This window comes from Lethenteron reissneri, chromosome 57 (assembly GCF_015708825.2).
Source record: "Lethenteron reissneri isolate LAM-NWPU_2019-01 chromosome 57, ASM1570882v1, whole genome shotgun sequence".
In the NCBI taxonomy this organism is placed as follows: domain Eukaryota; kingdom Metazoa; phylum Chordata; class Hyperoartia; order Petromyzontiformes; family Petromyzontidae; genus Lethenteron; species Lethenteron reissneri.
Genome location: NC_083835.1, coordinates 7592156 through 7659913, shown reverse-complemented (window position 1 = coordinate 7659913; position 67758 = coordinate 7592156). Strand labels below are relative to the sequence as shown.

Here is a 67758-nt window from a genome sequence, read left to right as displayed (position 1 = left end):
AAAATAATAGAAATAAAATAATAAATCACGACGTTTCGGAGGCAACACAAGTCTCCGTCATCAGGTGGGACCGTCACAGCTAGAATTTACTGTATCAAGTGAGGCAAAACTCAAAAAAAATTAGCTGTGACGGTTCCACCTGATGATGGAGACTTGTGTTGCCCCCGAAACGTCGTGATTTATTATTTTATTTCTATTATTATTTCTTTTATTTATATTATTTATTTTCACCTACGTGACTTTACCGAAAAAACCTAAGAGTATGAATCCTTGCAGTCACGAAAGCTTCAAATCTAGAATGACTTCAATATTCTGAGACATCCAGTGTATGTTTAAAATGGCCGCCACAAATGCAGAAAACAAATTTTTGTGGATTTGAACACGGCGAGCTGACATGCTCATGAACTGCTGGACAATATCGGAGAGTTCATCTTCTTGGTTCTGTCGGTAAAGTCACGTAGAAGGGAAAGAATAAAATAATAAAAATAAAACATAATAAAATACAATTCTCACGGCGTTTCGGCCACAACGCAAGCAGCCTCGGGTGAAGTACAGGTCTGTCGGAAAGACAGCGTCTGAATGAACACCACCAAGCTTGGCAGCGTATATTTAAGCTTGGTTTAGGGGAGGAAGGGCGCCTTGACAAACGGAATTTGCATATCAACAGAGGAATTTAGCATATTTATGGAAAATGCAGAAATGGGATTAGTCACAACTTGTGGAATGTGTAGGAGGTGGGGGGGGTTTAAAAGTCATATTATGCCCGTGCATTATGCAGTATTAGCAGCAACAAAGGGAGGAGGTAGGGTTAGCGGTAATAAAAGGGACGGAATTTTAATAGTGAAGAGCTGCAGCAGTCAAACCTGATCAAGTTCGTCATTGCCATCGTCCTCGGACGAACGACAGGCAATACGATCCTGCGCCGCTCCGGCCCGGTTAGATCCACGAGCGAATGGACTTGATGAAGAGCGTCGTTGACAGCGACTGGCGAACGCACGTGAACCACTGCCCGGCTCCGCTATTCGCAGGGAGTTGACGTCGCCGGCGTTCCCAAGTAGTCGCAGGCCTTCTCGATGTATATCAGTATCAAGTCGGACATCCAGTCGTCGCCCGTGCCGGTACGCAGCCGCGACTTCAACATTTTCACGGCGGAGAATGCGCACTCGGTGGTGGCCGTAGAGATCGGGAGAGTCGGGATCAGTCGGATGAGCTTATACAAGTGAGGAAATATGATTATTGTTTTTTTACCCTTCCATCTGGCAACAAAACTGACACCTTTTTACAAGGAGTCATGTTCGCATAGACCACAATACCTGCAGTCATAATGCAAACAAAAAACATAACTCTGATAATGTATGCACTGTCCTTGAAGTTGATTGATCCCACACCCGAGACAGCTTTCCTTAGAGCTAGTCTCACATGGTGTTGGACCAGATGACGCCAAAAGGCGCACAACTCAAAGACAATGCACCATCAGAGTATGAGAGCTCGGGGTAAGCATTTACACCATTGGAACCTTATTTGCCAGTAGAAAAATATGATAATTGTTGTTTACCCTTTTATCTGGCAACAAAACTGACACCATTTCTACAAGGAGTCATGTTCGCATAGACCACAATACCTGCAGTCATAATGCAAACAAAAAACATAACTCTGATAATGTATGCACTGTCCTTGAAGTTGATTGATCCACACCCGAGACAGCTTTCCTTAGAGCCTAGTCTCACATGGTGTTGGACCAGATGACGCCAAAAGGCGCACAACTCAAAGACAATGCACCATCAGAGTATGAGAGCTCGGGGTAAGCATTTACACCATTGGAACCTTATTTGCCAGTAGAAAAATATGATAATTGTTGTTTTACCCTTTTTATCTGGCAACAAAACTGACACCATTTCTACAAGGAGTCATGTTCGCATGGACCACAATACCTGCAGTCATAATGCAAAACAAAAAACATAACTCTGATAATGTGCACTGTCCTTGAAGTAGATTGGTCCACACCCGAGACAGCTTCCTTAGAGCCTAGTCTCACATGGTGTTGGACCAGATGACGCCAAAAGGTGCACCTTTTGCAGGGCAGGACAAGGTGGCAGCCAGCATTTTGCAGCCGCCGGATACTCGGTTATCCCAATTACCGACTTTCCCAAAATTTTAGGGGGGGCTAAGCACCCCTCCCAGCCCCCCCCCCCCCCTGTGGCTCCGCCCCTGGTTGCAAGTAGGAGTAGCGATGACTGCTGCTGTGTGATCTAACCTAAGGGGCACCCCCAGGGGCAGCTGTCTCCGTGCATCAGTCTGCTGCCAGTAGGGGTAGTGATCGTGTGTGTGTGTGAGGGAGAGATCGCAACTGATACATTTTGAATCTGGCAAAAATAAATTGCGGGCCATGATGCGGCACGAAGTGGCTCAGCTCTTGCTGATGACGTCAGGGGGGGGGGGAGTCTTTAACGTGTGCTATGAGCGAAGCAGCCTTTTGCTGTTCGGGAAGCAGCCGCCTATGACACTTGACAAAGGAAAAGATCCCCCGTGTAGCGTTAACAGACTGTCGGGGCAAGTGCTGTTAGCACCTATGAAGGGCCGGTAGGGAACACGAGGGGGTGAGTGGCAAACACCACCCACACACACACCAATACCCGCCCATGCCAGGCTAGGTGCACTTTGAGGCTATCACGTGAAGTGTAGAAGGCTCGCTGACACGAGGAGGTCTCGGGACAGACCCAGCAGGTTCCATGGCTTGGCTGACTGAGATGACCGGTCGATGCACCACCACCTGTGCCCCCTACTGTGCCAACTCGCAGCATTTTATCCGCCCGTCCCTCCGCTCGTTGTTGTGAGCGTTGCTCCTCTGCCCTCCGTTGTTGCTGGAGGGCGACTTCCTCCAACTGCCCAGCAGCAGCAGCAGCAGCATCCTTCACGAGCCTCCTCCTCCACCAGAGGTCGATTTTGACACCCCTGGTACTGGTCATTGGCAAGTCCACTCAGCTCCACATCCTACCGTACCCCATCAGCTCCATCTCCCCCCCCCCCAGCCCTTGTAGCAAACCGCTTGTATGCGGCCAACAGAAGCTGCTTGGGCAGCACTCGGTGGCTTTGGGTTGCGGTGTCTGGTCACGTGGTGCCTGGGTCACGTGGTGCCTGGTCACGAGGTGCCTGGTCACGTGGTGTCTGGTCACGAGGTGTCTGGTGTCTGGTCACGAGGTGTCTGGACACGAGGTGTCTGGTCACGAGGTGTCTGGTCACGTGGTGTCTGGTCACGAGGTGTCTGGTCACGAGGTGTCTGGTCACGAGGTGTCTGGTCACGAGGTGTCTGGTCACGAGGTGTCTGGACACGAGGTGTCTGGTCACGAGGTGTCTGGTGTCTGGACACGAGGTGTCTGGTCACGAGGTGTCTGGACACGTGGTGTCTGGTCACGTGGTGTCTGGTCACGAGGTGTCTGGTCACGAGGTGTCTGGTGTCTGGACACGAGGTGTCTGGACACGAGGTGTCTGGTCACGTGGTGTCTGGTGTCTGGACACGAGGTTGTCTGGTCACGAGGTGTCTGGGTCACGAGGTGTCTGGTCACGTGGTGTCTGGACACGTGGTGTCTGGACACGAGGATGTCATGGTCACGAGGTGTCTGGTGTCTGGACACGAGGTGTCTGGTCACGAGGTGTCTGGTCACGAGGTGTCTGGTCACGAGGTGTCTGGACAAGAGGTGTCTGGTCACGAGGTGTCTGGTGTCTGGACACGAGGTGTCTGGACACGAGGTGTCTGGACACGAGGTGTCTGGTCACGAGGTGGCTGACACGTGGTGTTCTGGACACGAGGTGTCTGGTCACGAGGTGTTCTGGACACGTGGGGTCTGGTGTCTGGACACGAGGTGTCTGGACACGTGGTGTCTGGTGTCTGGACACGAGGTTCTGGACACGAGGTGTCTGGTCACGAGGTGTCTGGACACGTGGTGTCTGGACACGAGGTGTCTGGTCACGAGGTGTCTGGACACGTGGTGTCTGGTGTTCTGGTCACGAGGTGTCTGGACACGTGGTGTCTGGTGTCTGGTCACGAGGTGTCTGGTCACGAGGTGTCTGGTCACGAGGTGTCTGGACACGTGGTGTCCTGGACACGAGGTGTCTGGTCACGAGGTGTCCTGGACACGTGGTGTCTGGTGTCTGGACACGTGGTGTCTGGACACGAGGTGTCTGGTCACGAGGTGTCTGGACACGAGGTGTCTGGTCACGAGGTGTCTGGTCACGAGGTGTCTGGTCACGAGGTGTCTGGACCACGAGGTGTCTGGACACGTGGTGGTCTGGACACGAGGTGTCTGGTCACGAGGTGTCTGGTCACGAGGTGTCTGGTCACGAGGTGTCTGGACACGTGGTGTCTGGTGTCTGGTCACGAGGGTGTCTGTCACGAGGTGTCTGGTCACGAGGTGTCTGGACACGTGGTGTCCTGGACACGAGGTGTCTGGTCACGAGGTGTCTGGACACGTGTGTCTGGTGTCTGGACACGAGGTGTCTGGACACGTGGTGTCTGGTGTCCTGGACACGAGGTGTCCTGGACACGAGGTGTCTGGTTACGAGGTGTCTGGACACGTGGTGTCTGGACACGAGGTGTCTGGTCACGAGGTGTCTGGACACGTGGTGTCTGGTGTCTGGTCACGAGGTGTCTGGACACGTGGTGTCTGGTGTCTGGTCACGAGGTGTCTGGTCACGAGGTGTCTGGTCACGAGGTGTCTGGACACGTGGTGTCTGGACACGAGGTGTCTGGTCACGAGGTGTCTGGACACGTGGTGTCTGGTGTCTGGACACGTGGTGTCTGGACACGAGGTGTCTGGTCACGAGGTGTCTGGACACGAGGTGTCTGGTCACGAGGTGTCTGGTCACGAGGTGTCTGGTCACGAGGTGTCTGGACACGAGGTGTCTGGACACGTGGTGTCTGGACACGAGGTGTCTGGTCACGAGGTGTCTGGTCACGAGGTGTCTGGTCACGAGGTGTCTGGACACGTGGTGTCTGGTGTCTGGTCACGTGGTGTCTGGTCACGAGGTGTCCTGGTCACGAGGTGTCTGGACACGTGGTGTCTGGACACGAGGTGTCTGGTCACGAGGTGTCTGGACACGTGGTGTCTGGTGTCTGGACACGTGGTGTCTGGACACGAGGTGTCTGGTCACGAGGTGTCTGGACACGAGGTGTCTGGTCACGAGGTGTCTGGTCACGAGGTGTCTGGTCACGAGGTGTCTGGACACGAGGTGTCTGGACACGTGGTGTCTGGACACGAGGTGTCTGGTCACGAGGTGTCTGGTCACGAGGTGTCTGGTCACGAGGTGTCTGGACACGAGGTGTCTGGTCACGAGGTGTCTGGTCACGAGGTGTTTGGTCACGAGGTGTCTGGACACGAGGTGTCTGGTCACGAGGTGTCTGGTCACGAGGTGTCTGGACACGCCAGTCACTGGCTGATGCACCACCTGTGCTCCCTACTGTACCAACTTGCTGTGCTTTAGCCACCCGGCGCTGCGCTCGTTGTTGTGAGCGTCGCTCCTCCGCCCTCCGTTGTTGTTGGAGGGCGACTGCCTCCAACTGCCCAGTAGCGTCCTGCACGAGCCTCCTCCACTGAGGCCGATCTTGACACCGCTGGTACCGGTCATCGGCAAGTCCACTCAGCTCCACGTCCTCCTGTACCACATCACTCCATCTCTTCTCTAGCCCGTGCCGCGCCCGTTTAGCCCCCTCGATCCGGCCGAACAAAAGCTGCTTGGGCATGCGGTGGCTGGGCACGCGGGCAGAGGCGTAGCTAGGGGGTGGGGGGCAGGGGGGTACATGTGTCCCCGGGCGCCAAGGTAAAGGGGCGCCAAAATGAGGCTTACAACGTGACATTAGAACTTATTGCGGCGGGCGCGGCAGCCTGAAACTACTGCACAAATCTACACCTCAACCTAAAAGTTTATATATCCCGCCACACACAGCCTGCATGTCATGTAATTACATTTTGGTACGCGGAAAATTTGAATGCGGATTAAATGTTGGAAACTTTCTCGCGCTGATCAAACTCGTTGCTCAGTATGACCCATTGTTAGCAAAACACGTACAGCACGCAGGAGAAAATCCGGGATCAGTTGCTTATTTGTCACCGGAAATCCAGAATGAATTTATCCACATACTTGCGTCGACTGTAAAGAACCAATTGTTGAGTGATATCAGGAAAAACAAGTACTACGGTATCTTACTTGACTCAACTCCTGATCTAGGACATCGGGAACAGCTTTCTCAAGTCATAAGATTTGTGGATGTGGATTTTCAAACTAAAAAAAGTAACTATCAAAGAATCATTTTTAGGTTATATCGAGATACATGCAAAAGATGCAGCAAGCCTAGAAAGAGTCATCGTCGAGAGACTGAAATCTGACAACATACCTCTAGCCGACTGTCGGGCACAATGTTATGACAATGCTGCTGTGATGACTGGGCATATATCCGGCCTTCAACAACGAATATGTGACAACAATCACAGAGCATTGTTTGTCAACTGTGACAAAGACAGCTTAAACTTAGCAGGAGTACACTCAGCTAAACAGGATCCACTTGTCGTCACATTTTTTGGAACAGTTGAAAGTATATATTTGTTTTTCTCTCGTTCAACAATTCGTGGGGAAGAGTTTTAAAAAAAGCTGTGCCCATCACAGTAAAGCGGGAGTCTGAAAAACGCTGGAGTGCACGATCAGAAGCTGTTAAAGCTATCTATGAAGGACTGGATGAACTAGTAGGGCTGCTAGACAAATTATCGGAGGACGTAACTATGACGCCTGAAACCAGAAGTGATGCAGAACAGTTACAGGCATGCGTATTACATTTTTACTTCATAGTTTTATTACATTTCTGGAATGTCATTCTTGGAAAAATTGATCGTGTTCAGAAGCGCTTACAGGATCCTACTATGAATTTCAAGGAAGCAGCAACTGATCTTTAATCTTTGGAGCATGAATTTGTCAAGCTTCGTGATGATTTGAGCCAAGTTGCTGTGGAAAACGCAAAAACAAGATGCACAGCCTGGGGAATCGATGTGGACAGAAGAAGATGCCAGGAGAACTGGCAAGAGATGCAGGACTTTCAGCAGAAGAAGAAATTGTGCGCGTTATGAAGAGCGTATTTTATTGACTTGAACATCAGATGTCAACACGGTTTTTACGACTAAAAGACCTGAACACAAAATTTGGATTTCTGCTGGACGTCAAAATTCTTCTATCCGACACAGATGTCGATGCAATTCGTCGAAATTGCACAGATTTTGGAAATTTCTATGACACCGACATCAATGGCCACGAACTTTTCACAGAAATTGGAGATTGCAAAATGCTGCTCAGTAACCAAAATTAAGTTCTACCAGAAACTCCTTTGGATCTTCTTGGTTTTATTGTGTTTTATGGAGACGACATATTTCCGAATTTGCGAATTTCACTGCAAATTTGATTAACAATAGCAGTTTCAATTGCAAGCTGTGAGCGGTCGTTCAGCAAATTGAAACTTATTTTTATCGTATTTGCGTGCTTCAATGGGACAAGATCGTCTCAGCGATTTTGCTCTTCTTAGCGTTGAAAGAGAAACACTGGGAAAAACTGATTTTGATTACGTGATTGACCAGTTTGCGACAGTGAAATCAAGAAAAAATATTCTTTTGTAGACTATGTCAACCAGTCTACGACAGTGACTGAGTGAGCCATGTAATATAATTTCTATAAATTTGCTTCTTTAAATACAATGTTTCATTAAAATTTTAATTGTTATTCCTTATTCGATGTAATAGGAAAATGTGATTTAACGGGGGGGAGGGGGGGTGCCAATTTTATAGTTCGTCCCAGGGCGCAAAATATCCTAGCTACGCCTCTGGTCTGGACACGTGGTGTCTGGTCCGTTGTTGTTGGAGGGCGACTGCCTCCAACTGCCCAGTAGCGTCCTTCACGAGCCTCCTCCACTGAGGCCGATCTTGACACCGCTGGTACCAGTCATCGGCAAGTCCACTCAGCTCCACGTCCTCCTGTACCACATCACTCCATCTCTTCTCCAGCCCGTGCCGCGCCCGTTTAGCCCCCTCGATCCGGCCGAACAAAAGCTGTTTTGGCAGGCGGTAGCTGGGCACGCGGGCTACATGGCCCAGCCAACGCAGCCTTGCCTGCCGCACGTGCAGACAGACAGACACACGCACGCGCGCACAGGAATTCAGAGAGCGAATCGTTCTACGCAGAAACTCGCGCGGCTCATAAAAGAAAGCGAGGAGTCGGAGAAGTGACGTCACGGGAGTGTCCTGGAGGTCGTTAAAAGCACGTGGGAGGGTGGTGACGTCACCCCCTCCCCGAGTTTCGTTTTCATTTCCCCCCACCACCACCCCCAAGTGGGGAGCGGTGGCGCAATGGTTAGCGCTGAACTGCGAGCCGAAACGGAGAGGGGGAGGTGGGGAGGTGGGCAAGCAAAGTAATAAAATAATAAAACAGCGTATGCAGCACCCACGCACCCGTGCCAAACGCGCGCGGTTTACCCCGTATTCTTGTGCCAGGGGGAATTGAGTTTGCAGGTGCGTTATGGCGTACGGCCAGTTTCAATGCGGGCAACAACGACACGTGTTTGCGTCTATTGGTTTGTGTTTCTCTCCCTTGTGATGGGACTTTGTAGGATGAACGTTGATATTTATAGGGGCCACGGGGTGATGAAAAAGGTTTGAGCTGGTCTGTGACAGCTATGTAGTAGTGTAGTGTATACTAGTGTAGTGTATAGTAGTGTAGTGTATAGTAGTGTAGTGTATAGTGTATAGTAGTTTAGTGTATAGTAGTGTAGTGTATAGTAGTGTAGTGTATAGTAGTGTTGTGTATAGTAGTGTATAGTGTATAGTAGTGTATAGTGTATAGTAGTGTATAGTGTATAGTAGTGTAGTGTATAGTAGTGTAGTGTATAGTGTAGTGTACAGTGTAGTGTGTAGTGTAGTGTATAGTAGTGTAGTGTATAGTAGTGTAGTGTGTATTGTAGTGTAGTGTATAGTAGTGTAGTGTAGTGTGTAGTGTAGTGTGTAGTGTATAGTGTAGTGTATAGTGTAGTGTATAGTGTAGTGTATAGTGTATAGTACATAGTAGTGTAGTGTATAGTGTAGTGTATAGTGTAGTGTATAGTAGTGTAGTGTATAGTACATAGTAGTGTAGTGTATAGTAGTGTAGTGTATAATAGTGTAGTGTATAGTGTATAGTAGTGTAGTGTATAGTAGTGTAGTGTATAGTAGTGTATAGTGTAGTGTATAGCAGTGTAGTGTATAGTAGTGTAGTGTATAGTACATAGTAGTATAGTGTATAGTAGTGTAGTGTATAGTACATCGTACATAGTAGTGTAGTGTATAGTAGTGTAGTGTATAGTAGTGTAGTGTATAGTAGTGTAGTGTATAGTAGTGTAGTGTATAGTGTAACGTATAGTGACTTTGTAGGATGAACGTTGAGATGTATAAGGGCCACGGGGTGACCAATAAGGTCTAAGTTGGTCTGTGATAAGGTCGGGCACTGATAAGGGGCTGACAGGTTTGCCTCTATCTATCTCTCTCCACTCTATATATCTCTCTCTCCACTCTATCTCTCTATATCTCTATCTATCTCTCCACTCTATCTCTCTCTCCACTCTATCTCTCTCCACTCTATCTCTCTATCTCTCTCTCCACTCTATCTCTCTCTCCACTCTCTCTCTATCTCTATCTCTCTCTATCTCTCTCTATGGACGGCACCCCCATGCTACGTACTCCAGTCACTCATTCTATGTCACTACACGTGTGTTCACATTCGTAGGCCCTCGCGAACAGCACTTGCCCCAACAGTATGTTAATGCTACCCGGGGGATCTTTGTCTTTGTCAAGTGTCCATAGGCGCTGCTCGCTAACAGCACTTGCCCCAACAGTCTGTTAACGCTACCTGGGGGATCTTTGTCAAGTGTCCATAGGCGCTGCTCGCTAACAGCACTTGCCCCAACAGTCTGTTCAGGCTATATGGGGCTCTTTGTCTTTTTGTGTGTGTGGGGGGAGCGGTGGTGCAGCGGTTAGCGCTACGCTGCGCTACGAACCCGGCAACCCGAGTTCGAATCCCCGCTCGCGGCCAACAACGGTGACGATTATCTGAACCGGTCGTGGGCCTCTCCTAGGTCGGCTCAGCCTCAAATGAGATTTTTTTTGGTTTGGAACCGGTTTGATTCCCACCCCAGGGGTTGCCGTGACCGCTTTGCTTGTGTAAGTGACGTAGAATGATGACGTCACGCACCTAGGGGTGGGGGGGGACAGACATTTGTGACGTCATATTTGAGGGGGGGGTCTGACTTTTTGTGACGCCGTGCGACGAGGGGGGGGGGGGGTCAAAAATCGTCCAAAATCGCGTGACGTCATTTATGGACGGCCCCAATAGAGGGTAACTGGGAGTGTAGTAGCCATCTCTGCCAGTAGGGCGTGCAATGTCACGGAACTGGTCCCTAGGGGGCACACTCTCAGGTTTTTTCGGTAAAGTCACGTAGGTAAAAAATAAAATTAAAAGTTAATACAAGTTAATAATGGAAATAAAATAAAATAATAAATCACGACGTTTCGGAGGCAACACAAGTCTCCGTCATCAGGTGGGACCGTCACAGCTAAAATTACTGCATCAAGTGAGGAAAATTCCAAAAAGACCAGCCCTTAAATACAAGTTAAGAGGGGAGGAGGGGCTTATCTGAATGTGGTGACCAGGGAATGGAACGTGTTGGGGTGGTGGGCAGGGCTACAAGAGAAGTAGTGCTGATGGCTGGCAGAGAGGGGGCATCAGAGAACGTAGCAGCCCGATTGGCTGGCAAGAGCACGTGATAGACCAGGGTAAGGATGTGAGCCAAAGGTGACAGAAGGGGCACGTGGGGTATGGCCCAGAACCTTCTGGTAGGTTCCAGAAGGGGGCGTGGCGGAGGGTGGAGCCAGGTCACGCTGAGGGGCATAAAAGGGAGGTCCCGAGGCTGGGTCGGGGCTGTCTGCTGGAATGGAGTCATCCGTGCTGCGTCTTCCCCTGGGTCTTCGGGCTTCCGTCTTCGTGCTCAAGATTGTGGGTCAGGCAGTGTGCCGAGAGTCCTGGCCAGATTTAAAGCTTTCGTGACTGCAGGGATTCATCTTCGTGGTTCTTTCGGTAAAGTCACGTAGAAGGGAAATAATAAAATAATAAAAATAAAACATAATGATACAATTCTCACGACGTTTCGGCCACACCGCAAGCAGCCGTCCTCAGGTGAAGAACAGGTCTGTCGAGAAGACAGAGTCTGAATGACACACTCCAGGCTTGGAGCGACTATTTAAGCTGGGATGGAGGAGGGAAGGGCGCCTTGATAAAAGAATTTGCATATCAAGAGATAAGAGCTAAGCTAGTTCTAGACAGAATTCGTTTAGCATTAGAAGAAGTTACAGCAGCAGATGTTAGTGTAAATGCGTTTGGTATTACCTTAGAGTCGCGGCATCTCTTCAGAAAGGTGAGAGACTCGATTAGCTGAGCCTTCTTATCCCGGAGCTTGTTGAAAGATCTTAAAGTTTTGTGGAATCTCACCCCGTAGTGGCGGTTACATTTCGATTTAAAACTTTCGTGACTGCAGGGATTCGCTTTTTCGGAAGCCACGTGGCCATCGCACAAACGAAAGCCCCAAGCGAAGTGGGCTTCTTCTCATCATCATCGTTTGTTTGTTTGGAAATGTGTCGCACCAGCCAAGCAGTCTAAATAATATAGACGCATGTCCGTTATACTGGTAGGAACCTCTGGTTCCACCAGCCCACAGGGGATTATTGTGTCCGTCTGTCGTGCAGGGAGGGGCTGGGTGGGGAGGGGAGGGTGGGGAGGAGCTGGGTGTGGAGAGTGGGGCTAGGTGAGGGGTGGGGAGGGTGGGGCTGGGTGGGGGGTGGGTGGGGAGAGGCTGGTCACCCCGTGGTGCCCTTATAAAACTCAACGTTGAACCTACTCACGCCGGCTTGTGCCCGCCCTCACAGTCGGCCATATTTGTGGAATACACCACGCCGCCGTTGACCCTGCAGGCCATTGACCGAGCAACCCGACGTTCCTACCAGCTCCCTCCGCAGGACAACGTGTTAGCCTCTTCACCAACAGCATCATCATCGGCATCATCATCATCAGCATCATCATCGGCATCATCACCATCAGCATCATCACCGGCATCATCACCATCAGCATCATCACCGGCATCATCACCGTCGGCAGCAGCAGCGGTGGCCACGTCCTATCCACTGCTGGATGCAATTGGGTGCAATTGCGAACAAGAGCCTTGTGGTCGTTAGGAGATGCCAGTAGGGAGTGGTGGCGCAGCGGTTAGCGCTACCCTGCGCTACAAACCTGGCGACCCGGGTTCGATTCCCGCTCATGGCTAACACCGGTGACGATCATCTCAACCGGTCCCGGGCCTCCCCTAGGTCGACTCAGCCTCAAATGAGTACCTGGTGCGGTGTGTAAACAACGCCACTAGGGAGACAAAGGCGGTCGGGCGTGCAGTTGGCCACCCACCCCCTCGTGTGCTGTGCCAGCCTTTATATAGATGTTCGCTAACAGCGCTTGCCCCTGCAGTCTGTTAAGGCTATACGGGGGGTCTTTGTCTTTATCTTTGTTCGGGGATGCCACCCCTAACGACCAGCACACACGATCTCACCGGAGAGGGTTGTGGGTATCAGGCACCTTGAGACGTGGGTGGAATGCGCCTTACAAATACACGTCAGTTGTCGTCATCATTATTTTCAAATCTAGAATAATCATCATTATTGTCGGCATCATCGTCAAGGGGAGGCAGAGTTCCATATCGGGACGGCAGAGTCAAGGGGAGCTTCTGTCAAGTTCAAGTTCATTGATTAGGTATAGCCCTGTGAGCCATTCGGCTCTTGAATCGGGTGCAACCGCAACAAACAAAAAACTAAAACATGACCAAGAAAACATCTTAAAGCGAATATGTGCAAACAGAAAATCCAATAAAAGACAGCAAAATATTGCAGAAAAAGCACCGTACACCAACGCTGTGTGCAAAAATCCCAGTGGGATGCAAGTCAAACAACAACAACAACCACAAGACAACTTAGATTAAAGCCATCAGTCTAACTCTGTACTACAACAAACAAACATGGCCAAACCAAAAAACTTTTCGAAAATCACCAAAATAAAGCCATAAAAGCAATGAAACAGTGATCATAGGAACTGTGACCGAATTTTCACAATAAACGACGAAAACAACATGTACCACCACCAAACTCTGCAGCCATAGCTGGCTGCATGAGTCACTCCACAACAGCAGGAGCATCAGTCGGAGTATCAACATTTTGCAATGCACCTTTAAGATCAGCACACTAAATCAAAACACAGATCATAGTTTGCAGCGATAATCCGGATGCAATGACTCTGGCAGCCTGGAGAGACGGGGTTTGATGCAAGTGGGTTGCTTGGCATTGGAAGTGTCGAGCAAAGGGGCCGCCAAGCCCAAGTGGATGGTCAGAATCGGAATCTTGATTTCTTTTTTAATCCTCGGGGGGGGTCAAATCCGATTGAGCCGTCGAGTTATTATTTTTTTTCGATTTAAAGCTTTCGTGACTGCAGGGATTCATCTTCTTGGTTCTTTCGGTAAAGTCACGTAGAAGGGAAATAATAAAATAATAAAAATAAAACATAATAAAATTTCGATTTAAAGCTTTCGTGACTGCAGGGATTCATCTTCTTGGTTCTTTCGGTAAAGTCACGTAGAAGGGAAATAATAAAATAATAAAAATAAAACATAATAAAATTTCGATTTAAAGCTTTCGTGACTGCAGGGATTCATCTTCTTGGTTCTTTCGGTAAAGTCACGTAGAAGGCGCTCTTCTCCCACCAACCCAGCTTAAATATACGCTCCAAGCTTGGTGGTGTTTCATTCTTCACCTGAGGACGGCTGCTTGCGTTGTGGCCGAAACGTAGTGAGAATTATTTTATTATGTTTTATTTTTATTATTTTATTATTTTCCTTCTACGTGACTTTACCGAAATAACCAAGAAGATGTTTTTCTCTCTCTCTGTCTCTTTCTCTCTCTGTCTCTCTTTTTGTTTTACGATCACTGGAAACAAGAAGATGCTCGGTGTAGTCGGCACTTTGCTGCGTTCATCATTTCGTTTTTTTGGGGGGGGGGTTTCAATGCTTTCGCTTTATGTAAATTCCCCCCCCCCCCCGTTCTCTCTGTTTCTCTCTCTGTCTCTCTCTGTGTCTCTGTGTCACTGTCTCTGTCTCTCGCTCTGTCTCTGTCTCTCGCTCTGTCTCTGTCTCTCGCTCTGTCTCTGTCTCTCGCTCTCTTTCATTTCGTATTGTGCGCGGTGCTTTTAGCGCCACAGCGCGTGGATTTGTAGCGATGATTTTGATTTGTATTGCTGGTGACTTTGTGTATTTCATATCGAAATCGCCTCCAGTGCTTTTGCTGCTGGCGGCAATAAAAGTTGTTTAAAAGTTAAAAAGTCTCTCTCTGTCTCTCTCATACTATTCAGTTCGAGGGGAGGAGGGGGTGGTGAGAACGTTACTACGAAGTGGCTCAATCACAGTCATCGAGTGGGACGTTTCTGCAGCCAAACCTAACAGCGCCCTTCCCAGCAAGCCACGCGTTCCCCGGTCAAAGATCAGAGCGATGTTTATCAATGAGGGGTGGGTGGTGTTTTCGATCACCGTGCATTGGATGTGTGTGTGTGTGGGGTGTGTGTGTGGAGTGTGTAGGGAGTGTGTGTGTGGTGTGTGTGGTGTGTGTGTGTGTGGGGTGTGTGTATGGTGTGTGTGTGGGGTGTGTGTGTGGGGGTGTGTGTGTGGGGGTGTGTGGTGTGTGTGGGGGTGTGTGGTGTTTGCGTGGTTTTTGTGTGTATGGTGTATGTGAGTGGTGTGTGTGTGTGGTGTGAGTGGTGTGTGAGTGTGCATGTGAGTGGTGTGTGGTGTGAGTGGTGTGTGTGTGGTGTGTGTGTGAGTGGTGTGTGTGAGTGGTGTGGTGTGTGTGTGGTGTGTGTGTGTGAGTGGTGTGTGGTGTGTGAGTGGCGTGTGTGTAGTGTGTGTGGTGTGTGTGTGGTGTTTGTGTGGTGTGTGTGTGTGGTGTGTATGTGGTGTGTGGTGTGTGTGTGTGAGTGGTGTGTGTGTGAGTGGTGTGTGTGTGTGCTGTGTGTGTGGGGTATCTGGTGTGAGTGGTGTGTGAGTGTGTATGTCAGTGGTGTGTGGTGTGAGTGGTGTGTGTGTGCTGTGTGTATGTGAGTGGTGTGTGGTGTATGTGAGTGTGTGTGAGTGTGTATGTGAGTGGCGTGTGTCTGTGGTGTGTGTGCGGGGTGTTTGAGTGGTGTGTGTGCTGTGTGTGTGAGTGGTGTGTGTTGTGTGTGAGTGTGTATGTGAGTGGTGTGTGTGTGTGAGTGTGTATGTGAGTGGTGTGTGTGAGTGTGTGTGTGGTGTGTGTGAGTGTGTATGTGAGTGGTGTGTGTGTGTGTGAGTGTGTATGTAAGTGGTGTGTGTGAGTGTGTGTGTGGTGTGTGTGAGTGTGTATGTGAGTGGTGTGTGTGCTGTGTGTGTGTGGAGTGTGTGGTGTGAGTGGTGTGTGTGAGTGTGTGTGGTGTGTGTGAGTGTGTGTGGAGTGTGTGGTGTGAGTGGTGTGTGTGTGTGAGTGCGTATGTGAGTGGTGTGTGTGCTGTGTGTGTGAAGTGTGTATGTGAGTGGTGTGAGTGGTGTGTGTGCTGTGTGTGTGTGGTATGTGTGTAGTGTGTGAGTGGTGTGTGTGTGTGGGGTGTGAGTGGTGTATGTGTGTGTGAGTGTGTATGTAAGTGGTGTGTGTGAGTGTGTGTGTGGTGTGTGTGAGTGTGTATGTGAGTGGCGTGTGTCTGTGGTGTGTGCGGGGTGTTTGAGTGGTGTGTGTGGTGTGTGGTGTGAGTGTGTATGTGAGTGGTGTGTGTGTGTGCTGTGTGAGTGGTGTGTATGTGAGTGGTGTGTGGTGTGTGTGGTGTCTGTGAGTGTGTGTGTGAGTGGCGTGTGTGTGTGCGGGGTGTTCTCCCATCCGATCGGTAGTGTAGCAAGACTCGAGTTCGATTCCCGCTCCCGTCCCAACACCACTGACGTTTACCTGAAACCGTCCTCCTCCCCTCGATCGACTCAGCCTCAAATGAATACACGGTGCGATGTGTGAACATCGCTACTAGGGAGACAAAGGCGGCCGGGCGTAGTGCCGACCACCCACCAGAGGCCGCAACCGGGTACCCGATACCCGTACCCTACCCGATACCCGGCTACCCGTACCCGGCCAGGTACGGGTACCCGTTTGCGACCCTGGTGCGGCCGGGTACGGGTAGGCCGTGAGTCACTGGTGAGTAGCCGTTTGTCACTCATTTCGGGTAGGGTACGGGTACGGGTAGGGAACGGGTATCCTTACCCGGCCGGGTACGGGTACCCATTTGCGACCCTAGTGCGGCCGGGTACGGGTAAGGAATCAAAAACCCGTTTGCGACCTCTGCCACCCACCCATCGGTGCCGTTGCCACTCGCTAACAGCACTCGCCCCCACAGTCTGCTGAGGCTACACGATGGGGGCTGTGAGGGTCTCCGTTTCGTGGTTTCTTCTCACGTTCACGTGTTCCTCTCTCTCTCTTTCCCTCTTCGATGTCATTCCGAGAGTGCAACTCTCCCCCCCCCCCCCTTCCCCCCCTTCCCCACCGTGTCCTGGTTCTCGCTCTTCGATTTCCGTTCCATCACCTCGGGATTTCTGAAACCGCTTTGAACGCCAGCTCCACCGATAATTTTAACCGAAAAAAATGTTTTTGATATCTTTCTAATACGTACAGAATCGAGATTTTTTGTTTGTTTTTTTAGCCCGGAGAAATCCGATGAGCTATGAAGCTTTTTTTTCACGTCCAGGATCAGCACGGTGCCTAAGAAGTTCAACGTGAAGTGCATCTGGCGAATTGCCCGATGATGCTGGATGCAATTACCAGCGAAACGTCGTACTACTCAAAAATTGTAAATGTTGTGGTTTCACGCTTCAACACACCGGTGTTGGGCTAAAGCAGTGAACTATTCTGTCTTTTGTCAACGTGACACTTTTTAAATCCTTTATATTAAGTTCGCTTGCTTGCTTGCTTGCTTACGACCGTGCAAATCTTTCGGTCGTTTTTTAACCCACTTCCCGTGATCCAATCGAGCTGACATTTTCCACACAGACTCGTTTTGTGTGACAATTAATGTTCGTGAAATTTTTTTTCCAAAATGTTACACTGTTTAGGGAAAACAAAATAAATATTTAATTACCAATTGCTTAATGGTGGCAGACAATCATCTGACCCATAGGTGGCAGCCATCTCAAGCCAGAGGACGAGAGGACTCTAGCCGCCACGCATATAAAGGATTTAGAGTGAAAAACTTTGTTTTTACGGGTTATACTTATTTACTGATTGGCCGTGTCGGGTGGTGGAGGGTTACGACACATTTATAAATAACGCGATCTAAACCCAAAAACGTTGATTATCAATAATATTGGTCGCGAAAGCCTGCCACGTGTTAAACTGCATGCACAGGGACGAATTAGAGTGCACATCGCCAGATGACAATGAAGCGATCGGCTGCCTATTGGACATCACCGCAATCTGCGCGCTTTCAGATGCGTCCAAGTGGCCGTCTGGAACCTTCTTGCTTCCGACGTTTGGAAGTCACTGGGAGCTACAGCACTTTGAAATCGACTACTGCATCGTCAGCATCATCATCATCGGCACACGTAACAACATCGGCAGCAGCATCGTCGTCGTTGACATCATCATCAGCAGCAGCAGTAGTATCAGCAGCATCAGCAGCAGAACTATCATCATTAGCAGAAGCATCATCATAATCATCAGCCGGGGAATCATCATGAGGAGTACTATCATCGTCATCAGCAGCAGCAGGAGATTCGTCATCATCAGCACTATCGTCATCAGCAGCAGAATAATCAGTATAATCAGCAGCAGTAGCAGAACTCTCATCATTAGCAGAAGCATCATCATAATCATCATTATCAGCCGGGGAATCATCATGAATAGCACTATCATCGTCATCAGCAGCAGAATCATCATCAGCAGCAGCAGCAGCAGGAGATTCGTCATCATCAGCACTATCATCGTCATTAGCAGCAGAATAATCATCACCATCATCATCATCAGCAGCTTGCCACGTGTAATTTAAACTCTAAAGTGCATCTGCTCAACAAGCGCTCATCTACATTGGGCGGCCGTGAGAGCAGTGGTGGTAACTCCACGTTCCCGTGACGGGGCCAAGTACGTCCGCTTTGGAAACAAACCCACGCGTTTTATCAGCCCAGCAGAGGAGGACATTGATCATGATGATCATGATGGCGATCATCGAGATATGTTGAATTCTGACGATATTGAAAATGATTGTGAGCATTGATGATGAAGATGGCGATGAATCTTCGATTTATTTTGATGATCATTAGAATGATGATGACGTTAGATTGCTGATGATGATTTATCTTTGATGATCATTAACATGATGATGATGATGATGATGGATGTTTATTTCGCCAGTGATAATGCTTTTAACAGTAACGCTCATTGATGATGAATATTGTGATGATGAATTTTGGCTGTTGATGGTGATGATGATGAATCTTTGATGATGATTATCATGAGCACTATAATGATGATGATGATAATTGCTAATGCTGATGTTACCGATGATGATTATGATGAATTGTTGATGATGATAATTGTGATCATTAAAATTATAATGAATATTGCTGATGCTTCTGTTCCTGATCATGATGATGAATATTTAATGATGACCATCATCAAATGGTTGCTGATGCTGCTGATGCTGCTGATGCTGCTGCTGCTGCTGATGACGATGATCTGAGTATCAACACTAAAACTTGAGGATCCCGCACGTGACTTTATGATTACATCATCATTGTGACGTCCGCATCCGTCGAAACCACGTGGTTGTCCGCCACGACGATGTCCGACGTTTCTCTCCACGTGCCTCCGCTGGGCCTTCTTCAGCAAATTCAAAAATATCCCTTCCCCCCCGAGATGCCCTCGGAACTGGACTTCCTGAAGAAGGTGGCCAGCACGTGGGGCGAAACGTCGGACGAATAACCACGTGGTCACAACAAGAAAAGTCACAGTGGGAAGATGTCACTGCTCTTAGTTAGCTCGGACAAAGATCCCCCGGGGAGCCTTTAAGAGACTTTAAAAATAGAGGGTTTGACCCTTTCTGTAAGTAATAAAACAGTTTGTGTTAAGATGTTAAAACACCAAAATGAAACCTGTTGCAAGGAATCACGCATATCTTCTTGGTTCTTTCGATAAAGTCACGTAGAAGGGAAGTAATAAAATAAAAAAAATAAAACATAATAAAATAATTCTCACGACGTTTCGGCCACAACGCAAGCAACCGTCCTCAGGTGAAGAATGAGGACGGCTGCTTGCGTTGTGGCCGAAACGTCGTGAGAATTTTATTTTATTATGTTTGATTTTTATTATTTTATTACTTCCCTTCTACGTGGCTTGACCGAAAGAACCAAGAAGATGAATCCCTGCAGTCACGAAAGCTTTAAATCGAAATTGAATCACGCATACTTGTGGCAAACATGCAAACAAAAAAACACACGTGCTCTGGTTAGTGTATGATGATGTTTGTCTTTGAAACTGATTGGTCCACACCAGAGACCGCTTTCTTTAGAGCCCAGTCTGGAACGGTGTTAGACCCTGAGCACGACAAAATGTGAACAGAGCAAGGGCCAATGCCACGGTCAGGGCATGGAGAGCTCGGGGTGAGAAGCTACATCATGGGAAATGAAATAAAGCAAAATATATATAAATTAAAATAAATCACGACGTTTCTAACGCAACACAAGCGATCATCATCATCATCATCAGGTGCAAATGGGGTAAAACTCATAGCGAGGGAACACAGGGGGACATCTCACGGAGGCAAATACAACAAGAAGATTGGAGACGATAACTCAACAGACCTTAGGAACACAACGTATTTCAAAACCAGTCGGCCAACAACACAGTTGACGGCGTATTTAACAAAAACTGCTCAATTTCGTTTTCATCTTCTGGACTGAACGTACCAACGTAGTTTAACAGGTCGGCTTTCGCGACCAATACTGTTGATAATCAACGTTTTTGGGTTAGATCGCGTTATTTATAAATGTGTCGTAACCATCAAAAAGATGAATCCCTGCAGTCACGAAAGCTTTAAATCGAAATTTGTGTCGTAACCCTCCACCACCCGACACGGCCAATCAGCAAAAAAAATAGTGTCACTTTGACAAAAGACAAAATAGTTCACTGCTTTAGCCCACCGGTGTGTTGAAGAGTGAATCCACAACATTTACAGTTTTTTAGTCGTCCGACGTTTCGCTGGTAATTGCATCCAGCATCATCGGGCAAGTCTGGCGTGGTTTCACGCTCCATCACACCGGTGGGCTAAAGCAGTGAACTATTTTGTCTTTTGTCAACGTGACACTTTTTTGCTGATTGGCCGTGTCGAGTGGTGGAGGGTTACGACACATTTATAAATAACGCGCATCTAACCTAAAAACGTTGATTATGAATACCAACGTAGAACAGAGTGAACAGATACAAGGTACAAGGTAGCAGAGCTTACGTACACAGGGAAGAACATCCAGGGAATGATGTCTTGGGCAGCACAGAGGGACAACCCGAGTAACACCACAACAAGAGACATACACACACGCAGAGGCACACACAGAAACCTCCCTTGCCAGCATCAAAATATAAGAAGAGGTTTTACCCAACAAACTCCTACAGACTGTTGGAACAAGTGCCGTTAACGAGTAGCACCTATGAAGGCCAGCACGCCCGTCCGCCTTTGTCTCCCCATTGCTGATGTTAATGAGCACACCGCACCAGGTACACATTTAATGCCGAGTCGATCTAGGCGAGGACTCAGGACCGACTCAAATATTCGCCACTGCTTTGGGTTATCGGCAGGGTTCGTAGAGCAGTTCAGTTCTAACTACTGAGTATTTTTGTTATTTTATTTTACCAGGTAGGGCGCACTGAGCGCCGTGTCGCTCTTCTCCAGAAGTAACTTGGCGAATCACAAGCAACAGTTCCACGAAGTGGAGATTTACAGCAGCCAAATCATTAACAAAAAAAAACACGTTTATGAATGTGGAGTGGGGCGGAGGGGGGAGGGGGAAAACCCCGGAAAAAAATCCACGCGACCACGGGGAGAGAAAGAAAGAGAGAGAGAGACACGCAAACTCCAAATGCACAGCGGCAGGCGCCAAGAACGAGATCGAACCCACGACCCTTCCTGGACACGAGGTCGAGGGCGTGAACATCTCCTGGCCACCGCGGGAACGCCGCTACTGCACCACCGGACCCCACACAAAGACAAAGATCCCCCGTGTAGCCTGAACAGACTGTAGGGGCAAGTGCTGTTCGCGAGCACCTATGAAGGCCGGAACGGTACACAAGGGGGTGGGTGGCCAGCACCACGCCCGACCGCCTTTGTCTCCCCAGTGGCGATGTTTACTACACACCGCACCAGGTACTCATTTGAGAGCTGAGTCGACCTAGGGGAGGCCCAGGACCGGTTCAGATAATCGTCACTGTGGTGTTTGCCGTGAGCGGGAATCGAACCCGGGTCGCCGGGTTCATAGCGCAGCGCGCTGACCGCTGCACCACCGCTCCCCACACTCACACTGACACCCACACACGCACACCGGTACGAACACACACACCACACACTACAGACCTTCATTGTGTCAAATGACAGAACGGGGCGGTCAGCACCACGCCCGGCCGCCTTTGTCTCCCGAGTGGCGATGTTTGCACGCCGCGCTTGGTACTCAATTGAGGCTGAGTCGACCTAGAGGAAGCACAGGACCCGGGACTAATCTCCATCTCTTCCGTAAGCCCCCCGGCTCCCGCAGAAGAATGCAGCACAGCAAATTGCCCGGACTAACTCTCCATCTGCTCCGTCCGTTCGGGGATCGAGCGTTGCTCCTCCTCACACCGGGCCGGCCGGCGTCTCGGGGGGCGGCCGAAAGTGCCGAACACCCCCAACCCCCGGCGCGGCCGACAGGGGGGCCACTCTCAAACCTCGCCTCGACCTCCTCCCTCCCTCCACTCCCTCCCTCCACCCCCTCCCTCCACCCCCTCCCTCCACCCCCTCCCTCCACCCCCTCCCTCCTCATCCTTCCCCCACCCCCTCCCTCCACCCCCTCCCTCCACCCCCTCCCTCCACCCCCTCCCTCCACCCCCTCCCTCCACCCCCTCCCTCCTCATCCTTCCCTCTGCAATTTCTTCAAATCTCAGGAGGACCGCTCCCTCTTCTCAGTAAAAGTGCAGCGCCACGCACGAGAGAGGGAGGGAGGGAGGGAGAGAGGGATGGAGGGGAGGAGAGAAAGGGGTGGGTGGGAGGTAGGGAGGGGAGGGGAGAGGAGGGGAGGGAGGGGAGGGAGGGAGGGAAGAAAGGGGAGATTGGGAGGTAGGGAGGGAGGGGGTAGAGAGGGGAGGGAGTGAGGGGAGGGAGAGAGGGAGGGAGGGAGGGGAGGGAGGGATGGAGGGGAGGGAGTCTGGGAGAGAGGGGGGAGGGAGGGGGAGGGGGGAGGGTGGGAGGGAGGAGAGGGGAGGGTGGGAGGGAGCGGAGGGATGGGAGGGAGGGGAGAGGGTTGTGGGGTGTTTTCGGCGGGGAGAGCCCAGGGTGCAAACTCTCTTCCCCCCCCAAGAAATGTCTCACGGCACCGCGCCTCCAGCGAGCGTGGTTGGCTGTGTACGGTGCGAAAGACGTCCACCGTGCCCCCCCCCCCAAACTCAAATCGTCGCAGGCATTACTCACCTTCGGATTGGAAGCTCAATTCTTTGGAACTGCTCTGTGTGTTTCGTTTATTGTCCTACACCCGCACCTCATACACCTCCTGGAGATCTGTCATAAAAAGCTTTACAGCTCATCGGATTCATCGAGTACGGATACATCTTCTGATTCTGATTGACCGCCAAAGGCACCCGTATAGGCTTAACAGGCTGTTTCGGGCAAGTGCTGTTCGCTAGTAGCAGCAACACCTCGGAAGGCCGGCACGGCACACGAGGGGCTGGGACGGACGCAGTTACCCGTGTCGAGGCTGAGTCGACCCAGAGGAGGGCCAGGACCGGTGCTGATGATCATCACGTGCGCTGGTGGTGCCCGTGCAGCGGGGATCCAACTCGGGTGGCATGGGGTGGTTGGTGGTGATGGTGTGCTTGGCCAAGGTACGGTGCGAAAAAAGTTCACCGTGCACCGCCATCACCACCACCATCACCACCACCATCACCACCACCATCACCACCATCACCACCACCATCACCACCACCATCACCACCACCATCACCACCACCACCATCACCACCATCACAACCACCATCACCACCACCATCACCACCATCACCACCACCATCACCACCACCATCACCACCACCACCACCACCATCACCACCATCACCACCACCATCACCACCATCACCACCACCATCACCACCATCACCACCACCATCACCACCACCATCACCACCACCATCACCACCACCAAAATCACCACCACCATCAATAAAAAAAAGCTGTCACCGTCATCACCGCGAACACAATCAGTGTCATCTTCCACTCTCGGTCTCGATTTGCATCTCCGAATAATCCCCGCGTCCCACACGAAACGAACCTCGCCACCCACTGCCCTGGACTCCGCCTCGACCCCCAGGGAGCCGACTGAGTGCCCTCTCTGTATATATAGAGCAGCCTGGGGCACTCACCCACTCACTCACTCACTCACCCATCACTCACCCGTCTCCTCACCTGCACCACACACCTGCCCTGGGCTCCGTCTCCATCCCAGTGAGTCGACTGAGTGTGTGTGGGTCCCCTGTGTGGATATAGAGCAGCCTGCGGCACTCACTTACTCACTCACTCACCCACCCACTCACTCACACACTCACCCACTCACTCACTCGCTCACCCACTCACTCACTCACTCACCCACTCACTCACTCACTCACCCACTCACTCACTCACCCCATCACTCACTCACCCACCCACTCACTCACCCACCCACCCACCCACTCACTCACTTACTCACCCACTCACTTACTCACCCACTCACTCACCCACTCACTCACTCACCTACTCACCCACCCACCCACTCACTCACTCACTCATCCACTCACTCACTCACTCACCCCATCACTCACCCACTCAATCACCCACTCACTCACCCAGCCACTCACTCACCCACTCACTCACCCACTCACTCACTCACTCACCCCATCACTCACCCACTCACTCACCCACTCACTCACTTACCCACCCCATCACTCACCCACTCACTAACTCGCCCACCCACTCATTCACTCACCCACTCACCCACTCACCCACTCACCTACTCACTCACTCACCTACTCACCCACTCACTCACCCACTCACTCACTCACCCCCATCACTCACCCGTCCCCACATCTGCACCACATACACCTGCCGACTCACAGCTACCGCTATTCCTACAGCCGCTGTTCTAACACCCGCTGTTCTTACACCTGATGTTCTAACAAGTGCTAGTCTTACACCCCCTGTTCTAACACCCGCTGCTCTAACACCCACTGTTCTAACACCCCCTGTTCTAACACCCGCTGTTCTAACACCCACTGTTCTAACACCCCCTGTTCTAACACCCGCTGTTCTAACACCCACTGTTCTAACACCCCCTGTTCTAACACCCGCTGTTCTAACACCCGCTGCTCTAACACCTACTGTTCTAACACCCCCTGTTCTAACACCCGCTGTTCTAACACCCACTGTTCTAACACCCGCTGTTCTAACACCCGCTGTTCTTACACCTGATGTTCTAACAAGTGCTAGTCTTACACCCCCTGTTCTAACACCCGCTGCTCTAACACCCACTGTCCTAACACCCGCTGTTCTAACACCCGCTGTTCTAACACCCACTGTTCTAGCAAGCGCTAGTCTTACACCCACTGTTCTAACACGCGGTTGTTAAGAATGGTTCTAACACCCGTTAATCTCACACCCCGCCGTTCTAGCGCCCGCCGTCAAGAGCAAGCCCCGGCACCAGCTGTTCAGAGCCGCTGTGCTTGCTCTCTCGCCTGCACCGTCGGACACCGTCACCTTTGTCTCCCCGAGCCTCACAAGGTGAGTCGATGTGTGGGGTATGGGGTGCGAATTCCGGTGAGATTTCAGGCTGAGTGGACCTAAAGGGGGGGGGGTTGGCGTCGACCTAAGGCCCCCCTGAGACGCCTCGTGCCCGTCAGAGGGAGCAGCGGTTGTGTTTTGGTCTATCCATAATCGATTTGTTATTTGTGTGTGTGTATGTGTGTAGGTGTGTGTATGTGTGTGTATGTGTGTGTGTATGTGTGTGTGTGTTTATGTGTGTAGGTGTGTGTATGTGTGTGTATGTGTGTGTGTATAGTGTAGTGTATAGTGTAGTGTATAGTAGTGTAGTGTATAATAGTGTATAGTGTAGTGTATAGTGTAGTGTATAGTAGTGCATAGTAGTGTGTAGTGTAGTGTATAGTAGTGTATAGTGTAGTGTATAGTAGTGCATAGTAGTGTATAGTGTAGTGTATAGTAGTGTATAGTGTAGTGTATAGTAGTGTATAGTAGTGTATAGTAGTGTATAGTGTAGTGTATAATGTAGTGTATAGTGTAGTATATAGTAGTGTATAGTAGTGTATAGCAGAGGTGGGACAAAGTCATTGTTATGCAAGTCCAAGTCGAGTCTGAAGTCATCAAATTCATGACTCGAGTCTGACTCGAGTCCAAGTCACATGACTCGAGTCCACACCTCTGGTGTATAGTGTAGTGTATAGTAGTGTACAGTAGCGTATAGTGTAGTGTATAGTAGTGTATAGTGTAGTGGTATAGTGTAGTGTATAGTGTAGTGTATAGTGTAGTGTACAGCGCACCGGTTGTGTTGGAGAGCCAAGCCACAACATTTACAATCTGAGTACGACGTTTCGCCAGTAATTACAACTAGCTTCATCAGGCGTGACTTTACCGAAAGAACCAAGAATACGGTTGTCGTGTGTTGAGAAACAGTTAAACCAATACACAACATTTACAATTCGCGTAGCTGGTAACGTTTCGACTGCGATTATCACAACAACAGCAGCAGCAGCAGCAGGCAGCACCATCAAAGCGATTAGCCAGAGTTGTGGAGAAATCCGCCCGCTGTTTCGGTCTTAAATAATCGGAGGGATAAGCGCGTAAACTTGCGAGCCAATCGGTGTGGGGGTGGGTGGGGGGGTTAATGCATTCATATAAATGACAATCGATAAATGTATTATTGGCTGCGTTAGTGAGTTAATCATCGTGTATCGTGACATCACGCGCGTGCACACACGTGGCGGCTACTGGCCCGGTCGTGTTGTGTGTGTTTGGGAGCGAGTCAGACCCACGGCTCAATATTTACAATTCGAGTTTGGGGCCGTCCATAAATGACGTCACGCAAAAATTCAGAGCCCCCCCCCCCTCAAATATGACGTCACAAAGCTCTGCCCCCCTTTCCCCCCCAAAACCATATTTCCATTTTTAAAGTAAAACATGCTTCAAATCGCTTTAAACTGTTGTCATTGTAGTGCGTATTTAACGTGGCGCTGCACTCTGATGTTGCAGGAGTGTTGTTATCACAATTAGCGTTGTTATAACAATTATATATTTATTTAAATTTGCGCATTTTTACGTGACGTCACATTTCTCGTCACACATCGTCACAAATGTCTGACCCCCCACCCCCCTAGTGAGTGACGTCATCTACGTTTTTGTTTCTTAGCCCAGGGGCATCCCCCCCCCCACCCCCCGCTAATGCCATTGGTTAATTGAAAAATGTGTTGCGTCTAACTCCCCGGGTTACGGAAGACCGCGACTTACGGAAACCCGACCTTACGGAATTGCCCCGCCGTAAACAAAAAATAGAACGAAATTCAATTGCGCGGAAGTAATCAGTTTTATTTTCGTGTTTTTTTTTGTGGTCGCGTGAGTTTCGTCAGCGCAAGTGGCACGGGGCTGAGCAGGGAGCTGTAGCCCCGCCTTTGACACACGACGACTTTGCTGTTTCAGTTTCGGTGTCATTGATTAGCTACAGCCCTGTGAGCCATTCGGCTCTTGAATCGGGTGCAACCGCAACAAACAAAAAAAGTGAACATGGAAACATCTTAAAGCGATTTAAAGCTTTCGTGACTGCAGGGATTCATCTTCTTGGTTCTTTCGGTAAAGTCACGTAGAAGGGAAATAATAAAATTATAAAAATAAAACAATATTATGTTTTATTTGGCTACGCACAAACAGAAAAATCCAGGAAAAAACTGCAAAGTCTTCCACTGTGTGCAAAAATCCCGGTGGGATGCAAGTCAAACAATAACAACCATAAGACAATTTAGATTAAAGTTACGAATCTAACTCTGTACTACAACAAACAAATATGGCTAAATTCTAGATTTGAAGTTTTCGTGATTGCAGGATTCATACAATTTGTTTTTTTCGGTAAAGTCACGTAGGTAAAAAATAAATAAATGAAAAAGCAACTAAATTAAATCACGACGTTTCGGAGGCAACACAAGCTTCCGTCTTCAGGTGGAACCTGTAGTGATTTTGAAATATGGATAAACCAAAGCGTTTTCGAAATCAGCAAAAACACATTCCTGCGGAGGGAGCTGGTAGGAACGTCGGGTTGCACGGTCAATGGCCTGCAGGGTCAACGGCGGCGTGGTGTATTCCGCAAATATGCCCGACTGTGAGGGCGGGCACAAGCCGGCGTGAGTAGGTGAAACGTTGAGTTTTATAAGGGCACCACGGGGTAACCAGCCCCTTTCCACCCAGCATCATCATCAGCAGAATAATCATCAGCAGACTAATCATCATCAGCAACATCATCAGCAGCAACAGCAGAATAATCATCAGCAGCAGCAGCAAAATAATGTTCATCAGCAACAGAATAATCAGCAGCAGCATCATCATCAGCAGAATACTCAGCAGCAGCAGCAGCATCATCATCATCAACAGCATCATCATCAGAAGAATAATCAGCAGCATCATCATCAGCAGCAACATCATCAGCAGAATAATCAACAGCATCATCATCAGCAGCAGCATCATCATCAGCAGCAACATCATCATCAGAAGAATAATCAGCAGCATCATTAGCAACAGCAGCAGCATCAGCAGCAGCATCCATCAGCCGCAACATCATCATCAGCAGATTAATCAGCAGCAAAATCAGCAGCATCATCATCAGCATCATCATCAGCAGCAACATCATCATCAGCAGCAACATCATCAGCAGCATCATCAGCCACAACATCATCATCAACAGACTAATCATCAGCCACAACATCATCATCAGCAGACTAATCATCAGCATCATCATCAGCATCATCATCAGCATCATCATCAGCAGCAACATCATCAGCAGCAGCAACAGCCACAACATCATCATCAACAGACTAATCATCAGCCACAACATCATCATCATCAGCATCATCATCAGCAGCAGCAACATCCTCATCAGAAGAATAATCAGCAGCATCAGGAACAGCAGCAGCATGACCAGCAGCAGCATCATCAGCCGCAATATCATCATCAGCAGATTAATCAGCAGCAACATCAGCATCATCATCATCATCACCAACATCATCAGCAACATCATCAGCAGCAGCAACATCATCAGCAACATCATCAGCCACAACATCATCATCAGCAGACTAATCATCAGCATAATCATCATCATCAGCATAATCATCATCATCATCATCAGCATCATCATCAGCATCATCATCAGCAGCAGCATCAGCAGCAGCAGCAACATCATCAGCAGCATCATCAGCCACAACATCATCATCAGCAGACTAATCATCAGCATAATCATCATCATCAGCAGCATCATCATCAGCATCATCATCAGCATCATCATCAGCAGCAACATCATCAGCAGCAGCAACATCATCAGCAGCATCATCAGCCACAACATCATCATCAGCAGACTAATCATCAGCATAATCATCATCATCAGCAGCATCATCATCAGCATCATCATCAGCATCATCATCAGCAGCAACATCATCAGCAGCAGCAACATCATCAGCAGCATCATCAGCCACAACATCATCATCAGCAGACTAATCATCAGCATCATCATCAGCATCATCAGCAACGCCGTGATCTCCGTCACCCCCCCGCCACTTCCCCTGCCCCCCCCTCTGGCCAGATGCTGGGAGTGGTGGGAGTTGTGGCGGCGCTGGTGGCTCTGGTCGCCGTGGGGAGAAGCGACGCCGAGCTTGACCCTCTGTTCGTGCTGCGGGGGGAGTACAGCAGCTACCGCATCAACGGCTCCCTCGAGGAGGCCAGGAGCCTGAGAGAACGTCGTCTCACATGCCAGGTGCAGTTCACTTGCTTGGTGCTTTCGGTAAAGTCACGTAGAAGAGAAATAATGAAATAATAAAATAAAACATAATAAAATAATTATTGTGTTTTTTTTTATTCGTGACTGCATGGATTCATCTTCTTGGTTCTTTCGGTAAAGTCACGTAGAAGGGAAATAATAAAATAATAAAATAAAACATAATAAAATAATTATTGTGTTTATTTTTTATTTTTATTTTATTATTATTCGTGACTGCAGGGATTCGTCTTCTCGGTTCTTTCGGTAAAGTCACGTAGAAGGGAAATAATAAAATAATTAAAAACCATTTTTCTTATTTTATTATCTTTTATTTTTATTATTTTATTATTTCCCTTCAAAGTGACTTTACCGAAAGAACCGAGAAGATGAATCCCTGCAGTCACGAAAGCTTTAAATCGAAATGTATTTAAGGGCTTGTCTCTTGGATTTTTTCCTCACTTGATACAGTAATTTTAGCTGTGACGGTCCCACCTGATGACGGAGACTTGTGTTGCCTCCGAAACGTCGTAGAAGGGAAATAATAAAATAATAAACATAAAACGTAATAATTATTTTATTTAAAAAGTGATCAGTCTAACTCTGTACTCCAACAAACAAATTTGGCTAAACCAAGACGTTTTCAAAATCACCAATAGCATCATCATCATCAGCAGCAGCAGCAGCAGCGTCGCCGTTATCAAACATATGTAGCGGCGTGCGCTCTCATTATGCTCATCATCATCATCAATCGTCATCAGCTGCAGAAGCAGTGTGAGCAGTCGTCGTCGTGATGGTCTCTAGCACCGGCGGCATCAGCAGCATCATCAGCATTACCTCCATCATCATCAGCAGCATCAGCAGCATCATCAGCATTACCTCCATCATCACCATCATCAGCTGCAGAAGCAGAAGCAGTGTCGTCGTGATGGTCTCTAGCACCGGCGGAATCAGCAGCATTATCAGCATTACCTCCATCATCATCAGCAGCATCAGCAGCATTACCTCCATCATCAACATCAGCAGCAGCATCACCAGCACCTCCATCAGCACCGCCATCACCATTACCTCCATCATCATCAACAGCATCAGCAGCATCATCAGCATTACCTCCATCATCAGCATCATCAACATCACCTCCATCATCATCATCAGCATCATCACCATTACCTCCATCATCACCATCAGCATCAGCATCAGCAGAACCATCACCATTACCTCCATCATCACCATCAGCATCACCAGCACCATCAACATCACCAGCGCCATCACCGCCATCACCATCATCCCCACCATCATCATCACTGACACCATCATCAGCATTACCAGCATCATCACCAGCACCATCATCAGTGAGACCATCACCAGTATCATCACCATCATCACCATTACCTACATCATCATCATCACCACCATCATCAGCATCACCAGCATCATCAACATCACCACCATCATCACCATCAACATGACCATCACCATCATCATCACTGACACCATCACCAGCATCATCATCATCATCACCACCATCACCACCATCAACACCATCACCACCATCAATCACCATTACCTCCATCATTATCATCATCACCATCATCAGCATCACCAGCATCATCAACATCACCACCATCATTACCATCACCATGACCATCACCTGCATCATCAGTGACACCATCATCAGTGACACAATCACCAACACCAGGCGATGTTGTTGTGATCAGTATATCAACATTCACGATACATGACAACAATGTCGTTGCTAATATTATAAGAACGATGATGATCATGATGACGATGATGATGACGATGATGATGATGACGATGATGATGATGACGCTGATGATGACGACGCTGATGATGATGATGACGCTGATGATGATGACGCTGATGATGATGATGATGATGACGATGATGATGACGATGATGATGACGATGATGATGATGATGATGACGCTGATGATGATGACGATGATGATGATGCTGATGATGATGACGATGATGATGATGACGCTGATGATGATGATGATGACGATGATGATGACGATGATGATGACGACGCTGATGATGATGACGCTGATGATTGTTGTACAACTGTGGTCGTGAGCAGAGCGATGATTGGACTCCGTTCTCCGTGACGAGCAGCAGAAGCTTCTGTCGCCTCGACGTGAGTCTCTATGAGTCTCTGTGTGTCTCTGTGTGTCTCTATGTGTCTCTGTGAGTCTCTGTGTGTGTGTCTCTATGAGTCTCTATGAGTCTCTATGAGTGTGTCTCTATGAGTCTCTATGTGTCTCTGTGTGTCTCTGTGTGTCTCTATGAGTCTCTATGTGTCTCTATGTGTCTCTGTGTGTCTCTGTGTGTCTCTATGAGTCTTTGTGTGTCTCTGTGTGTCTCTATGAGTCTCTATGAGTCTCTATGAGTCTCTGTGTGTCTCTATGAGTCTCTGTGAGTCTCTATGAGTCTATATAAGTCTCTATGTGTCTCTGTGTGTCTCTGTGTGTCTCTGTGAGTCTCTGTGTGTCTCTGTGAGTCTCTATGTGTCTCTGTGTGTCTCTGTGTCTCTGTTTGTCTCTATAAGTATCCGTGTATCTCTATGTATCTCTATGTGTCTCTATGTATCAAGGTGAGACTCTCACCACCATCACCACGACCACCACCATCATCACCACTCTCACCACCACCACCACTCTCACCACCACCGTCACCACCACCACCACCATTCTCACCACCATCACCACCACCACCACTCTCACCACCATCACCACTCTCACCACCATCACCACGACCACCACCATCACCACTCTCACCACCATCACCACCACCACCACTCTCACCACCACCATTCTCACCACCATCACCACTCTCACCACCACCACCACTCTCACCACCACCACCACTCTCACCACCACCACCACCACTCTCACCACCACCACTCTCACCACCACCATCACTCTCACCACCACCACCACCACCACTCTCACCACCACCACCACTCTCACCATTACCACCACTCTCACCACCATCACCACTCACCACCACCACCACTCTCACCACCACCACCACCACCACCACTCACCACTCACCACCACCACTCTCACAACCACCACCACCACTATCACCACCACCACCACTCTCACCACCACCACCACTCTCACCACCACCACCACTCTCACCACCACTCTCACCACCACTCTCACCACTACCACCACCACCACTCTCAAGGTGAGAATCTCACCACCACCACCACTCTCACCACCACCACCACCAACTTTCTCAAGGCGAGACTCTCACCACCACCTGACCCACCACCCTCCCCTTCCTCCCCACCCTAGTGCGTGTCGAGGCTTCGTGCGGTGAGTGACGAGGCTCGTGCCGGCCACGTGTCCCTGCGCTGTGACGCCTCCGCTCCGTGCGTCCCCGCGATCTGCCGCGACTTGGAGACTCTCGGATCCGTGGTGGAACGCGACCTCCTCCACGGCCGCAGCTGCCGGGGAGCCGCGGTAACAAACAAACAACAAACACAACAACGTCATGGGACCTCCTTTGCCAGTAACCAAAATATACTAATAGGGGGTTTCCCCTTTTTTTTCTGGCAACAAAACTGACACCTTTTGCAAGGAATCATGTCTACATTAACCACAATACTTGCAGTCAAATGCAAACAAAAAACAATACTCTGATAATTTATGCATTGTCTTTGAAACTGATTGGTCCACACCAGATACAGCTTTCTTTAGAGCCTAGTCTCATGTGGTGTTCGACCAGATGACGCCAAAAGGCGCACAGTTCAAAGACGACGCACTACCAGAGTAATGAGAGCTTGGGGTGAGCAGCTACATCATGGGACCTCCTTTGCCAGTACCAAAATATACTAATAGGGTTTTTCCCCTTTTTTCTGGCAACAAAACTGACACCTTTTGCAACGAATCATGCTTACATTAACCACCCCGAGCTCTCATTACTCTGGTAGTTGCGTTGTCTTTGAACTGTGCACCTTTTGGCGTCATCTGGTCGAACACCATATGAGACGAGGCTCCAAAGAAAGCTGTCTCTGGTGTGGACCAATCAGTTTCAAAGACAATGTATACATTATCAGAGTGTTGTTTTTTGTTTGCATTTGACTGCAAGCATTGTGGTTAATGTAAACATGATTGCTTGCAAAAGGTGTCAGTTTTGTTGCCAGAAAAAAGGGGAAAAACCCTATTAGTAAAAACACAACGGCGAATGTGTCGTCGCGTTCGCGGTGTGACTCGAGGAGGAATCACATGAGCTGTGAAGCTCTTGATTTTGTTGTTGTTGTTCAACGTAATCACGGCGAATTGCCCGATGATGCTGGATGCAATTACCAGCGAAACGTCGTACTAAAAAAAAACTGTAAATGTTGTGGTTTTACTCTTCAACACACCGGTGGGCTAAAGCAGTGAACTATTTTGTCTTTTGTCAACGTGACTCCCTTTTTTACTGATTGGCCGTGTCGGGTGGTGGAGGGTTACGACACATTTATAAATAACGCGATCTAACACCCAAAAACGTTGATTGTGAGTAATCACGGACATCACGGGAGGACAAAGTTTCCTTGCCTCGCGGTGACCGCACCGGGGAGTGACCCCCCCTCCCCCCCCCCAGGGCCTTCGGGCACGCAGGGGGGGTCATTGGTGGGCCCCTGGTGCAGCAGGCATCAGGGTATGGATCAAACCCACGACCTCCTGTATACCAGGCGAGGTAGTCAACATCTCCTAGCCACCGTGATGATGATGATGATGAGAGAGACACGCAAACTCCAAATATACAGCAGCAGGCGTCGGGGTCAGGATCGAACCCACGACCTCCTGCACACCAGGCGAAGTAGTTAACATCTCCTAGCCACCGTGATGATGATGAGGGGAGCATCTTCTTGTTTCCACTGATCGTAAAAAAAAAGAGAGAGAGAGAGACACACACAAACTCCAAATATACAGAAACAGGCGTTAGGGTTGGGATCGAACCCACGACCTCATGTACACCAGGCGAGGTAGTCAACATCTCCTAGCCACCGTGATGATGATGAGAGAGAGAGAGACACGCAAACTCCAAATATACAGCAGCAGGCGTCGGGGTCAGGATCGAACCCACGACCTCCTGCACACCAGGCGAGGTAGTCGACATCTCATCACCGTGTGTCATCTCCGCGTTTTCTGTCTGCCCACAGGCGACGCTCCGAACGAGTAAGAGACAACGTGAACTCACTTGCTCGAGCCTGGTGAGTGGTGGTGGTGGTGGTAGTGGTGGTGGTGGCAGTGGTGGTGGTGGTAGTGGTGGTGGTGGTAGTGGTGGTGGTGGCAGTGGTGGTGGTGGTGGTGGTGGTAGTGGTGGTAGTGGTGGTGGTGGTAGTGGTGGTGGTAGTGGTGGTGGTGGTTATAGTGGTGGTGGTAGTGGCAGTGGTGGTAGTAGCAGTGGTGGTGGTGGCAGTGGTGGTGGTGTTAGTGGTGGTGGTGGTAGTGGTGGTGGTGGTAGTGGCAGTGGTGGTGGTGGCAGTGGTGGCAGTGGTGGTGGTAGTGGTGGTGGTGGTAGTGGTGGTAGTGGCAGTGGTGGTGGTGGCAGTGGTGGTAGTGGTGGTGGTTGTGGTGGTAGTGGCAGTGGTGGTGGTAGTGGCAGTGGTGGTGGTGGTAGTGGTGGTGGTGGCAGTGGTGGTGGTATTGGTGGCAGTGGTGGTGGTGGTAGTGGTGGTGGTAGTGGTGGTAGTGGTGGTGGTGGTAGTGGTGGTGGTGGTGATAGTGGTGGTGGTGGTGGTAGTGGTGGTGGTGGTGGTAGTGGTGGTGGTGGCAGTGGCGGTGGTAGTGGTGGTAGTGGTGGTGGTGGTAGTGGTGGTGGTGGTGGTAGTGGTGGTGGTAGTGGGTGGTGGTGGTAGTGGTGGTGGTGGTAGTGGTGGTGGTAGTGGTGGTGTCAGTGGTGGTGGTGGTAGTGGTGGTGGTGGCAGTGGTGGTGGTAGTGGTGGTGGTGGTAGTAGTGGTGGTGGCAGTGGTGGTGGTGGTAGTGGTGGTAGTGGCAGTGGTGGTAGTGGTGGTAGTGGTGGTGGTAGTGGTGGTGGTGGTAGTGGTGGTGGTGGTAGTAGTGGTGGTGGCAGTGGTGGTAGTGGTGGTGGTTGTGGTGGTAGTGGCAGTGGTGGTGGTGGCAGTGGTGGTGGTGGTAGTGGTGGCAGTGGTGATAGTGGTAGTGGTGGTAGTGGTGGTGGTGGCAGTGGTGATAGTGGTGGTAGTGGCAGTGGTGGTGGTTATGGAGAATGCTTACTGGTCAGCTGGAGGCAGTCGCCCTCCAACAACAACGGAGGGCGGAGGAGCGACGCTCACAACAACGAGTGGAGCGCCGGGGGGGATAAAATACAGCGAGTTGGCACAGTAGGTGGTACAGCTGGTGGTGCATCTGCCAGAGCGTCTCAGTCGGTCAACCCACTGCAATCACCTCCACGTGACAGCCTCAAAGTGCACCTAGCCTGGCACGGCCAAGTAGTGGCGAATGGCGGTTGTATTGGCGGCAATGGCGGGAGACAAAGGCGGCCGGGCGTGGTGTTGGCCACTCACCATCTCGCGTGCGCCGTGCCGGCATTCGTAGGCGCTGCTACTCGCTAGCAGCACTTGCCCCAACAGTCTGTTAAAGGCTATACGGGGGATCTTTGTTTTTCGGTGAATATGGTAATGATGGTGGTGGTGGTGATGATGGTGGTGATGATGATGATGGTGGTGGTGATGATGGTGGTGATGATGATGATGGTGGTGGTGATGATGATGATGATGGTGGTGGTGGTGGTGATGATGATGGTGGTGGTAATGATGATGATGGTGGTGATGATGGTGGTGATGATGATGATGATGGTGGTGGTGATGATGATGATGGTGGTGGTGGTGATGATGATGGTGGTGACAGTGATGATGGTGGTGGTGATGATGGTAATGATGATGATGGTGATAGTGATGATGATGATGGTAAGAGTGATGATGATGGTGGTGATAGTGATGATGGTGGTGATAATGATGGTGATGGTGGTGATAGTGATGATGGTGGTGATAATGACGGTGATGGTGGTGATAGTGATGATGATGGTAATAGTGATGATGATGGTGGTGATGGTGACGATGGTGGTGATAGTGATGATGGTGGTGATAGTGATGATGGTGGTGACAGTGATTATAGTGGTGATGATGGTGATGGTGGTGATAATGATGATGGTGGTGATAGTGATGATGGTGGTGATAGTGATGATGATGGTGGTGGTGGTGATGATGGTGGTGATAGTGATGATGATGGTGGTGGTGATGATGATGATGGTGGTGGTGGTGATGATGATGATAGTGGTGGTGGTGATGATGATGATGATAGCAGTGGGCCTGAGTTCCAATCCAAACCCAGGTGCCAGCCGCCCAACTCAAGCGATTTCACCGGCTTCTATAACAATGTCCACGAATACATTGATCATGATGATCGTGTCGATGATATCGATGATATCGATGATGATGATGTCTTGTCGATGTGTTTCCAGGAGCGGTGTGTGGAGCACGCGATCAGCATCCTGAAGAGATTCAACTCCTTCAAACATCCACACAACACACACCACCACCACTACCCATGCTCCTAGACACTACCCCCAGCACTACCCCCAGCACTACCCCCAGCACTACCCCCAGCACTACCCCTACCCCCATCACTACCCCCAGCACTACCCCTACCCCCAGCACTACCCCTACCCCCAGCACTACCCCTACCCCCAGCACTACCCCCAGCACTACCCCCAGCACTACCCCTACCCCCAGCACTACCCCCAGCACTACCCCCAGCACTACCCCTAGCACTACCCCCAGCACTACCCCTACCCCCAGCACTACCCCTACCCCCAGCACTACCCCCAGCACTACCCCCAGCACTACCCCCAGCACTATCCCTACCCCCAGCAATACCCCCAGCACTACCCCCAGCACTACCACTACCCCCACCACTACCCCCAGCACTACCCCCAGTACTACCCCACCCCCAGCACTACCCCCAGCACTACCCCCACCCCCAGCACTACCCCACCACGACCCCCACCCTGAACGAGACCCGCTGAACGGGACCCGCTTAACGGGACCCGCTGAACGGGACCCGCTGAACGGGACCCGCTGAACGGGACCCGCTGAACGGGACCCGCTTAACGGGACCCGCTGAACGGGACACGCTGAACGGGACACGCTGAACGGGACCCGCTGAACGGGACCCGCTGAACGAGACCCGCTGAACGAGACCCGCTGAACGGGACCCGCTGAACGGGACCCGCTGAACGGGACCCGCTGAACGGGACCCGCTGAACGGGACCCGCTGAACGAGACACGCTGAACGAGACCCGCTGAAGGAGACCCGCTGAAGGAGACCCGCTGAACGAGACACGCTGAACGAGACCCGCTGAACGAGACCCGCTGAACGAGACCCGCTGAACGAGACCCGCTGAACGAGACCCGCTGAACGAGACCCGTTGAACGAGACTCGCTGAACGAGACCCGCTGAACGAGACCCGCTGAACGAGACCCGCTGAACGAGACCCGCTGAACGAGACCCGCTGAACGAGACCCGCTGAACGAGACCCGCTGAACGAGACCCGCTGAACGAGACCCGCTGAACGAGAGCCGCTGAACGAGACCCGATGAACGAGACCCGCTGAACGAGACCCGCTGAACGAGACCCGCTGAACGAGACCCGCTGAACGAGACCCGCTGAACGAGACCCGCTGAACGAGACCCGCTGAAGGAGACCCGCTGAACGAGGCCCGCTGAACGAGACCCGCTGAACGAGACACGCTGAACGAGACCTGCTGAACGAGACCCGCTGAACGAGACCCACTGAACGAGACCCACTGAAGGAGACCCACTGAACGAGCCCTGCTGAACGAGACCCACTGAACGAGACCCGCTGAACGCGACCCACTGAACGAGTCCCACTGAACGAGACCCGCTGAACGAGACCCGCTGAACGAGACCCGCTGAACGAGCCTCACTGAACGAGACCCTCTGAAGGAGACCCGCTGAACGAGACCCGCTGAACGAGACCCGCTGAACAAGACACGCTGAACGAGACCCGCTGAACGAGACCCACTGAACGAGACCCGCTGACCGAGACCCACTGAAGGAGACCCGCTGAACGAGACTCGCTGAACGAGACCCGCTGAACGAGACCCGCTGAACGAGACCCGCTGAAGGAGACCCGCTGAACGAGACTCACTGAACGAGACCCGCTGACGAGACCCGCTGAACGAGACCCGCTGAACGAGACCCATTGAACGAGACCCGCTGAATGAGACCCGCTGAACGAGACCCGCTGAACGAGACCCGCTGAACAAGACCCGCTGAACGAGACCCGCTGAACGAGACCCGCTGAACGAGACCCACTGAACGAGACCCACTGAACGAGACACACTGAACGAGACCCGCTGAACGAGACCCGCTGAACGAGACGCACTGAACGAGACCCGCTGAAGGAGACCCGCTGAACAATACCCTCTGAAGGAGACCCGCTGAACAAGACCCACTGAACTAGACGCACTGAACGAGATGCACTGAACGAGACCCGCTGAAGGTGACCCGCTGAACTAGACGCACTGAACGAGACCCTCTGAATGAGACCCGCTGAATGAGACCCTCTGAACGAGACCCGCTGAACGAGACCGTCTGAACGAGACCCGCTGAACGAGACCCGCTGAACTAGACGCACTGAAGGAGACCCGCTGAACGAGACCCGCTGAAGGTGACCCGCTGAACTAGACGCACTAAACGAGACCCGCTGAACGAGACCCGCTGAAGGTGACCCTCTGAACGAGACGCACTGAACGAGACCCACTGAAGGTGACCCGCTGAACTAGACGCACTGAACGAGACCCGCTGAACGAGACCCACTGAACGAGACCCACTGAAGGAGACCCACTGAAGGAGACCCGCTGAACGAGACCCGCTGAACGAGACCCACACGTCTCGTTGTGTCCATCGACGCGGCGCTGACCAGCTCCACGGCTGCGTCGGGAGCCGTGGCGCACGAGGACTGGGCGCTGTGCCCCGTGACCTCTGCCCTGCCGTGTTGACGTCTGTCAAACAAAAACATCGGCGCTGGGGGAGACAAACACAGACATAATTTCAACCGTGATGATGGGTACAAACTTAGTAATCATTGGAAAGATGGTATTAACCATGCAAAAAAGATTTAACTACACATATTTGGAGCATTCCTGGCAGTGATTTCAGCCGCACCACCTCTACATAACAATAGGCCCAGTCAACGATTCTACACAACAAAGACTCATTTCCTGGCAGCGATTTTAGCCGCATCACCTCTACATAACAAAAAGGCTCAGTCCCATTTACACGCACCTTGACATCATCCGCACCTAGTTTACACAACAAAGGCTCATTCCTAACAGCGTGCTTCAGCCGCACCGAATCTCACAAAAATAATATTCAGGGCCTACCTTGCCTCCTCCCACCCTCAACCAGTATATATACAAGGACTGTTTTCTTGGAATTTATCTCACTTGATACAGCTATCGTGTTGTGACGGTTCCACCTGAAGACGGAAGCTTGTGTTGCCTCCGAAACGTCGTGATTTTTATTTTTTTATTTATTTTTTATTTTACTTTTATTAATCTTAATTTTTTACCTACGTGACTTTACCGAAAACCTTAGAATATGAGACAAAGGCAGTCCGGCATGGACCAGCAACCTCGCGTGCTGGGCTTGATGGGTGCTCGCTCACAGCCACTTGACCCCGACGCTATTTTATTTAATATTTGCAGTTGGGGGAAGGGGGGGTGCGTCTTTTAATCCAGAAAGAAAACGGCTTCGCTTATTTATTTTATCTTCTTGGTTATTTCGGTAAAAGTCACGTAGAATGGAAATAATAAAGTAATAAAAATAAAACATAATACAGTATTACGTTTTATTTTTATTATTTTATTATTTCCATTCTACGTGACTTTACCGAAAGAACCAAGAAGATGAATCCCTGCAGTCACGAAAGCTTTATATCGAAATTTATTTATTTTACTTGATAAATTAAAACGTTTGAACTCTTTAAGTGGAATACAGTCGCTGTCTATTTATCCTGCCACATGGCGATTAATCTACGAGGGTTGTTATTTGTATTGAAGACAGATTTCTATGATTCGTATTTAAATGTTTCGTAACAATAATAAATTATTACTATTATTATCTGGCGTCTGTGAACTCCGATTGTTGAGACTCAGCAAGGACACCAAGACACGTGGTGAGTGGCAGGGTGGGTGTCACCTGGGTCTGCCCCGTGACCTCCTGCCAGCGGGCGTTCGACACTTCACGTGGCCTCAAGGTGCACCTAGCCTGGCACAAGCGTCATGGTGACGTCACCGCCACTGTGTGGCGAATGGCGGTTGTTGTTGTTGTGTGAGATGTGGAGCGGTAGTGTGGCGGTTAGCGCTACGCTGCGCTACGAATCTTGGCGACCCGAGTTCGAATCTCGCTCACGGCCAACACCAGTGACGGTGATTACCTGAACCGGTCCTGGGTCTCCCCTAGGTCGACTCAGCCTCAACTTAGTACCTGGTGCGGTGGACTAACCATTGCCACCGCTGGGGAGACAAAGGCGGCCGGGCGTGGTGCTGGCCACCCACCCCCTCGTGTGCCACAGTGCCGGCCTTCATAGGTGCTGCTCGCTAACAGCACTTGCCCCACCAGTCTGTTGAGGCTACACGGGGGATCTTTGTTATTCTCTTTGTTGGAGCGGTAGGGTCGTGGTTAGCACGCTGCGCTACAAACCACTGCAACCCAGCTTCAGTAGTGATCATCAGAATCGGTTCTGGGATCCCCCCTAGGTCGACTCAGCCTCAAATGAGTACCTCGTGCGGTAGGGCTAACCATCGCCACCGCTGGGGAGACAAAGGCGGCCAGGCGTGGTGCTGGCCCTCGTGTGTGGCGGCCTTCGTAACGAGGCTACACGGGGGGGGGGGGAGGTTGGGGGGGGTTGGGGGGTGTCTTTGTTGTGCACAAACGTGATGGAGCGTGTCAGTGCTGCAAATCGCCCTCCGCGTCAAATCATCGCCGAGCGTCACAACAATTCACGGCTAATGGGGCAGTGACGCTCACACACAAACACGCGCATGAATACGCAAAGGCAAAGATCCCCCCCATCCCCCCACCCCCCGTGTAGCCTTCACAGACTGTTGGGGCAAGTGCTGTTAGCGAGTGGCAGCACCTGTGAAGGCTACCGGCACTGTGGCACACGAGGGGGTGGGTGGGTGGCCAGCACCACGCCCGGCGGCCGCCTTTGTCTCCCCAGTGGCGATGTTTACTACGCATCGCACCAGGCACTCGTTTGAGGCTAAGTCGACCTCAGTGTCAAACGTACACGAACATACACACACACGCACCCTGCCACCAACCCACCCACCGTGCCACCCACTGTGCCATCATGCCACCCACCTACCCTGCCACTACACACACATACACACACACACGCATACACACACATGCAAAGACAAAGATCCCCCGTATAACCTTAACAGACTGTAGGGGCAAGTGCTGTTAGCTAGCAGCACCTATGAAGGCCGGAACGGCACACGAGGGGGTGGGTGGCCAGCACCACGCCCGACCGCCTTTGTCTCCCCAGTGGCTATGTTTACACATCGCACCAGGTACTCATTTGAGGCTGAGTCGACCAAGACACAGACACACACAGACACACACAGACACACACACACAGACACAGACACACACAGACACACACACAGACACACACAGACACACACACAGACACACACAGACACACAGAGAGAGACACACACATACACATATAGACACAGACACACACAGACACACACAGACACACACACACAGACACACACAGAGACACACACAGAAAGAAAGACACACACACAGACACACAGAGACACACACACACAGACACACACACAGAGACAAACACACAGACACATATAGACACAGACACACACACAGACACACACACAGACACACACTCGCACGCACACAGAGACACACAGACAGACACACAGAGACACACACACACAGACACACACACAGACACACACAGAGAGAGACACACACAGACACATATAGACACAGACACACACAGACACACATAGACACAGAAACACACACAGACACACACAGAGACACACACAGACACACACACAGACACACAGAGACACACACAGACACACACACAGAGACAAACACACAGACACACACACACACAGACACACACTCGCACGCACACTAGCACGCGAATTAACTCGGTAAAGAGCGTCCTCCCTCATTAGGGCAGCAGGTAATTGGAGGCTCACACCGTCCCTCGATCGCGTCGACTCCACGATGGTTTTTAATGAGGGCCAGAGAGGGAGGAGCACGGGACCCCGACATATCCAAATCGGCCGTGACTCGTATTTTTTGTGTCTTTCGGTAAAGTCACGTAGATAGGTTCAAAGAAAATAACCCAAAAAAACCACGACGTTTCGATCGCAACGCATAGACACAGGCGCACACACAGACACAGACAAAGATAAAGATCCCCCGTATAGCCTTAACGGACTGTAGGGGCAAGTGCTGTTAGCGAGCACCTATGAAGGCCGGAACGGTACACGAGGGGGTGGGTGGCCAGCACCACGCCCGACCGCCTTTGTCTCGCCGGTGGCGATGTTTACGCACCGCACCAGGTACTCATTTCAGACTGAGTCGACCTAGGGGAGGCCCAAGACCGGTTCAGATAATCGTCACTGGTGTTGGCCGTGAGCGGGAATCGAACCCGGGTCGCCAGGTTCGTAGCGGAGCGCACTAACCGCTACACTACCGCTCCCCCAAACACACACACAGCCAAACACAGACACGGACACACACAGACACACACAGACACAGACACACACAGACACGGACACACACACAGCCAAACACAGACACTCAGACACACACAGACACACACACAGACACACACACAGCCAAACACAGACACTGACACACACACAGACACTGACACACACACAGACACACAGACACACATAGATTCAAAGGAAGTAACACAAAACTACGACGTTTCGATCGCAACACAAGCGGTCGTTGCGATCGAAACGTCGTAGTTTTTTGTTATTTTGTAATTTTCTTTGAACCTACCTAGGTGACTTTACCGCAAGACGTCACAGCAAAGGCTTCATTTATGTTTTAACTACCGCAGTCGTAAGAGTCAAGACGGCCGCACGCTGTTTCTGTGTAGAAACAGCAGCAGCAGGCGATGCCTTCCTGCGTGATGAACGCCGATGCGAAAAAGAAGTCCAGCACACACACACACGTCGCCCTGTGCCACAGACCAGAGCTCGCAAACGGGTTTTGATTCCTTACCCGTACCCGTACCCGGCCGCACCAGGGTCGCAAATGGGTACCCGTTCCCGACCCGTACCCTACCCGAAATGAGTTACAAACGGGGACTCACCAGTGACTCACGGCCTACCCGTACCCGGCCGCACCAGGGTCAGAAACGGGTATCCGTACCTGGCCGGGTACGGGTATGGTACGGGTATCGGGTACCTGATTGCGACCTCTGGGATGAAGCCACGTTGCAGGCGCGGGTGGGTTGATTCTAGGAGCTTGAATTGTGAGAAGAGACAAGACGTTGGGAAATGAGTGACAAACAGTTACTCACCAGTGACTCACGGTCTACCCGTACTCGGCCGCACCAGGGTCGCAAACGGGTACCCGTACCCGTACCTGGCCGGGTAGCTGGGTATCGGGTAGGGTACGGGTATCGGGTACCCGGTTGCGACCTCTGCCTTAGGCTAGACCACACGGCAGCAGTAGCGACATCGGGCCCCGACTGTGAAACAGCAGCAGCAGCATCTGCCTCCAGCGTGATGATGAGCCTTGTGCCACACAGGGGCAGCTGCCACTGAGGGTGTCCCCTCGACCAGACCACCCACAACACCAGAAACATCGCACCCCCCCCCCCCACCCCCCGTACTGTGAAATCCCTGCAGGATGCGTCTGTGACACAGAAACAGCAGTAGCAGCAGCAGCAGCGCCTTCATACGAGACGATCACCATGTTCCACACAGGGACAGCTGCCACTGGGGATGCCCCCCCCTAGGCTAGACCACAGCAGCAGCAGAAGCAGCAGCGCCTTCCTACGAGACGATCACCTTGTTCCACACAGTGACAGCTGCCACTGGGGATGCCCCCCCCTAGGCTAGACCACACATCAGCAGTAGCAGCAGCAGCGCCTTCCTACGAGACGATCACCATGTTCCACACAGGGACAGCTGCCACTGGGGATGCCCCCCCTAGGCTAGACCACAGCAGCAGCAGAAGCAGCAGCGCCTTCCTACGAGACGATCACCTTGTTCCACACAGTGACAGCTGCCACTGGGGATGCCCCCCCCCCTAGGCTAGACCACACATCAGCAGTAGCAGCAGCAGCGCCTTCCTACGAGACGATCACCTTGTTCCACACAGTGACAGCTGCCACTGGGGATGCCCCCCCCCCCCTAGGCTAGACCACAGCAGCAGCAGCAGCGCCTTCCTACGAGACGATCACCTTGTTCCACACAGGGACAGCTGCCACTGGGGATTCCCCCCCCCTAGGCTAGACCACACATCAGCAGTAGCAGCAGCTCCTTACTTCGTGATAATAGAATTGGACCACACGCCCGGCCGCCTTTGTCTCCCTCGTGACGTGTGGAGAGCCAAGCTCGCAATCGGAGATGATCCGTGAGACAAAACACAAAGCAGATGAACAAGATCGAAATCATATTACGGATTTCAGCCTCGGTGATTTCCTGCACAAATTTGCAACGGATAAGGTGGTGCTAATGCCTGGTTTGCAGCGGTGGAAATTCCACGTTCCTATGGCGAGGGTGAATTCATTCATAGGGATAAAGCACGTGTGTGTCAGTGTATGGATGTGGTGGAGCGGTGGTGCAGCGGTTAGCGCTACGCTGCGCTACAAACCCGGCGTCCCGAGTTCGTTTCCCGCTCACGGCCAACACCCAGTGGGATTAATGATCTGGACCGATGAACCCTATCCACAGCTGGATGGAGATCAATGTGATAACGATGTCTCTACCCTGCGTGTGTCCTCTATAAACCACGTGGCCCTCTGTCGTTCAGTGTATCGTAGTATAGTATGTAGTGTAGTGTATAGTAGTGTAGTGTATAGTGGTGTAATGTATAGCGTAGTGTGTAGTAGTGTATTGTATATTGTAGTGTAGAGTCGTGTAGTGTGTAGCGTAGTGTATAGTAGTGTAGTGTATAGTAGTGTAGTGTATAGTAGTGTATAGTGTATAGTAGTGTATAGTGGTGCAATGTATAGCGTATTGTGTAGTAGTGTATTGTATATTGTATTGTATAGTAGGGTATAGTGTATAGTAGTGTATAGTGTAGTATGTAATAGTGTATTGTATAGTGTAGTGTATAGTAGTGTAGTGTATCGTGGTGTAGTATATAGTGTAGTGTATAGTCGTGTAATGTATATTGTATTGTATAGTAGTGTAGGGTATAGTGTAGTGTGTAGTAGTGTATTGTATAGTGTAGTGTGTAGCAGTGTATTGTATAGTGTAGTGTATAGTGTGTAGTATATAGTGTAGTGTATGGTAGTGTAGTGCATAGTGTAGTGTATAGTAGTGTATTGTCGTGTAGTGTAGAGTCGTGTAATGTATATTGTAGTGTGTAGTAGTGTAGTGGTATAGTAGTGTATAGTGTAGTGCATAGCGTAGTGTATAGTGCAGTGCATAGCGTAGTGTATAGTGTAGTGCATAGTGTAGTGTATAGTGTAGTGCATACTGTAGTGTATAGTGTAGTGCACAGCGTAGTGCAGGGTGTAGTAGTACGTATGTTTGTTGAACTTCTTTCACACCGTACGTAGTCAACCGTGCAAGTCGGAGGTGCTGGGTAAGGACACCGCTCCTCTGCGCCTCCATCAGACGTCGCGTTCCACGTCTTGTCGCCAGGAACCCCTCGGGTTCTGATCCTCGTTGGGTTCGAAACCAAAAGCAGAACGCGTGCGTCAGTGACGACCTCGACGTTTCGGGCAACGCTCCTTCTGCAGGGCATCCGTCGTAGGCGGTAACAGGCGAGCCGCATTGATGTCCACGCCACGTCCCGTAGAGTTCCAAATGCCCCATTGCCATGGGATGTGGAACCGAAGGGGCGGTTATTGAAGGCGGTTCTGGATCGAAGCAATCGATCAGGGAGGGTTGGCGGAGATCGGAGGGTTTTTTTCTTGAAATCGAAAACGTGACGAAGTAAAGACCAAGGCCCCCCGTGTAGCGCGCACGGCACGACGGGGCAAGTGGCGTCTTTGTCTCCCCACTGATGATCTTCACTAAATCGTGTCCCTGTGGAACGGTGAGGAGCAGAGGTCGCAAACGGGTTTTGATTCCTTACCCGTACCCTAACCCGGCCGCACCAGGGTCGCAAACGGGTACCCGTACCCGGCCGTACCCGTACCCTACCCGTACCCGGCCGGGTACGGGTAGGGTACGGGTATCGGGTACCCGATTGCGACCTCTGGGATGAAGCCATGTTGCAGGCGCGGGTGGGTTGATTCTAGGAACTTGAATTGTGAGAAGAGACAAGACGTTGGGAAATGAGTGACAAACGGTGACTCACCAGTGACTCACGGCCTACCCGTACCCGGCCGCACCAGGGTCGCAAACGGGTACCCGTACCCGGGTATCGGGTAGGGTACGGGTATCGGGTACCCGGTTGTGACCTCTGGTGAGGAGTGGGGTGGGGGTAGCTCTTCATGGAGTGTGGTGGCGCGGCTCTGAGAATTCTAGGCGGGATTTGGGGGGGTGGGAATTGTTCGATCTTGTTGTGTTAGTTGACGATCCCAGTTTACCATGGGAGTCAAGTTTACCATGGAAGTCCAGTTCACCATGGAAGTCCAGTTTACCATGGGAGTCCAGTTTACCATGAAAGTCCAGTTCGCCATGGAAGTCCAGTTTATCATGGAAGTCCAATTTATCATGGAAGTCCAGTTCACCATGGAAGTCCAGTTTACCATGGGAATCCAATTCACCATGGCAGCCCAGTTTACCATGGGAGTCCAGTTTACCATGGAAGTCCAGTTTACCATGGAAGTCCAGTTCACCATGGGACCCAAGTTTACCATGAAAATCCAGTTCACCATGGCAGCCCAGTTTACCATGGAAGTCCAGTCCACCAAACATTGCCGCTGTATGGTGACGCGTCACCAAGGTCCCACCGTCTCCGAACTCACCGCGTCGGATCGTGGAAAATCATAAACGCAAAAAACAAAACTCGCCAACAAACCATTTCGTGTGTTTTTTCCCCCCTTCTCGTTATTTTCGTAATTTTTTTTATTGCTGTACCACCGCGGGTGGTACAGCGCCGGTGTGCGTACGTGCCGTGGCGCTCGCCTAACCGATGCGCCACCGCTCCCGGTCCGAGGGCACGCGAAATTATCGCACGGGGCGCCCCAAACAACACAGCAGTTGTCGGGTTACCGCGGGGGGGGGGCAAATTGGGCCCCGCTAAATGTGCCGACGCGACCCCATTACTCGGCGTTATCGTCCATAATCATCGGGCCTCCTCCCTCCAGCGTTCCGTATAAATAGTGTCGGGGCACCGCTCATTCGGCACATCAGCACCCGTCTCCTCCTCCTCCAGCTCTCCATCCGCTCTCCATCCGCCCGTCGCCAGCCACCCCGAATCTCTCACCTCAACCCGACTCAACGGACCCAGCCATGTCTTACAGCAAGCCTTGCGAGCCGTGCGTGCCTAACAAGTACGTCAGCAACTTCGCTCCCACGCCGAAGCTGAACAAGCCGTGCGCACCGTGCCACGCGCCCTGCCCCGCGCCCGCCCTCTGCCCGCGTCCGTGCCCGCCTCGTACCACCGTGCGCTGCTGCACCCCGGGACCCGAGCCGTGCCACGATTCTGGCCACGGATTTTCATCCCTGGCACCCTTCATCCACGGCGGGGGCTTCTACACGGCGGGCGCCGCGCACGGCTCGAAGCCGTCGTGCTCCTCGTACGTGCCGTTCACGAGCGCGCCCTGCGGCCCAGCGCCCTGCGGTCCCGTCCACCACACGGACTTCCACGCGCCGTGCGGACCGGCTCCCTGCGCGCCGAAGCCCAAGTGCACCAAGGCCGTGCCCGTGTGCCCGCGGCCCTGCCCGCCCCCCGTGTGCCCCACGCCATGCCCGCGCCCGTCCGCGTGCATCCCGCGCATCAGCATGGAGCCGCTGTGCCCCGCGCCCTGCGTGCAGATCGACCGCAGCGGGCAGAACGTGCGCTGCCAGGAGAAGAACGCCATCAGCCACCTGAACGACCGCTTCGCCAGCTTTATCGATAAGGTGTGATGGCTGGGGTGGGCGGGTGGGTTGTTGAGCGGGTGGGTGCGTGGGTGGGTGAGTAGGTGGGTGGGTGGGTGCGTGGGTGGGTGGTTGAGCGGGTGGGTGCGTGGATTGGTGGTGCGTGGGTGGGTGGGTTGGTTGGTTGTTGAGCGGGTGGGTGGGTGGTTGGGTGGGTGGGTGGGGTGGGTGAGTTGGTGAGTAGGTGGGTGAGTTGTATAGCGAGTGGGTGAAAACATTGGTTGGTGGGTAGTTTGGTGGGTGAGTGGGTGGGTAAAAAAATAATATTTTAGCTGGTGGGTGAGTGAGTTGGTGAGTAGGTGGGTGAGTTGTATAGCGAGTGGATGAATGGGTTGGTGGGTGGGTAGATGCAAGGGTACGTTGGTAGTTTGGTTGGTGAGTGGGTGAGTAGCAAATTGATAGTTTAATTGGTGGGTGGGTGAGCGAGTGGGCGAGTGAGCGAGCGGGTTAATGGGTGGGTGATTAAATGGGTTGGTAACTAATCCGGTGTGCTTGTGAGAAATACATCTAATGGATGTGTGGTTAGGTGGGTTGGCCGATAGATGGACGGACGCTTGCGTTGGCGAGCAAGCGAGCGAGCGAGCAGGCGCTGCAGGCTGCGAGTGGTTGCTAGGTGGATGGGACGCGTGGATTAGCGTCTGGAGCGAACGGAGCGAGCGATCTCCAACGCATCTTACCCTAACCACCACGGGGGGGCATTTCTCACAGGTGCGCTACCTGGAGCAGGAGAACAAGGTCCTGGAGGCGCAGTGGGGCTGCCTGCAGGCGCGCGTCTGCACCTCCGACCTGGACTCGATGTTCGAGACGTACGCACAAGCCATCAAGAGGCAGCTCGACTGCGTGCTGGCCGATCGCCCAAGGCTCGAGACGGAGCTCCACCAGACGCGGGCGCTCGCCGATGAGCACAAGCTCAAGTGAGACTCCCTTGCTGCTGCTGGTGGTGATGGTGGTGGTGATGGTGGTGGGAGCCACGTGGGTGTGGTGGTGGTGGTGGTGGGCCACGTGGGTGTGGTGGTGGTGGTACGCACCTAGTGCTGTGTGTATGAAACGTCAGCAGCGGGAGTAGGAGGGAGAATACAAAGGCGGGCCGGGCGTGGTGGTCGTTTGGCCACAGGGGCTGCTCGCTGCTGCCTGCTCGCAGCCTCTTGCCCCGACGGCGCGTGCGGGCTATGCTGGTGGTGAACCTTTGCCTCTGTCTGTGTGTCACCTGCGCGATGTCGACTGCAGGTACGAGGCGGAGGTGACGGGGCGCGAGGCGGCGGAGGCGAACTTCGTGGCCATTAAGCGGGTGAGAGGGGGTGGGTGGGTGGGTGAGTGGGTGGGTGGGTGGGTGAATGGGTGGGTGAATGGGTGGCTGAATGGGTGGGTGAATGGGTGGGTGGGTGAGTGAGCAGGTGGGTGAGTTGGTGGGTGGGTGAGGGGTTGGATCGGTGGGTGGGTGCAGGGGGTGAGTCAGTGAGTGGGTGGGTGAGTGAGTGGGTGGATGAGTGGGTCAGTGGGTGAGTGGGTCAGTGGGTGAGATGGTGAAGGGGTGGGTGGGTAAACGGCTGGGTGAGTAAGCAGGTGGGTGAGTGGGTGGGTGGGTGAGTGGTTGGGTGGGTGGTTGAGTGGGTGGGTTGGTGGGTGGGTGAGGTGTTAGGTGAGTGGGTGAGTGAGTGGGTGAGTTGGTGGGTAAGGGGTTAGGTGAGTGAGTGAGTGGGTGGGTGAGGGGTTGAGTGAGTGGGTGAGTGAGTGGGTGAGTGAGCGGGTGGGTGAGTGAGTGAGTGGGTGAGAGGTTGGTTGAGTGTGTGGGTGAGTGGATGAGGGGGGTTGACACTCAGTGGCTAGGCGAAGTGCGCTGGTGACTGGGTGCTCCGATCCGTGGACCCTCGGGACTTGAACCCTCGCGCCTCGCCCCTCCTCGTGTCCCCCAGGAGGCTGACGACAACTACATGGGCAAGGTGCAGATGGAGACACGCGTGGGGCAGCTCAGCGATGAGCTCCACTTCATCAAGGAGCTCTTCGCCTGCGTGAGCATCCCTCCTGCGTCACCACACATACACACACACAGTGTCACTTAACACTCAGTTGTGGCGGTTGTGGTGGTTGTGGCGGTTGTGGTGGTTGTGGAAGTCAGCGTCCAAACCCCCCCCCTCTCCCCCACCCCTCCCCCAACCCCACCGGTGACGATTATCTGGACCGGTCCTGGGCCGCCTCTAGGTCGACTCAGCCTCAAATGAGTACCTGGTGCGGTGTGTAGTAAACGTCGGCACTGGGGGAGACAAAGGCGGCCGGGCGTGGTGTTGGCCACCCCACCCCATCGAGTGCCGTGCCGGCTTTCTGCTGCTCGCTAACAGCACTTGCCCCTGCAGTCTGTTACAGGCTACACGGGGGAGCTTTGTCTGCTGCTCGTGACGATGGTGTCTGTGGTGTTGAAGATGGTGATGGTGGTGGTGATGGGGTTCTTAGTGGTTGTGATGATGGTGGTGGTGGTAATGGGGGTCTTTGTGGTTGTGATGGTGGTGGTGGTGGTGATGGGGGTCTTCGTGGTTGTGATGATGGTGGTGGTGGTGATGGGGTTCTTAGTGGTTGTGATGGTGGTGGTGGTGGTGATGGGGTTCTTCGTGGTTGTGATGGTGGTGGTGGTAATGGGGGTCTTAGTGGTTGCGATGGTGATGGTGGTGTTGGTGATGGTGTTGAAGCGGGTGATGATGCCGGTTGATGATGACGACGATGGCAGTGTTGGTGATCACGGTGACCCACCGAGCCTGACCCACGTGACCCCCCGTGACCCCCCCGTGACCCCCGCAGGAGATGCAAGAGATGGAGGAGAGGATCCGCGACATGAACGTGACCATCGACCTGGACACGGGCTGCAACTTCGACCTGAGCTCGCTCATCGCCGAGGTCCGCGCCAACTACGAGATGGTGGCCGCACGCAGCCGCGAGGAGGTCGAGTGTTGGTACAAGAGCAAGGTGACCTCCTCCTCCACCTCCTCCTCCTCCTCCTCCTCATCAAACACCTCCTCAGCAACAAACACCTCATCAACCATCAATATCATCAAGCATCATCATCATCAACCATCATCATCATCAATCATCATCATAAACCATCTCATCAACATCATCATCAATCACCTCATCATCAACCATCATCAATCACCTCATCGACATCATCATCAATCACCTCATCGACATCATCATCAATCACCTCATCGACATCATCACCACACCCTCACCTCTCCTCACCACTTCACCTCTCACCCCACACCATCGCCTCTCCCCATCACACCCGCTCGCCTCCACCACCTCACCTGACCCCGCTCACCTAACCCCTTCACCTAACCCCCTCACCTGACCCCCTCACCTGACCCCCCCACGTGATCACCCCACGTGACCACCTCACCTGACCCCCTCACCTGACCCCCTCACCTGACCGCCTCACCTGACCCCCTCACGTGACCGCCCCACGTGACCCCCAGATGGACGACATGGCCGAGGCGTCCGAGCGGCACTGCATTGAGCTGCGCTGCACCAAGAACGAGATCCTGGAGCTCTCCTCCATGGTGCAGAGGCTCGCGTGCGAGATCGACGGCCTCAAGACCCAGGTGAGCTGGGCAGCCATGGGCCACCTCCTCCTCCTCCTCGCCTGGTGTACAGGAGGTCGTGGGTTCGATCCCGACCCCTGACGATGCCTGCTGCTGCTGTATATTTGGAGTTTGTGTCTCTCTCTCTCATCATCATCATCACGGTGGCTAAGAGATGTTAACTACCTCGCCTGGTGCACAGGAGGTCGTGGGTTCGATCCTGACCCTGACGATGCCTGCTGCTGCTGTATATTTGGAGTTTGTGTCTCTCTCTCTCATCATCATCATCACGGTGGCTAAGAGATGTTAACTACCTCGCCTGGTGCACAGGAGGTCGTGGGTTCGATCCCGACCCTGACGCCCGCTCTATATTTGGAGTCTGTGTGTGTCTCTCTCTCATCATCATCACGGTGGCTAGGAGATGTTAACTACCTCGCCTGGTGTACAGGAGGTCGTGGGTTCTATCCCGACCCTTGACGATGCCTCGACTGTGTGTGTGTGCATGTCTCTCTCTCATCATCATCATCATCACAGTGGCTATGATATGTTAACTACCTCGCCTGGTGTACAGGAGGTCGTGGGGTCGATCCTGACCCTGACGCCTGCTGCTGTATGTTTGAAGTCTGCGTCTCTCTCTCTCTGTCTCTGTCTCCGTGGTCACGTGGATTTGTCTCCGGGTCCTCCGGGTTGTCCCCATCCACATTTAGAACCGACGTCACCACGGCGTTCAGAGTGTTTGACGACTGCTATGAATGTTCACACGATGACGACGATGATGACGATGATGATGACGATAACGATGATGAGACCCACTTCGTTGAGTTGTCATTTGTGACCAGGTCGCTTAACAGCAGCTCAGCGGACCTGACCTGATGAGATTAAAATAAAAAACAATAGTTTAGTTTTTTTGGGGGATATTTCTTAAAACGATTTGTTTACCTTTCACATTCTTTGCCCAGCTGCCGTGTTTTTGTGTTTTTGTTGTTGTTATTGTAAAGTTCTCATGCCGGGCCACTCACTGGACATCTGTGAAACTCAAGAGCTTCATAGCTCATCGGATTCTGACGAGAGCGCAACCCTCCCCTCCCTCCTCCCCTCCCTCCTCCCCTCCCTCCTCCCCTCCCTCCTCCCGTGTATCTGACCCCCCCCCACCCACACCTCACCCCCCCCCCACCCACATCTCACCCCGCACCCACACCCCCCCACCCACACCTCACCCCCCCCCACCCACATCTCACCCCACACCCCCCCACCCACACCTCACCCACTCCCACCTCACCACCCCCCCCCCACACCTCACCCCCCCCCCACCCACATCTCACCCCCCACCCACACCCCCCCACCCACACCTCACCCCCCCACCCACACGCCACAACCCCCCACTCACACCTCCCCCCCCCACCTCAACCCCCACTCCCACCTCACCCACCCCCACCTCACCCACCCCCACCTCACCCACCCCACCTCTACCCCCACCTCACTTCACCCCCACCTCAACCCCCACCCCTACCTCACCCACCCCACCTCACCACCACCCCCACCTCACCCACCCCCACCTCACCCACCCCACCTCACCACCCCCACCACCACCTCAACCCCCACCTCACCCACCCCCACCTCACCCACCCCACCTCTACCCCCACCTCACTTCACCCCCACCTCAACCCCCACCCCTACCTCACCCACCCCACCTCACCACCACCCCCACCTCACCCACCCCCACCTCACCCACCCCACCTCACCACCCCCACCACCACCTCAACCCCCACCTCAACCCACACCCCACCTCACCCCACTCCCACCTCAACCCCCCCACCTCAACCCCCACCCCTACCTCAACCCCCACCTCACCACCACCACCACCCCTACCTCACCCCACCCCCACCCCACCTCAACCCCCCCACCTCAACCCCCACCTCACCACCACCACCTCAACCCCCACCCACCTCACCCCACTCCCACCTCAACCCCCCCACCTCACCACCACCACCCTCACCACCACCACCACAGCGTTGCCAGCTGGAGAGCTCCATCCAGGAGGCGGAGCACCACGGGGAGATGAACGCTCACGAGGCCCGTGACGCGACCGCGCGCGTCGAGACGGAGCTGTCGCAGGCGAAGGCCGACATGGCGAGGCACGTGCGCGACTACCAGGAGCTCATGAACGTGAAGCTCGCCCTCGACATCGAGATCGCCACCTACCGGAAGCTGCTGGAGGGCGAGGAGAGCAGGTGGGGGAAGAGACAGGCTCGCACCTGTACACTCGCCTGTACACTCGCCTGTCTGTACACTCACCTGTACACTCGCCTGTCTGTACACTCACCTGTACACTCGCCTGTACACTCACCTATACACTCGCCTGTCTGTACACTCACCTGTACACTCGCCTGTCTGTACACTCACCTGTACACTCGCCTGTACACTCACCTATACACTCGCCTGTCTGTACACTCACCTGTACACTCACCTGTACACTCGCCTGTACACTCACCTGTCTGTACACTCGCCTGCCTGTACACTCACCTGTACACTCTCCTGTACACTCACCTATACACTCACTTGTACACTCACCTGTACACTCACCTGTGCACTCGCCTGTACACTCACTTGTACACTCGCCTGTCTGTACACTCACCTGTACACTCGCCTGTCTGTACACTCACCTGTACACTCACCTGTGCACTCGCCTGTACACTCACTTGTACACTCGCCTGTCTGTACACTCACCTGTACACTCGCCTGTCTGTACACTCACCTGTACACTCGCCTGTCTGTACACTCACCTGTACACTCGCCTGTCTGTACACTCACCTGTACACTCACCTGTACACTCGCCTGTACACTCACCTGTCTATACACTTACCTATACACTCACCTGTCTGTAGACTCACCTGTACACTCGCCTGTACACTCACCTGCCTGTACACTCACCTGTACACTGATCTGTATACTCACCTGGCTGTACACTCACCTGCACACTCACCTGTACACTCACCTGCCTGTACATTCACCTATACACTCACCTGCCTGTACACTCACCTGCACACTCACCTGTACACTCACCTGCCTGTACACTCACCTATACACTCACCTGCCTGTACACTCACCTGTACACTCATTCACCTGTACATTCGCCTGTCTGTATACTCAGCTGCACACTCACCTATACACTCACCTATACACTCACCTGCCTGTCCACTCACCTGCCCGCGAACCCGCCTGTCCCACCTATCCGCACGTGTCGGCGGCCTCTTCACCAATGCACTCACCTGTCTGACACCCCTCAACCAATCCACCCACCTGCTTGACCTCTCCACCTGTCCGCTCACCTGCCTGTACACTCACCTGTACACTCACCTGTACACTCCGGCCTCTTCACCAATGCACTCACCTGTCTGACACCCCTCAACCAATCCACCCACCTGCTTGACCTCTCCACCTGTCCACTCACCTGTCTGTACACTCACCTGTACACTCACCTGTACACTCACCTGTACACTCCGGCCTCTTCACCAATGCACTCACCTGTCTGACACCCCTCAACCAATCCACCCACCTGCTTGACCTCTCCACCTGTCCACTCACCTGCCTGTACACTCACCTGTACACTCACCTGTACACTCACCTGTACACTCCGGCCTCTTCACCAATGCACTCACCTGTCTGACACCCCTCAACCAATCCACCCAGCTGCTTGACCTCTCCACCTGTCCGCTCACCTGCCTGTACACTCACCTGTACACTCACCTGTACACTCACCTGTACACTCCGGCCTCTTCACCAATGCACTCACCTGTCTGACACCCCTCAACCAATCCACCCACCTGCTTGACCTCTCCACCTGTCCGCTCACCTGCCTGTACACTCACCTGTACACTCCGGCCTCTTCACCAATGCACTCACCTGTCTGACACCCCTCAACCAATCCACCCACCTGCTTGACCTCTCCACCTGTCCGCTCACCTGCCTGTACACTCACCTGTACACTCACCTGTACACTTCGGCCTCTTCACCAATGCACTCACCTGTCTGACACCCCTCAACCAATCCACCCACCTGCTTGACCTCTCCACCTGTCCACTCACCTGTCTGTACACTCACCTGTACACTCACCTGTACACTCACCTGTACACTCCGGCCTCTTCACCAATGCACTCACCTGTCTGACACCCCTCAACCAATCCACCCACCTGCTTGACCTCTCCACCTGTCCACTCACCTGCCTGTACACTCACCTGTACACTCACCTGTACACTCACCTGTACACTCCGGCCTCTTCACCAATGCACTCACCTGTCTGACACCCCTCAACCAATCCACCCAGCTGCTTGACCTCTCCACCTGTCCGCTCACCTGCCTGTACACTCACCTGTACACTCACCTGTACACTCACCTGTACACTCCGGCCTCTTCACCAATGCACTCACCTGTCTGACCCGCCTCAACCAATCCACCCACCTGCTTGACCTCTCCACCTGTCAGCTCACCTGCCTGTACACTCACCTGTACACTCCGGCCTCTTCACCAATGCACTCACCTGTCTGACCCGCCTCAACCAATCCACCCACCTGCTTGACCTCTCCACCTGTCCGCTCACCTGCCTGTACACTCACCTGTACACTCCGGCCTCTTCACCAATGCACTCACCTGTCTGACACCCCTCAACCAATCCACCCAGCTGCTTGACCTCTCCACCTGTCCACTCACCTGTCCGCTTGTCACACCTCTCTCTCTCACACACAACGACTAACGCCTGCCCTCTCTGCCCCCCCCCCCCCCCCCCCAGACTGCACTGCGTGCCAGACCGCTGTGGGCAGCCTTGCATGCCCTGTGACCCATGCGGCCCCTCCCGCCGCTGCCTGTGAAGGGTGACCTCTCAACCCCCCGCCCCCCGCCCCCCGCCCCCCGCCCCCCGCCGTGTGGGATAGGGGTGCCAAGTGCCCCCACCTCCCCCACCCCCCGCTCACTCATCCCCCCGCCCCGCCCCTCCCCGCCTAGCCCCCACCCTCGAGCGAAGAGTCAATCGGAAGAATGAGACCGAGAGGATGATGATCCTGGGTTCAGTCACAGGCCGTAGACGCTACCACCAACTACCACCAACCACCACAACCACCACAACCACCACCACCAATGCAAACGCCGCCGAACAATACAACAGCCACTAATACTACCACCACCACCAACACCACAACCACCAACACCACAACCACCAACACCACCACCGATACAACCACCACGAACACAACCAATGCAACAAACCAGCACCACCAATGCAACCACCACCGCCATCACTCACACCACCAACACTAACACGACCACCAAGTCCTGGCAACACTGGGGAGACAAAGGCGGCTGGTCACCCACCCTCATCTCGCGTGCCATGCCGGCCTTCATAGGCGCTGCTGCAACTCCTCGTCAAACAGCACTTGCCCGACAGTCTATTGAGGCTATACGGGAGGGATGGGGGGGGTGTAGAGTCTTTGTCTTTGTGCAAGGGAGAACATCGCTGCTGCTGCTGGTGCTGGTGGTGGTCGTGGCTTCGGGCACTTGAGGTCGATTGCAACCGAGGGAGACAACGTTGGTTGACTGTTGCTCGTCGGAGCTGCGGGCTTTGTGTGTAGAGTTTTAGAGAATTGAAAATAAACTTTGACCTCGTCAGCACATCCCCTTCTCTGTCCGTGATGTTGTTCACCCCCGAGTGGGTGAGCGAGTGGGTGAGCGAGTGGGGTGGGTGAGCGAGTGGGTGAGTGAGTGGGTGGGTGAGTGGGTGAGTGAGCGGGTAAGTGAGTGGGTGAGTGGGTGGGTGAGTGGGTGAGTAGGTGAGTGAGTGGGTGAGTGGGTGGGCAGGTGAGTGAGTGAATGGGCAAGTGAGTGGGTGAGTGAGTGGGTGGGTAAATGGGTGAGTGAATGAGTGGGTGAGTGAGCGGGTGAGTGAGTGGGCAGGTGAGTGAGTGAATGGGCAAGTGAGTGGTGGGTGAGTGAGTGGGTGGGTAAATGGGTGGGTGGGTGGGTGAGTGGGTGAGTGAGCGAGTGAGTGAGTGGGCGGGTGAGTGGGTGAGTGCTGTTGTGACCTGGAGTGTGATGATTGAACATAGTGTGGTGGTGGTGGTTGTTTGTAGCGCTGACTTTCATAGTGTAGTGTATAGTAGGTATTGTAGTGTAGTGTATGGTAGTGTAGTGTATAGTAGTGTATAGTCTTGTAGTGTATGCTAGTGCAGTGTATAGTAGTGTATAGTGTAGTGTACAGTACACTAGTACAGCACACCGGTTGTGTGTTGGAGAGTAAACCCACACAACATTTGCATTTATAGTGTAGTGTATAGTAATGTAGTGTATAGTGTAGTGTATAGTAGTGTAGTGTATAGTAGTGTAAAGTGTAGTGGATAGTAGTGTAGTGTATAGTGTAGTGTATAGTAGTGTAGTGTATAGTAGTGTAAAGTGCAGTGGATAGTAGTGTAGTGTATAGTGTAGTGTATAGTAGTGTAGTGTATAGTAGTGTAAAGTGTAGTGTATAGTAGTGTAGTGTATAGTGTAGTGTATAGTAGTGTAGTGTATAGTAGTGTAAAGTGTAGTGGATAGTGTAGTGGATAGTGTAGTGCATAGTGTAGTGTATAGTAGTGGAGTGTATAGTGTAGTGTATAGTGTAGTGTATAGTGTAGTGTATAGTAATGTAGTGTATAGTAATGTAGTGTATAGTGTAGTGTATAGTAGTGTAGTGTATAGTAGTGTAGTGTATAGTGTAGTGTATAGTAGTGTAGTGTATAGTAGTGTAAAGTGTAGTGGATAGTGTAGTGGATAGTGTAGTGCATAGTGTAGTGTATAGTAGTGTATAGCAGAGGTGTGGACTCGAGTCATGTGACTTGGACTCGAGTCAGACTCGAGTCATGAATTTGATGACTTCAGACTCGACTTGGACTTGCATAACAATGACTTTGTCCCACCTCTGAGGTGTGGACTCGAGTCATGTGACTTGGACTCGAGTCAGACTCGAGTCATGAATTTGATGACTTCAGACTCGACTTGGACTTGCATGACAATGACTTTGTCCCACCTCTGGTGTATAGTGTAGTGTATAGTGTAGTGTATAGTAATGTAGTGTATAGTGTAGTGTATAGTGTAGTGTATAGTAGTGTAGTGTATAGTAGTGTCGTGTATAGTGTAGTGTATAGTAGTGTAGTGTATAGTAGTGTAAAGTGTAGTGGATAGTGTAGTGGATAGTGTAGTGCATAGTGTAGTGTATAGTAGTGTAGTGTATAGTGTAGTGTATAGTGTATTGTATAGTGTAGTGTATAGTAATGTAGTGTATAGTGTAGTGTATAATAGTGTAGTGTATAGTAGTGTAGTGTATAGTGTAGTGTATAGTAGTGTAGTGTATAGTGTAGTGTATAGTAGTGTCACGTATAGTGAAGTACATAGTGTAGTGTAGAGTAGTGTAGTGTATAGTGTAGTGTATAGTAGTGTCGTGTATAGTAGTGTAGTGTATAGTAGTGTATAGTGTAGTGTATAGTAGTGTAGTGTATAGTATTGTAGTGTATAGTAGTGTAGTGTATAGTAGTGTATAGTGTAGTGTATAGTAGTGTAGTGTATAGTATTGTAGTGTATAGTAGTGTAGTGTATAGTAGTGTAGTGTTGTATAGTAGTGTAGTGTATAGTGTAGTGTTGTATAGTAGTGTAGTGTATAATAGTGTAGTGGTATAGTGTAGTGTATAGTGTAGTGTATAGTGTAGTGTGTAGTGTATGGTGTAGTGTATGGTGTAGTATATAGTGTAATATACTAGTTTATCACACCGGTGTGTTGGAGAGCCAAGCCACAACATCTACAATCTGAGTACGACGTTTCGCCAGTAATTACAACCTGCTTCATCAGGCAACAGCCAGATTTGTGGAGAAGTCCACCTGTTTTGTTCCTTATATAGAGGCGTAGATGTGGTGACCACGCTTCTGCGCTCTTGTGCAAAGTGGGGGGGGGGGGGGGGGAGGGATTCATGAGTCAACGTACATGATGCATGTGCATGATGCGAACCCATTGATCTTGTCCTTCATGTCCATTGTGTGTATTAAAATAGCTGTACCAACGGTAATCCCTATTGAAGTATGGTGGCCTGTATACGCATGCATTTAAACAATGAGTTGTGTGTATAACTTCGTATTCTGGATGCAACGCGTTCATTACAATAGCAACACTAACTACACACGGGTCCTCCGCTACGGGCGCTAAGAGAGGCTACACTGACTAGAGGTCGCAAACGGGTTTTGATTCCTTACCCGTACCCGTACCCGGCCGAGACAGGGTCGCAAATGGGTACCCGTACCCGGCCGGGTACCCGTACCCTACCCGAAATGAGTGACAAACAGTTACTCACCAGTGACTTATGGCCTACCCGTACCCGTACCCGGCCGCACCAGGGTCGCAAACGGCTACCCGTACCCGTACCTGGCGGGGTACGGGTAGCCGGGTATCGGGTAGGGTACGGGTATCGGGTACCCGGTTGCGACCTCTGACACTGACCCAACCTAACCCGGCTCACGGGTCTCACCACCGGTCCGCTACAACCCGGCTCTGACAAGAGCCTCGGTTGAGGGTTCAGGGTGCTGGCCTGGTCTTCAGCTCTTCCGACGTCTTCGGGTCTTGAGTTGGCGAACACTGCCGGTCAGAGGTCCCAAACGGGTTTTGATTCCTTACCCATACCCGTACCCAGCCGCACCAGGGTCGCAAACGGGTACCCGTACCCGTACCCTACCCGATACCCGGCTACCCGTACCCAGCTGGGTACGGGTAGGGTATGGGTATCGGGTACCCGATTGCGACCTCTGCTGCCGGTCCCGTTGAGAGGGCCAGCTTTTATCCCCAGGTCGAGGCTTACCCCGCCCCTAACCACACCCTCTCCAGAACCTTCCAGAAGTGTCTGGAAGGGTCTGGAATCAGCCGTTGGCCCCTATCCCCCAGCCCCACCCGGTCACGGGGTCCCCAGGAGGGGGAGGGGGTTACCTTAGGCTCGTGGTTCTTTACCTTGTTGGGGGAACTGAAGCCCACCAGTTTCATATGCGCATTCACCGAACCCTTCTTAATTGAAAAAATAAAATATTTTTTCAAATTCAAAACGTAGGTATATGTTTTACTGGTGCACAAAATGAACCGTGCATCAACATCACTGTGTTCAAAGAACAAAACCAACAAAACATGATTTTCACACAAAAACAAAATAATGAATACTTACTGCAAATCAGTGTGACTTCTGCTGTTGCCTTTCAGAGACCAGTTCAGAAATGCGCAGCTTCACCTTGGCAAGTGCCACTCTCATGTCATTTTCGCAACAAAGTCTGTTCCTTTTCTTTGTTTTTATGTCCAGCATCCTCGAAAAGGATTGCTCGCAAAGATATGTTGTAACAAACGGTATGAACATCTCCAGGGCTCTCTTAGCAATAACAGGGTACGTTGCCATTTGTTGACACCAAAACGTTGAGATCGTTGTTGTTCTGAAGAGTTGCTGTTGAACCTGGCTCTGCTGAATTTCAATGATTTCGTCGAGGTATTCATCATTGACATCTGCTGTCTCAACACTAAACGTGAACGGCTGTCTCACCCATGCTGGATATGACTCTCTTGTAGGGAAGTATCCGTCGAGAGACTTTGCAAGCTCATCTAAGTGCGTGGCAATTGCTTGTTTCAGTTCCGCGGGTACAGAAATGTCTCCGATTCCAGATACATCTTCGATCTTACTTACATAGTCGTCCAGCAGGGGAAAGTTTGCGAAGTTATCGTTCTCTGTTCGTCGTTTCCATAACGGTAGCTTTTTTTGAAAATCCTTCAGGTTTTCTTCCGCTTCAATGATGTTGACTCCACCGCCCTGCATCTGCTGATTGAGATGATTGAGAGCTGCGAAGATATCAGCCATGTACGCTAAAATGAGAATGAACTCCGAATTTTTGAAGCAATCTGCATGACAATGTTGGTGCTCTTGCAAAAACAGGGCTAATTCCACACGCATGGCAAAAACACGATTCAGCACCTGTCCCCGGGATAACCACCGAACGTTAGAATGGTACAGAAGTACCTCGAATTCAGAGCCCATTTCTTTACATAGCTCACTGAAGATGCGGTGCCTCAGAGCACTATTTCGCACATAGTTCACGCATTCCACTACAATGTTTAATACTTCTGTCAGTTTTGGAGGCAAGGTTTTTGTTGCCAACGCATGCCTGTGCAGAATACAATGCGTAACAATGATGTGTGGTGCATCGGCTTTCACTAGCGCACCAAAACCAGACTTTCTTCCCAGCATGACTGGAGCTCCGTCCGAACAAACTGCAGAAACCATATCCCACGAAAGATTGTTGTCTTTGAAGAAGTCATCCACAAGTTTCTTCACATCGGCTGCCTTAGTTGTTGTTGTAAGAGGCTTACAAAATAAAACATCTTCCTTTATCACGTCGTCTTTCACATAGCGCACGAATACAGCAAGCTGGCTTAGATTGGAAACGTCTGTGGTCTCGTCGAGTTGGAGGCTGAATTTTGCGGGCTTGAAATCATATCTGCAACTACTTGAGCCAAGATGACTTTGCTCATGCCCTCTATTCTGTCGCTGATGGTGTCATTTGAAAGAGGAATTTGGGATACTTAACTTCAGCCGCTTTTCCCAGTATAATATTCGCCATCTTCAACACAGCTGGTTTTATGAGTGTTTCACCAATGGTGTGTGGTTTGCCCTGCTTTGCGATCAGGTAAGCAACTTCGTACGATGCTGTGAGGATCGGTTTGTTGATGGGTACAAAGCCGAGAACAGGCAGAGTAGCCTTTTCATCGAATCTGGCTCTCTTCACCTTGAATTCAGCGAGCGTTGTGTTCTTGTATTCCCCATCTCCATGCAGCTTAAGGAAGTGTTCTCTTAGTTTTGCCGGTGCTAGACTAGAATTGCTCGACTTGGCATTGCAAATCATGCAGTTAGGACGCTGACTCCCATCACGTTCCGTTACACATGTGAATCCATATTGTGCATATTCGTCCGACCACTTTCTTTTTTTGCTCGACATAGTTAGTATGAAGGGATTAAAATATTAAGAAAGAAATCACACGACGTGCCATCACGACAGTCACAAGTCGACTACCGAGCGCACCAAATTCCCTGCAGCACAGATAGGCCAAGCAATGTAGCGTGATCACTTGCAGCCAATGATGGCCAAGCCGGACGTGTCATCACGAATCATATGAGTCGGGTGCGTGTCTTAACCTCCGCCGAACCCCTGAGACTGACTCACCGAACCCCTGGGGTTCGGTCGAACCCAGGTTAAGAACCACTGCCTTAGGCTAACCCCTACACCCCCCACCCCGTTCACTATCTCGGCTGCCCCCTGTCGGCCTGTGAGCGTGGCGACAGGTAAGACCGCATACAGCGCCTTGGTATGGCACAACAAATGTGTTATTTGATGATTCGCTTCCACGCAGAACTAAGTCGGTAGCTATCTCGAACGGTTAAAATGATTTTTATTTCTTTCAGTTTCGACAGATTCTCTAATTAGTCGTGGCCAGTAGTAGCTAGTTTTTCACAGAACTTCAACATTATCAAAATCAATTGAGTGTCCTTATTGGCACGCGTGTTATGCTGTTGCTGACAGTTGTATTTGGGAGTATTTAATATTTATTTGGTGTTCTTTTGGTCTCGTGCTGATCATTCGTCCTGTTTGCCCAACATAGTATTTTCCACAAGCGCAGTTAATCCTGTACAGATCGTCTGTTGTAGTATACTAGTACAGGACACAGGTTGTGTGTTGGAGAGTGAACCCATAACAAACATTTACAATTCTAGTAGCGTGAAGTTTCGCCAGTAATTACAACAACAACAACAAGCAGCATCATCAGGCGACAGACAGAGTTGTGGATAAATCCTCCTCCTGTTTCGGTCTTAAATAGACAAGCCGCACTGATTGGCTGTGTTGGGTGGTGTTGGGTTTAACGACGCATTTATATTTACGCGATCTAACCCAAAAAACGTCTATTATGGATAATATTGGTCGAGAAAGCATGATGCTACGCGTTAAACTAACTAAATTACAGATTTAAAATATAAAAAACAGGTCCCTGCGGGATGGGCTGGTAGGAACGACAAATGAATGGCTATAATAAAATGAAATGGCGGGGGGTACGATACGAAGGGAGAGTTTGAGGCCTAGTTCTAGGCTTTAGGCCTAGCTGTAGGCTTTAGGCCGCTGTGAGTTAATTTTAATTTAAATGTTTTAATGATTTATGAAAAAGCTTTAAATTTAAATGTTTCTATTTAAAAACATGAGGGAATGTAACATTGTTAAACATTAACTCCCTTGCACACACGCGGGGGTACGATACGAAGGGAGCGTTTGAGGCCTAGTTTCTAGGCTTTAGGCCTAGCTGTAGGCTTTAGGCCGCTGTGAGTTAATTTTTAATTTAAATGTTTTAATTAAAAACTATCTCAGGGAATTATAAGGGAATGTTACACTTGTTTAGCCAGGAAAACCTCACTGAGTCTAAAGGTTTTTGTAGGGTCCTGCCAAGTGTTTGCAGTAGGGGGCAATGTTGCTACACCTAATCGGACATCGGACGGACGGACGGGCGATATAATCTATTGTAGGCTGGTTCACTTCGTTCCTACCAGTATAAATAAACCTTAACAGCAAGTACGTTGTAAAATAACAATGACACTTGAGCGATTTCAATACGAGTCACTTCCGATGAGGACTAAGACGGCAGAATGGACGTGCCCAGAGACGAAACGAGGTGGTTCCAATAACGAAACATTCTCATCGATTCCCGCTGAGACTCAGAAGACCCACAGACACCCACAGAGATGAATGACAACTCGTGATTAACGGCATCAACAAACCTTCATCTCGACATGCTTTCAGATTATAAAATTATATTGCTGCTATGAATTTCCAAATGATAAGCCACTTCTTTTGAGCTATCATCCGTGGCCAAGGCGTTTAAAAAAATATAATTTAATTTAATACGTCAGTGGGCTTCGCCTGCTAGGATGGGGATGGGTTAGTGCTGTATTTGTTTGTTGTTTGGTGATTTGTTTACCTTTCTTGCACTGCTGTCGTGTTTTGTCACCGTTCTTGTCGTGAAATTCTTACCCTGTGCCCCGACTGGACATCTGTGAGAAAAGAGCTTGTAGCTCATCGGATTCCTCCTGCAGCATAAATACAGATTCGGAGTGAAAAGGGGCACCCCCAGGGGCAGCTGTCCGTGTGCATCAGTCGACCAGTAGAGGGTTGGCGATGCTGCTGCCGCTGCTCTGGTCGTCTAGCCTAGGGGCACTTGTGTTGCGCCCGAAACGTCGTGATTTAGTTTCTTTTATACTCTACGTGACTTTACCGAAAGAACCAAAAAGTATGGATTTCTGCAGTCACGAAAGCTTCAAATCAAGACTTCCATAGACTCAACAATGCCCAAAAGACTCAACACACCGCCCAAAGACTCAACACTGCACCATAGACTCAACAACCCGCCCAAAGACTCAACACTGCACCATAGACTCAACATTTTCCATAGTCTCAACACTGCCTATATACTCAAATTTGCTCATAAACTCAACACTGCCCATAGACTCAATGCTGCCCATTGACTCAACACTGCCCATACTTACACTGCCTATAGACTCAACACTGCCCATAGACTCAACACGGCCCATAGACTCAAGACTGCCCAAAGACTCAACACTGCACAATAGACTAAACACTGCCCATAGACTCAACACTTCCCACGAGACTCAACCTACCTAGACTCAACACTGCACCATAGACTCAACACCGCCCATAGACTAAGCACTGCACCATAGACTCAATACCGCCCAGAGACTCAACACTGCACAATAGACTCAACACTGCCCATAGACTCAACACTGCCCGTAGACTCAACACTGCCCATAGACTCAACACTGCCCATAGACTCAACACTACCTATAACTCATCACTGCCCATAGACTCAACACTGCCCATAGACTCAACACTGCCCATAGACTCAACACTGCCCATAGACTCAACACTACCCATAGACTCAACACTGCACCATAGACTCAACACTGCCCATAGACTCAACACTACCCATAGACTCAACACTGCACCATAGACTCAACACTGCCCATAGACTCAACACTGCCCATAGACTCAACACTGCCCATAGACTCAACACTGCACCATAGACTCACCACTGCCCGTAGACTCAACACTGCCCATAGACTCAACTGCCCATAGACTCAACACCTCCCATAGACTCAACACTGCCGCATTAACTCAACACTGCCCATAGACTCAACACTGCCCATAGACTCAACACTACACCATAGACTCAACACTGCACCATAGACTCAACACTGCCCATAGACTCAACACTGCCCATAGACTCAACACTGCCCATAGACTCAACACTGCCCAGACTCAACACTGCCCATAGACTCAACACTGCCCATAGACTCAACACTGCACCATGACTCAACACTACCCATAGACTCAACACTGCACAATAGACTCAACACTGCCCATAGACTCAACACTGCCCATAGACTCAACACTGTCCATAGACTCAACACTGCCCATAGACTCAACACTGCCCATAGACTCAACACTGCCCATAGACTCAACACTGCACCATAGACTCAACACTGCCCATAGACTCAACACTGCCCATAGACTCAACACTGCACCATAAACTCACAATGCCCATAAACTAAACACTGCCATAGACTCAACACTGCCCATAGACTCAACACTGCCCATAGACTCAACACTGCCCATAGACTCAACACTGCCCGTAGACTCAACACTGCCCATAGACTCAACACTGCCCATAGACTCAACACTACCCATAGACTCAACACTGCCCATAGACTCAACACTACCTATAACTCATCACTGCACCATAGACTCAACACCGCCCATAGACTCAACACTACCCATAGACTCAACACTGCCCATAGACTCAACACTGCACCATAGACTCACACTGCCCATAGACTCAACACTACCCATAGACTCAACACTGCCCATAGACTCAACACTACTCATAACTCATCACTGCACCATAGACTCAACACCGCCCATAGACTCAACACTGCCCATAGACTCAACACTGCCCATAGACTCAACACTGCACCAGAGACTCACCACTGCCCGTAGACTCAACACTGCCCATAGACTCAACACTGCCCATAGACTCAACACTGCCCATAGACTCCACTGCCCATAGACTCAACACTGCCCATAGACTCAACACTGCCCATAGACTCAACACTACCCATAGACTCAACACTGCCCATAGACTCAACACTGCCCCATAGACTCAACACTGCCCATAGACTCAACACTGCCCATAGACTCAACACTGCCCATAGACTCAACACTGCCCATAGACTCAACACTGCCCATAGACTCAACACTGCCCATAGACTCAACACTGCCCATAA

At 51.3% G+C, this 67758-nt stretch overlaps 1 protein-coding gene across 1 annotated transcript; it reads left to right on the top strand.

Moving 5' to 3' along the window:
* The first annotated feature begins 48128 nt into the window (after nucleotides 1-48128).
* LOC133357305 (keratin, type II cytoskeletal cochleal-like) lies at nucleotides 48129-57203 on the top strand. The gene is made up of 8 exons (XM_061575186.1): nucleotides 48129-48740; nucleotides 49467-49672; nucleotides 49986-50046; nucleotides 50672-50767; nucleotides 51549-51713; nucleotides 52220-52345; nucleotides 54335-54555; nucleotides 57111-57203. The coding sequence occupies exons 1-8, from the start codon at nucleotides 48129-48131 to the stop codon at nucleotides 57187-57189; spliced, it is 1566 nt and encodes a 521-aa protein (XP_061431170.1). The 3' UTR covers nucleotides 57190-57203.
* The last annotated feature ends 10555 nt before the right edge of the window (nucleotides 57204-67758 follow it).

Coding starts and splice junctions, on each gene's coding strand:
- LOC133357305 (XM_061575186.1), top strand. CDS start 48,129: ATGTCTTACAGCAAGCCTTGCGAGCCGTGCGTGCCTAACAAGTACGTC. Junction 50,047..50,671: donor ACTTCGTGGCCATTAAGCGG/GTGAGAGGGGGT, acceptor CGTGTCCCCCAG/GAGGCTGACGACAACTACAT. Junction 50,768..51,548: donor TCAAGGAGCTCTTCGCCTGC/GTGAGCATCCCT, acceptor TGACCCCCGCAG/GAGATGCAAGAGATGGAGGA.